At 41.6% G+C, this 67519-nt stretch overlaps 2 protein-coding genes and 2 pseudogenes across 4 annotated transcripts; 3 read left to right on the top strand and 1 right to left on the bottom strand.

The window, feature by feature from the left end:
- Window positions 1–1729: 1729 nt before the first annotated feature.
- LOC308252687 (large ribosomal subunit protein eL21-like) lies at window positions 1730–2332 on the bottom strand (annotated as a pseudogene). Its single transcript has one exon. The product of its transcript is annotated as a large ribosomal subunit protein eL21-like (transcript).
- A 13143-nt stretch (window positions 2333–15475) lies between these two features.
- Window positions 15476–28077, top strand: MEFV (MEFV innate immunity regulator, pyrin; the record flags this gene model as incomplete). Its single annotated transcript, XM_080681291.1, has 10 exons — window positions 15476–15752; window positions 18639–19457; window positions 20017–20396; window positions 21066–21161; window positions 23513–23743; window positions 24160–24182; window positions 26148–26263; window positions 26441–26473; window positions 26823–26855; window positions 26982–28077. The coding sequence occupies 10 exons, from the start codon at window positions 15476–15478 to the stop codon at window positions 27533–27535; spliced, it is 2562 nt and encodes an 853-aa protein (XP_080537417.1). The 3' UTR covers window positions 27536–28077.
- A 13655-nt stretch (window positions 28078–41732) lies between these two features.
- On the top strand, window positions 41733–58588 carry ZNF200 (zinc finger protein 200). Its single transcript, XM_080681310.1, has 5 exons — window positions 41733–41886; window positions 42706–43022; window positions 43910–44001; window positions 44540–44663; window positions 56286–58588. Exons 2-5 carry the CDS (start codon window positions 42776–42778, stop codon window positions 57008–57010), a joined length of 1188 nt encoding a protein of 395 aa, XP_080537436.1. The 5' UTR covers window positions 41733–41886; window positions 42706–42775; the 3' UTR covers window positions 57011–58588.
- On the top strand, window positions 51459–52086 carry LOC308254464 (ras-related protein Rab-11B-like; annotated as a pseudogene). Its single transcript has one exon. The product of its transcript is annotated as a ras-related protein Rab-11B-like (transcript).
- Window positions 58589–67519: the final 8931 nt, after the last annotated feature.

Here is a 67519-nt window from a genome sequence, read left to right as displayed (position 1 = left end):
GTCTGTTGTTGGGTCTCTGTATAATATTTTTTATTTCAGTCAGTGTATGTTTAATTTCTAGTTGGTCCTTTTTCATATCTTCAAGGGTCTCGTTATATTTATCGGCCTTTTCTAGGATATTCTTGAAAAGCCTTATAACCATGGTTTTGAATTCTATATCCAGTCATTTGTTTTCCTCCATTTCTTTTGTTTGTGATCTGTTTCTTTGTTGCCGCATTTTCACTGCTTCCCTGAGTTGGTAGGGTAGGTTTGTGTGCTAGGTTTCCTATATGGCCCAGTGGGTCGGCCTCCCCAGTTAACCTGAGGTGGATACTCTTGGTGCACCCCTTTGTGGACTGTGTGTACAGCCTGGTTGTAGTTAAGTCTTGATTGTTGTTGGTATCACTGGGAGGAATTGACCTCCAGGCCAGTTGGCTGTGAGACTCAGCTGTGTCTACGCTGGGAGAAGTTCGGTGCTGGAGACAACCTTATAGGATTAGACTTGCCAAATTGCAAAAGCCTCTGTGCTCAGCTTGGATGGGGTGGAGTCTCAGGGTGGAGCAGACAGTCTTGGCTTCCCGTCAGCCTTGCCCTTGCGTGCGCGCGCCTCTAGACCTCTGCCTTCCCTGGCTCCCGAGCCTCTGCCCGAGAGTCCAGATTCCCCCCTGTAAGAGCGTGGGTCCCCAGGGGCTCGCCTGGAACTGGGGTTCAGTGCAGTCAGAACTGGGGCTCAGTGCAGTCAGGACCTTCCGACTCCCTTCTGCTAGGGAAAGCCTGTGGCAACCTCCGCAGCCTTTGTGCACACTGGCGCGCGCCTCCAGACCCCTGTCCGCCGGGGCTCCCCCGGGTCTCCGAGTCTCTGGGTGCCTTTCTCTCTAGCTGACAGTCCAGACTCCCCCTGTATGAGCCTGGGTCCACGGGGTTTCGCCCGCAACTGGGGTTCAGTACAGTTGGAACTGGGGTTCAGTGCCGTCGGGGGCTTCCTTCCCCCTCCCGCCAGAGAAAATCAGCCAGGCTCTCAGCGCCCTTCCTCTCTGCACGCACAAAGACCCTTTGCCGTACCTCCAATTCTCTGTGAGCCTTTCTCTTTCCTTCTAGTTGTAGAATTTCCACTCAGCCAGCTTTCCTGTGGTTCTGTCTTTTAGTTGTAGTTTTGAAATTGTTGTGCGAGGCAGCAGTTTAGGTGCTTACCTATGCCGCCATCTTGGTTTCTCCCCCCTTGTCAGTTTTGAGTGGATAATTCTATACCCATTTTATAACATTGGATGAGGATTAAATAAGCTAACATATAGGATGCTCAGAGTGGTACCTAGCACTTAGTGTGAACTCAATAAATATTGTTATTTTAAAAAATTAGCTGTGCCCTAGCCCGTTTGGTTCAGTGGCTAGAGCGTCTGCCTGCAGACTGAAGGGTACCGGGTTTGATTCTGGTCAAGGGCACATGCCTGGGTTGCGGGCTTGATGGGCAGGAGACAGCCGATCAATGATTCTCATCATTGATGTTTCTATCTATCTCTCCCTCTCCCTTTCTCTCTGAAATCAGTAAAGGCATATATATATAGAAAGCCACTTGGCTGATTATTGTAGAATGTGTATGGGAATGTTTGCAAAACTACACATAGCTTGGGATGAAAGATGAATCATTTGCTATGTAAGTTCCTTTTGATTTCAGGTTATTAATGGGTACTTAAAGCTAGATGGGCTTTCAGAGTTACTCAGAATTACTTTTATTTTTTTATTTTTTTTTTAGGGTGACACAAAGTTTTATTTAATTATTCTTTGGGGGGAAGGGACGCCACACTTCCACTCAATTAAAAGAAACATTATCATCAGCACATAAGTCTTTTTTTATTTTTTCCCACTTATCATGCCATGAATTCATAGGGAATGGGTTCCAGCAGCTCAGGCTCCTTTCCATTGGTTCTCACAAAGTGTGCTTCTCTGGGTGGAGCAGGCTGATGCTTCAATTGAACCCAGGTACCTTTCTGGCTTCTTTCTTTTTCTGATCATTTTCCTTCACATGTTTCAGGAAGCTATCTCGGCTCTTAGAGTGCTTAATATGCTCAATACGTACATTAATTCTCTTGGCAAGAATCTTGCCCTTAACTTGCTTGTTCACAATAATGCCCACTGCATGCTGGGTGACACTGTAGACTCTTCCAGTTTTGCCATGGTAACATTTGTGGGGCATTCCTTTTTGAACAGTGCCCATTCCCTTGATGTCCACAATATCACCTTTCTTGTAGATTCGCATGTATGTGGCCAAAGGAACAACTCCATGTTTTCTAAAAGGCCTAGAGAACATATAGCGGGTGCCTCTCCTCTTTCCCTTTGTGTTAGTTATTTTGGCGAATTAGTCTGTGGAACCACGGTCGCCGGGAGCCACGCGCAGGGCCGACCTGGAAGATGGCGGTTCCGGCCGAAAAGACTCAGAATTACTTTTAATATTCATCGGCCATCTCTTTGAGGCCCATCTGTATTCAGATAGAAAATAGCTGGTATTTGGGAGTGGGATTATAGGCCAGTATATCTATAGGGGTTCATTTAGGACAGAAGTTCTTAACCTAGAGTCCATGAAATTCTAGAGCAGCACTGTCCAATAGAACTTAATGAGATATTATCTTTTGATACTTAAAATGCAGCTAGTGTTGCTAAGTGCTACCTTGTGGCTACCATATTAGTCAATGAAGTTCTAGAAGGTAGAGTGGATAGATTCAGAAATTCTGTAAACCTTTTTGTATTGTATACAAAATTGCATGTGTATGTGTATTTTCTAGGATGTGTATCTATGACATTAAGTTCTCAAAACCACCAAAAAGATTACAAGCCACTCCTTTAGGGCTTTGGTGAAAAGTTAAGGGAGGTAAGTATGCCTCCCTTACTACTCTGTATTGATTCTACTTTCTTGTCCTCAGCTATAGGTGGCTCCTTGACTATTACAAATAAAAACAAATTTGAATCTCAGATAAAGAACCTCTACCAATCATGGTCTTAGTTCTCATAAGTGCTAGATTCTGTCTCTAGAGCTGCTTTTAGTCTACCCAGGTCTTATATATTCCCTTGCACTCAGGTGGGCAGTTGTCTGTGCCTGGTTTTCAAATTGACGTTTGATGAAACCTAGCATTAAGACTTTCAAGTCTGTTCTCTTTGGCATGGGAACAGACAGATGAGCAGTTCCTATCTTTCTGAAATGCTGCTCACCTTAGGATAGTCTGACCTCCAGGCTTCTGCTACCCTAAGCCTTAGCTATTTGCTTTACCCCCCAATTTTGGTTTCTTCCCAGTTTACTTGACTACAACTTTCCTGTGATCTACGGCTTAGCATTTATTTTTAAGTGCACCATATTACTGTTTGATTCAACTCTTAGCTTTGAAATCCAATCATAAACAAAATAGTGACTATAAATGGCATTTCATTTGAAATGCATTTTATTTTTATTAATCTGAAATTATTGCCTTTTCTTCATGAAAATATCAAATAAGGCATTTTGCATCACTTCCTATATTTTAATAAAATGTTTTGGAATTTAAGTTTGTCTTCACATTAACATCAACCAAACTAACTTGCATTAATATTGTTGGTTAATGTTGATATTTAAACATTTTTCTCTATTTGAATCTTTTTTTTTTCAGTCATTATTTACCAACCCACATGTTATTGCAGTCCACTAAACTTTGTTTGAGGAGAGGAGGGAGAAGAAAGGGACACATGAAAAGGGTGTAAACCATAACTGGTCTCAGTGAGGGAAGGAATGGTAGGACATGGAGCAAAATTGAGCTGGAGAAAATTTTACTAATTGTTTTTAGATTGCTAGAAACACTGTTAGGTAGTTGTTTTCATTGATTCCAAGATAATCCACTTCTAGACTTTGGCTAAAAGAAACATATAACCCAGTTCAGATATCAATTTTTAAAATTTTTTTAAAATTAATTTTATTTTTTAAAATTTTATTGATTTCAGAGAGGAAGGGAGAAGGTGAGAGAGATAGAAACATCAGTGAGAGAGAAGCATTGATTGGCTGCCTCCTACATGACCTCAACTTGGGATTGAACCCACAATTCAGGCATGTGCTCTTCACCAAAATCAAAACCGGGGCCCTTCAGTCTGCAGGCTGACGCTCTATCTACTGGGCCAAACCAACTAGGGCCAGATATCAATTTTTATTTGAAAATCTCTTAACTGAAATGATCCAGAACATAATTCCAAAACTCTCACTTTTACCTTTATCTTCCCTTGGAACTCTGTAACCTAACTTAGATAATTCTATTGTCAAAATATTAAAAACATTGTCCCGCCAGCGTGGCTCAGTGGTTGAGCATCGACCTATGAACCAGGAGGTCACGTTTTGATTCCTGGTCAGGGCACATGTCTGGGTTGCAGGCTCAATCCCTGGTGTGGGGCGTGCAGGAGGCAGCTGGTCAATGATTCTCTCTCATCATTGATGTTTCTCTCTCTCCCTCTCCCTTCCTCTCTGAAATCAATTAAAAAAATTAAAAAACTTGAAAAAAAAACCATAATGTAAGACTAATTTAGTGCATTACTTTAACAGAATTAATTCATTCCTCTTCTATGGAAGCACAATAGCCTTGAATTAAGCACAAAAGGAGTTTCCCCCTCATTTTGGTTTTGTTTTAATATTGAAAAACTACCTGGCAGAGGTTCCAGGTAAAATAATCCTGAAAAGGAGATAGATATAAAGACTGTCTGCCCCAGAGATCAGCTTGAGTTCAGGCAAAACTGATGGTGATACAAATATTACCCTTTCAGTCTATCTTATGACCATGATTTCCAGTACCACATCTTGGCCTGAGCTTCCCAGGGAAGCATAGAGATATCACATGGGTGAAGGGATTGCAGGATTCCGAGTAAATGAAACAATTATTTGACTTTGAAATAAGTGAGTGTTCATTGGATATGAGGGAAGAAAGAAAAGAAAAAATCAGCCTTAATTGGAGTAAAAGCTTTGGGATCTACCTAAGTTTCTATCATCCCATTATTGGTTTAATACAACTCTTTCCCCTTGGAACAGAGTAACATGTTCAATTTCTATTTCTTTTCTCAAGTCCCAGCCGAAAAAACTGGAAACTCTGCATCCATTCATTGTTCATTTAGAGGAGGATGCTGTCTATGGTTTGTTTTACTAAAAATGTTTATAAGCCCTAGCAAGTTTGGCTCAGTGGACAGAGTATAGGCCCTCGGACTGAAAGGCCCTGGTTCGATTCTGGTCAAGGGCACATACCTCGGTTGCAGGCTTGATCCCTGGCCCTGGTCAGGGTGCATGCGGGAAGCAACCAATTGATGTGTCTCTCTCACACCAATGTTTCTCTCTCTCTGTCTCTCCCCCTCCCTTCTACTCTCTCTCAGAATCAATGGAAAAATATCCTCAGCCCTGACCAGTTTGGCTCAGTGGATAGAGAGTTGGCCTGCGGACTCAAGGGCCCCAGGTTCGATTCTGGTCAAGGGCATGTACCTTGGTTGCAGGCACATCCCCAGTAGGGAGGGGGTGTGCAGGAGGCAGCTGATCAATGTTTCTCTCTCATCGATGTTTCTAATTCTCTATCCCTTTCCCTTCCTCTTTGTAAAAAATCAATAAAATATATTAAAAAAAAAGAAAAATATCCTCAGGTGAGGATTAACAACAACAACAACAAAAAATGTTTACAAAATCAATGTGGAAATCCCCAGATTTAGCAAAGCTTATAGATCATCATAACCACTCTATAGGAAGAGAGCCTGGAGAACTTCAACCTAGAAGAGCCTGTCAATGTTAAACTTATTGAGCACCAGAGGATTAATTTATTTTTTTTATTTTTATTTTTTTTCAGAGGATTAATTTAGAAGAGGAAACTTATAAGTGCCCTGACTGTGGGAAAAGCTTCCTTCTCAGACCTTTATAGACACCAATGCCTCCACACAGGGGAGAGATCCTAGGAATTCACTACATTTTATGGAAATCAATTTGACAGTGTGTTTGAAGAATCTTAAAATGTTACTCCTCTTTGGTCAAGCAGTTCCATCTCTGAGAAACTATGCTGACAGGAGAAACCAAAGCAAAACAAAATAGCAACAAAAAATCTTCATGATGCAGGCCCTGGACGTGGCAATAAGAACTGCATGTGATTCCTTCCCCACCCCAAGTCAGAATAACTTTCTTCTGGGTCCCCAGTGCTTTGTTTAGGTCTCATTTTCAGCACTTAACACAGTTCACCTTAGCTAGGCAGGTCAGTTGCAATCATACTATGACCTGTGTCTTCCTCTGCCCTTATGCTACATCAACATCACACACAACTGGAGTTTTACAGGGAAGAGAACATCTATTATATCTTCATCCCATAAAGTGCTCTGTACATATTAAACATTAATAAGTGCTCATAGCATTGAGTCAAGAAATATAAAATAGCTGGCAACTAGGAACATAGAACATTGCAATGGATATGGCTAGTTATACTGAGTATTTTGAAAGGGGCAAAAAACAGTGCTGCCCTTATAAGTATTATAAAGATTAAGTGAAATATATTTAAATGCAGCTCTTTACAAAATAAACTTTCAATAGATATAATTGTATTTTATTTATAGTCTTTGTTGTTTAATGATAAAAATATTTATGAGTTTTCCTCTAAGTACAGCTTTGGTTACTTCCCATAATTTTTATATAGAATACTATCCTTATTGATGATTTCAATATAGTTTGTCATTGCTGTTTTTAACTTATTTCATCTTTGAGCCAAGAGTTGATCAACTGGTTAATCTGGTCAAGAAAATTTATTACACTTTTTAACTGCATTGATTAGAAAATGAAATTCATTCTATTTCTGCTCTGAAAGTCTATTTAGATTTTTTCTGGTAGACTTATATTTGATAAAACTTGTTTAAGTATTCTAAAAGCTCTAAGAAACAAGGGCTCTATTTATAAAACAACAAATCTAAAATAGCCTTGGCCTCTCAAGTATTTTAATAGGTTTGGAAACATCCTTCATGCTTATGTGAAGGGGAAGTGAACAAAGTTTGAGTTGCTTCCCATTTTTGTTTCCTGGGTTTTTGTTTTGTTTTGACTTCCTCTTATCTGTTAAAAGTTTTTAAAAACAACAACTATTCTATGTGTTTTATAAAGCAGTTGTTAATAGCTGCATAGCTACTTAATGAAGTAAAAATAGGAGGCTAAAGGACCTAGGAGAGAACTCATCCTTTTCTCTAGCTAAGATAGTCCTCCTAAGATGCCATAGTTGTTTGTCTTCTTGAAAGCAAAGAGAACCTGCAGGGGTCATATTACAATTTTTGCAGTTGTGACCTTCCAGAATCTCCATGAATTCTTTCACAGTGTGATGAGGATGTTGTGTAGACTGAAATCGAAGAAATCAGGGAATAGACTGAATAAGCTCCCAAGGAGCTCACAATACGGTGGGGGTTGAGAGAATATGCTTTCCCTCCTGCACTTGCAGTCACCTTCACATTCCTGAAAAACCATCCTAAAGATCAAGATAATTATTGATCTTTATTTCTAGCCTAGTGATCTGGGCTGAATAATCTCAGAATCAACTAACGCTTAATCTTCAGCCTCCTGGCCTGACTCTGCTTTCTCTCTCTTCAAGTCCCCCCTATAAAGATGTGCAATGGGGCGGGGATGTGGGGGAGGGGGGACATGGGAAGGAGAGTGCACCTATTGGCCTCTCCTTAACACTTATGGTCAGTTTAACCAGCCCCCAAATCTGAGCGTTTTAACCAACTGAGATGGAGATTTTTCTCCCTAAAATGAGAACTGGTGCTAGAACAGTTTACTCACAATCTCCAGGGCCAGGGAAATGTTTTCTGCCAAAGGCCATTTATATATTTATAACACCATTCAAGGAGCATAAAAAATTATCAACTTAAAAAGTAGCCTGCTATATTTGGTCAAACATTAATTGGCAGGGCCAGACCAAATGATTTTGAGGACCTTATATAGCCCAAGAGCCAGATTATTCCCCACCCCTGAACCATTGATTCTCAGCTTTGTGCATATTGGAATCACCTTTGGAGCTTTAAAAAGTTTTGATGCTTAGCCCTGGCTGATGTTGCTCAGTGGTCAGAGCATCAGCCCACGCATCAAAGCGTTGGAAGTTCAATTCCTGGCCCAATAGGGGCACATTCAGGAGGCAACCAATGGTGTCTCTCTTTCACATCAATATTTCTCTCTCTTTCTCTCTCTCCCTTACTCCCTCCCTCCCTCTCTTTCCCTCCTTCCCAAGTCAATGGAAAAAATATTCTCAGGTGAGGATTAACAAAAAAACAAACAGTTCTGATGACTAATGAGTTTGCTGACCACTGTCTTAGTCTATTAGGGCTGCTATAACAACATATCACAGCCTGGGTACCTTATAAACAGCAGATATTTGTTTTTCACAGTATTGGTTATTGGAATTCCAAGATCAGAGTGCCAGTATGGTTAGGTGAGTGCCCTCTTACAGAATGCAGACTGCCAGTCTCTATGTTCTCCCTCACATAGTGGAAGGGGCTAGGGAGCTCTATGGGGTCTCTTATAAGGGGATTAATACCATTCATGAGGGCTCTACCTTAATGACAAACCTATTCCCAAAGACTCCACCTCCTAATACCATCACATGAGGCATTAGTATTTCAACATATGAATTTTGAGAGGACACAAAATAGCATGTAGGTTACACCCCCTAGAGATTCTTTTTTTAAAATATATTTTTAAAAATTGATTTCAGAGAGGAAGGGAAAGGGATAGATAGAAACATCAATGATGAGAGAGAATTATTGATCAGCTGCCTCCCTCAAGCCTCCTACTGGGGATGGAGCCCACAACCTGGGCATGTACACTGACCTGGAATTGAACCCTGACCTCTTGGTTCATAGGTCAACGCTCAACCACTGAGCCATGCAGGCTGGGCTAGAGATTCTGATATATTTGGTCTTGGCATTGGGATTTTCCAAAGATCCTCAGATATTTCTAATGTGCAACCAAAGTTGAGAACCACTGATCTAGACACTAATTTGTAGCATAAGAGCCCACAACCTGGAGAAAAACCAAGATGGTGGCATAGGTAAACACCTATACTGCTGCCTCGCACAACAATTTCAAAACTACAACTATAAGACAAAATGGACATCATCCAGAACCACTGGAAAGCTGGCTGAGTGAAAATTCTACAACTAGAAGGAAAGAGGAAAGGACACTGAGACTCAGAGGAGCTGCAGAGGGCACAGGTGCGGAGACGTGCGCACAGAAAGGGCGGGTGGCTGAATACGCGGCTGGCTTTCTCGAACAGAAGGAAGACAAAGGCTCCCCACTGCTCTGAACTCCAGTTCCAGGCAAGACTCGGGGAACCCAGAATCATACGGGGTGAAACTGGACTGTCAGGAGGAAGCACACTGAGACTCAGGGGAGCTGCGGAAGGCAGAGGTGTGGAGGCACGCACAAGGAGAGGGCGGGCAGCTGAGCGCATGGCTGGCTTTCTCGTTTAGGAGGGAAACAAAACCTCCCGACTGCACTGTACTCCAGTTCCGGGTGAGACTTTGGGTACCCAGACTAATTTGGGGAGAAACTGGACTGTGGCAGCAGGCAAAACTTGAGGGCAGCTTTCTCTCAGAGGTGCGTGCAGCCATTGCTGCGGGACACTGAGACCCAGGGGCCTCTTAGGGTGGGGCTGACGGGAAACCAAGGCTGTCTGCTTCACCTTGAGACTCCGCCCCATCCAAGCTGAGCACAGAGGCTCTCCCAGCGTAGACACAGCTGATCCTCATAGCCAATTGGCCTGGAGGTCAACTCCTCCCAGTGATACCAACAACAATCTAGGTTTAACTACAACAAGACTGTGCACACAGCCCACAAAGGGGTGCACCAAGAGTGTCCACCTCAGCCGAAGCCGGTTTGGCTCAGTGGATGGAGCGTCGGCCTGCGGACTGAAGGGTCCCAGGTTCGATTCCGGTCAGGGGCACGTACCTTGGTTGCGGGCACATCCCCAGTGGGAGGTGTGCAGGAGGCAGCTGATCGATGTTTCTCTCTCATCGATGTTTCTGGCTCTCTGTCCCTCTCCCTTCCTCTCTGTAAAATATCAATAAAATATATTTAAAAAAAAAAAAAAAAGAGTGTCCACCTCAGGTAACTGGGGAGGCTGAGCCACTGGGCCCTATAGGACACCTTGCACACAAAGCCACTCTATCAACTCAGGGAAGCAGCCAAAATGCGGAGACAAAGAGGCAGGTCACAAATGAAAGAAATGGAGGAAAGCAAACGACTGGATATAGAGTTCAAAACCACAGTTATAAGGTTTTTCAAGAATTTTCTAGAAAGGGCAGATAAATTTAGCAAGACCTCGAGGATATGAAAAGGGATCAACTAGAAATTAAGCATACACTGACGGAAATAAAAAATATTATACAGAGACCTAAAAGCAGACTAGAGGATCACAAGAATCAAGTCAAAGATTTGAAATACAAAGAAGCAAAAAAATACTCAATCGGAAAAGCAAAAAGAAAAAAGAATCCAAAAATATGAAGATAGTGTAAGGAGCCTCTGGGACAACTTCAAGTGTACCAACATCAGAATTATGGGGGTGCCAGAAGAAGAGAGAGTGCAAGATACTGAAAACCTATTTGAAGAGATAATAACTGAAAACTTCCCCCACCTGGTGAAAGAAATAGACATACAAGTCCAGGAAGCGCACAGAACCCCAAACAAAAGGAATCCAAAGAGGACCACACCAAGACACATCATAATTAAAATGCCAAGAGCAAAAGACAAAGAGAGAATATTAAAAGCAGCAAGAGAAAAACAGTTAATTACCTACAAGGGAGCACCCATACGACTGTCAGCTGATTTCTCAACAGAAACTATGCAGGCCAGATGGGAGTGGCAAGAAATTTTCAAAGTGATGAACAGCAAGAACCTACAACCAAGATTACTCTACCCAACAAAGTATCATTCAGAATTGAAGGGCAGATAAAGAGCTTCACAGATAAGAAAAAGCTAAAGGAGTTCATCACCACCAAACCAGTATTATATGAAATGCTGAAAGGTATTCTTTAAGAAGAGGAAGAAGAAGAAACAGATAAAGATAAAAATTATGAACAACAGATACATACCTATCAACAAGTGAATCTAAAAACCAAGTGAATAAAAAAAATCTGATGAACAGAATAAACTGGTGAATATAATAGAATCAGGGGCATAGAAAGGGAGTGGACTGACAATTCTCGGGGGGGAAGGGGAGTGGGGGGTGCGGGAAGAGACTGGATGAAAATCGTACACCTATGGATGAGGACAGTGCGGGGGGGGTGGTAAGGGCAGAGGGTGAGGTGGGAACTGGGTGGAGGAGCGCTAAGGGGGGAAAAAAGAGGAACAATTGTAATAATCTGAACAATAAAGATTCATTTTAAAAAATTAAAAAAAAAAAAGAGCCCACAACCCAAGCATGTTCCCTGATGGGGAATCAAACCCTGACCTCCTGGTTCATAGGTTGATGCTCAACCACTAAGCAACACTGGCCAGGCAATTAGGTTTTATTTAAGTTTTTGTTATAATAATAGTGAGCAAAACATGAAAGTCTTACTACTACTCTAACATTCTTGCTGTATTTTCTCTTTTGCCTTATTATTTTACACTGAAAATGTATTCACAGATTATGTTTCATGTGCCATAAAATGTTTAAATACTAATTGAAAAACACAAAAATATATAGAGGACATAAGAAGGAAAAGCACAACCCCTACCCCCAATTCTACTCTCTAGAGGTTGCCATGTTATTTCTTGAGTTTTCCTTGAGATATTTACATTTTTAGAATATTTTTCTATTATTTATATACATGGGATTATACTGTCACATTGTACTGTAAACATGCTCTTTTAATATATATTGCCCATCTTTGCACACTAGCACATGGAAAACCACTGCACTGTTTTCAATGGATGCTGTGCAATTCATGGAATAGATTCACCACAATTTACTAAGCCGGTACATGGTGATAGTCATTTAAGTTGTTATAGTTGCTAACTGGCAAGTGTGGCAGGCAGGCGAATGCTCCAGATGGATGACAAGGATTTAAGTAAAAAGGTGGCCCTCAGACTATCATGCAGGTGAATACAGTCTAGTTATGTTTACCTGATATTAGAAAGTAGTCTTGCCCGGCCACGTTGGCTCAGTGGTTGAACGTCGACCTATAAACCAGGAGGTCATGTTTGATTTCCCATCAGAGCACATGCCCGGGTTATGGGCTTGATCTTGTGTGGGGCATGCATGAGGCGGCTGGTCAATGATTCTCATCATTGATGTTTCTATCTCTCTCTCCCTCTCCCTTCTTCTCTGAAATCAATAAAAATATTTTTTTTTTTTAAAAAAAGAAAGTAGTCTTGGTGGTGAGACCCGTTGGCACACAGGAAGGCCAAAGGAGGCCTCAACCCAAACCAGATTCTTGTCCCAGAACAAGAAAGGATTCAAGAGCATGACAGAAAGATTTGGCAAAGCACAGTAAATTTATCAGAGATAGTATGTACTCAAGGAAAAGGTTTAAAATGCATCCCAAGAGCTGTAATCCTATTTTCACATTTCTTCATTTTAAAAACTAACTGGAACCTGAAATAAATGGAAGCTTTGTGGGCCTCTCAGTGGCGTCAAAACATCACTTTTCAAGAAGTCCTTTCCTCAGAATTGCCCATTGCAGAAGGTGTCACTGCAATTGCAGAAGAGCCTGCTGCTGACTGGAAAGCCCCGTTTCCTAGCCAGCTCTGTCCTAGGTGCTTTAGTCTCCGCTTAGAGGAGTTTCCTGGCCAGTCAGGACAGGGTCAGAGACCCAAGGGCACTGCAGTCATTGCACAATTTCATCAGTTTTGCGTTGGCTGTGGGAGGCAGCTGCATTTCTTGTACTGGTCCTAGAAACACTCCAGTCAACACCCTTCTGGCCCAACCTGAGAATTTCACACTCTGACATTTATACTGGAAATGTGCATTTGGGTTCATCCATTTTTTAGGAAAAACGCTGGGTTGGGGGTTATTTTCTCAGCAGGATCCAGAGAATGTAATCAGCTGTTAAACCAAAAGCACCGAATGCTCTGTAAAATACAAAGCACATGAGCCAATTGGACAGTAAGATAAATGCAATCAACCAGAACTCATTGAAGCCTTGGTCTCAGGCTGGTCACACACACAGCTGTTTGTTCAGCCAGGCACCAGAATGTTGTCACTGACAGGTGAAGTGGCCAGCAAGGCCATTTTGAGCATCATTGGTCAGCTGAAAAGGTGATATCCATAAAGTGATGCATAGTAAAATAATAAATTATTATCATACAGAGAGACAATATTGCAAAGTGGCTAATAGGCTGGGTTTGAATCCTGGCTCTAGGCAAGTGACCAAGCCACTAATCCTGTCTGTAAATGGGGTGATGAATCCTGCCCTGAAGGAGAGCTGCAGAAATTCTGGAGATAATGGATATAAAGCAAGCAGTGCTTGGCACAGAGTCTGCACTGTTGGAGGGTAACTGCGTTACTAACAAAACATCGGTAAAAAAATGTCATGAGAAAGACAAAGTTTTAACCAGGATATGGATTACAAGTGACAATCTACATGATAGAAATATCACCATTTTGCAACCACCAATGTAGGAATTGATTTAGGAAAGGATCATCAGTGAATGCTAAAACCACGGATGAAAGATTGTGGGAGGACCAGACACTTCTGCACAATCAGGTTACTTATTAATTATAATGAAAAATGTCCCCTTACAATGGAGGGGTCTCGAGGATACCTGAATACCCCCAATCAAATAATGGGGAAACAATCACACAAATCTAAATTGAGGAACATTCTGCTTGGAATAGACTTTCAAGAACATTAATGTCTCGCCCTGGCTGGTTTGGCTCAGTGGATAGAGCGTCAGCTTGCAGACTGAAGGGTCTCGGGTTCAATTCTGGTCAAGGGCATTACCTTGGTTGCGGGCACATCCCCAGTGGGAGGTGTTCAGGGGGCAGCTGATCGATGTTTCTCTCTCACTGATGTTTCTAACTCTCTATCCCTCTCCCTTCCTCTCTGTAAAAAATCAATAAAATATATTTTTTAAAAAAGAACATTAATGTCTTGAAAGAATTAAAGAAAGAAAAAAGAGCATGGAAGTGTCTAAGTGGTCTAGCTGGAAGGAGACTATAGAGACATAACAACTAAAAGCAACACATGATCTCTGATTGGTCCTGGATTGAAAAAAACAAAGCTGTCCAGGACATTATCAGGACAACTGAGGAAATTTGATTTGACAATGTTAAATTTCCTGAGTGTAATGACTATTCTGATTATTTGAAATAATATACTTGTATCTTTGTTCTTAGTATTTAGGGCATCTAGAGTATTTGGAGTGATATCTGATAATGTTTTAAATTCATTACCAAATGGTTAAAAAAAAGTGGTGCATGAATATGAGAGAGAGAGAGGAGATCACCATATTCTATGAAATACAAACAGTTTGTGAATCCAATAATGTTGTATATATATAATGGGTATATATATGTTTATTGTACTATGCTTTCAACTTTTCTGTAGGTTTGAAATTTTTTAAAACAAAATGTTGGGGATAAAGATCAGGGTATGCAGAAAGACAGAAGCAGTTAACTGAAGAACAAGTCAGTTCACCCCAAGTACAACATCCATGAGCCCCCTTGGGAACCCCACAATGGGATACCTATGTCTTATTCACCTTGTTTCTCTAGCATCCTCCCATGGTGTTCAGAGTATGTGTTTCGCAAATGAGCATGGATGAGTGCCCTCTCTCTTGGGTATGCTCCCAGGAAGCCAGACAGAGTCAGCCCTGGGAACAAACAAATCAGGATGGTGCTGGTGAGCATGGCACTCTGAGGCTCTCATGTTGCTGGTGATACCAGACAACTGGAACTGAATCAACAGGTGGCACCAGGGCTTGTCTCCTGACAGTGCCCTTCTGGCCTTGTCTGCCTTCTTAGGCAGGGAACCACAAACCTTGCAGGGCTGTATTTGCTGCTCCCTATTCTCACCATTGGCTTTGGAGGGTCAATAAAATCCCAAGAGTCTGGAGAACAGTGGCCAGAGGGGTTGACCCTCATCATGGTCCTCTCCAGCATGGGACCAGGGACTTGGTTCCCACATCCCAGCCCTGAATCTTGGAAGTAGGAGAGAGGAAAGCATCTGAGTGCCTGCTGAAGGATCAAGAGGCTGGAATCCAATCCCAGACCCTCTCTCACAGACTTACTCACCTCTCTACAACGCAACCTTGGAGGTGAGAGCTGGGGCACTGGAGGACGACATGTGTGGCAAGGCATTGAGCCCTCCCAGCTGGAAAAGCCTCTGAATCTGGAACAAAGGGAACACAAAGCCAGCAATGACTCTCATAGCCTCAGTTCCCACCACAAAGCATTTCCTGTGCCTTTTCCGTTATTTCACAAGCTGCCTCTTCTCACTTACCCCCTGGTAAATGACAGAGGGCCTTTTCTCCTCCCAAAAGCCAGACAGCTGGCTCTGGCCTCTCCTGGTCAACACCATGGCCAAGACCCCTAGTGACTATCTATTGCACTCCCTTGAGGAACTGGTGCCCTACGACTTTGAGAAATTCAAGTTCAAGCTGCAAAACACCAGCCTGGAGAAGGAGCAACAACGGATACCCCGAGGCCTGCTCCCGACAGCCAGGCCGGTGAAGCTGGCCACTCTTCTGCTCAGCCACTATGGGGAGAAGTGTGCTGTGCAGCTGACCCTGCAGGTCCTGAGGGCCATGAACCAGCACCTCCTGGCAGAGGAGCTCCACAGGGCTGTTGACCCAGGTAAGCAGACCCCCATGTCCCCTCCTCTGCTGGCTGTTCATGAGGTGGGGTGGAAGGTGCAAGAATGAGCATGTGTTTGGACCAGTGCACTCTGACTTGGGGACTAGGAGTCCCAGTCTATCAAGATGTTAGTGACTTTGGCCAAGCAAGTCTTTCTCCCTGCTCTGGTCTTTGTAGCTGAATTAATAATTAAGCTAAGGTTCCCAGTGGCTTTAAAAGGGTGGTGGCGGGAGTAGGCAGCTGAGATTCCGACTCAGGGAAGGATCAGGAGAGGCAGGAGCTAGATGACTGTTCCCAGAGAATTCCTCATGTTATTTGTAATTAACACGTAGGCACAGACAAGTCTTTGGGTGAGCAAAAGTGGCTTGCTAACCAATCATATTAACAGGGTTGATAGGTAATCTTTTTATTGTTACCCACATAATTTCAGTTTTGATTTTTTAATAATTTCGTATTGATTGGTTTGAGAGAGAGAGAAAAATATAGATTTGTTGTCTTACTTATTTATGCATTCATTGGTTGTTTCTTGCATGTGCCCTGAATGGGGATTGAGCCCACAACCTTGGCATATGGGGATGACACTCTAACCAACTGAGCTACCTGGCCAAGGCTTGAGTTTTTCTTTTTTTAGACAAACAAACAAACAAATTCCATCACCAATTATCCCCACTATATCTTCTTTCACCTCCACCCACACTTTTCCCCCTGCAATTGAGTTCTTCGTCAATATGTTTTACAAAAGCATTTAAAAATTGTTCAAGAGGACTTTTTCTTTTCTTTTCCTTCCTCTCTTTCTTCCCTACCTTCCTTCCTCCCTTTCTTTTTCTTCCTCTTCCTCTCCTCTCTCCTCTTGCTTTCATCTTTTCTTTCCTCTTTTCCTTCTTTCTCCTTCTGCTGCTTCTGTCTTTTGCTGTACTTTCCAATTTTGTTATATTGTGATCAGCTAATGTGGCCTATTTGATTTCTGCTATTAAAGACTTTTTAAAGATTTTGGAGGGTGGCTAACACATGATCATTAAAAAAAAATATTCTTTGGTGTTAGAATTTTTTTTTCTATTTCTACACTTTAAGAATACATTAGAAATTATTTTCATGTGTTTCTATGTGGTATAACAGTTTAAATAACAAAAATTATCTGCTCTTTGAAAGAGTGACAGAACTAAACCAACTGTAATCTGAATCCAGAATAATTTGATGAATGGAAAATTTAAATTACTTTTTCATGTTCTAAAATCTGGTTATCAGCATCTTCAGGATTTCTCACCAGTTCTTAAGTCAGTTTTGATAACTTATGTTTTCCTACAAAGCCAACAGCAAAGTGTCTTAAACAACTTGGAAGTAATTTCAATAAGAGCTTCCTCAAACCAAATATTAAGGTGCTAATTACAGGGTATCTTCATTTCGTTATTAGAGTAATGGTTTTCAAATTATAACCGAGGGTGAGATTTCAGGGATTATTTAGGATATTAGCAAATACTTGATTCAAATTTTATTAAATTTGTAACTAAAAAGACTAACAAATTCATATTAAAATGTATCAGTAACCAAATTTTAAAATACTGAAGGCCACCAGTGTGATAGTTCATGCTGTACTTGAACTCCTTTTTATGTAAATCTTGGAATTAAGCCTTTCCTGTCATTTGTTTTATTAAACAGTATCCTGAAATTTCCAGGCAAGCTGTGTGGTTTGTTTGTTTGTTTTAAATTACCATTTACACTTACTTATCTGTGTGAGTTGTGATTTTTTTTCACCTCATGAAACCGAAGGAAAAACAGAAATAAATTACTTCCTAAAGTTTTAACTGTCCTTCATAACCTGATTTCAAAATTTTGTGCCAAACACCTTAATGATTGTTTTCTGGTTCTGTTGAGAAATAATCAACATATATTACATATAAGTTTAAGGCATACAGCATAATGTTTCATTTACATATATTGTGAAATGATTACCACATACGTTCAGTTAACACCCATCTTCTCATATGGTAAAATGGGAACTTAGGATTTATTCTCTTAACAACTTTCCAATACATCATGTAGCAATGTGGAAATTCTTCTCACCCTGTCTGGGGGCAATGCCACCTAGGATCCTCTTCAAATGAAATTACTCTCTTGAGGTTTTTCGGGCATGAATAATGTGAATTCAGGCTGAAGCATAAAAGTGAGTAGTGTTTACAAATCTTCAGGAGAGATTTTCTTTTTCTGCTCTATTTGATGTCAACATCTACAGGTACACATCCTGGTGTTCCCTTCTGTATGGCAGTTTTTCTTTAAAACCTTTAAATATGGATTTTCAAACTCTCAGGAGTAGAGGATACTAAGATGAAGTCTCTCTGTACCCATCACCTTCAATGATTACCACTATTTTGCCATCCTGAATACTTCTATTCTTTCCCTTGCTTACTGTTATAATTGAGTTTTGTTTTCCTGGTGAATTTTGTTTGTTTGTTTTTTATTAAAGAACCTTGGTTGATAATATAAATTTCTGGTATACATTATAATTTGATCACTGTATACACTATATAGAGCGTGCTCATCCTCAAAAGTCTAATTTCCACCTGTTAATTCTTTATTGATTGATCTTATAAGGGAATTCTTTACTGATTGATTTTATAATCACACACAAATTTATACCAATAAACTAGGATTTTATTTATGTATGAAGAGTTCTGTTTTTGGAATTCTTATATTGGAAACAAATTCTCCTGCCTAAAAACTTTGAAAGCACTATTTGAAAAACATATAGCAAATAGTATGTTCTTATTTCATGGTAATTTACTGCTATTGTCTAGAATGTTCTGAACTTCTCTAATTTCTTCTTTCCCCCCAGCCCTGGGCCCTAAGCACCTGACATTTTCATGCCTTTGCATCTCCTTGTCTTTTCAGAATATCTGAGACTAGAAAGTGGCACTGACTGTCCAACAATGTCTTGTTCCTCTGGGGAGAATAAGCCCAAGAGCCTGAAGATACCAGATGGCCTGGAAGGTGACAGACAGCAGCAAAGTGGTGATGGAGCAGCCAGCCAGCCCGAGGCTGGGAAGGGGCCCCAGAAGAAGCCTCAGGGCAAACGGAGAGATCAAAAGGGCTCAGAGGGCCTGGATGTGCAGGGCAAGCCAGGGGCCAGGGGTGTGACTTTGTTTTCCAGGAGAAGTCCATTCCCCGGCAAGCTGCAAGGAGAGAAGGGCAGTGATTCCAGTGTCAGGCTACGCAGGAATGCAAGCTCTGCAGGGAGGCTCCAGGGACTCTCCAGTGGGTCCTATGCTGGGTCCCTGGGAAGGAAAGAATGCAAGGCATCTGAAGCATGTGCACCTTCAAAAAAGAATCGGCCCAGAAGTCTTGAATTTACCATTTCTTCCAGAGAGAGAGCTCTTTCCAATCTAGAAACTCTTCTGCCTCAAGAGAAAGTGAGAAGTGAGAATCTGAACTCAGCAGCTACCCCCAGCAAAGTGGCCACCCTGGATGTAGGGGCTACTGTGGCTCTGGAGAAAGGCTCCAGAAATCCAGAACATTCTGTGATCATGGGTAGGGGAACATTGAGGAATACACTTTCCAATGTAATGTTGGATGGAAAGGAGATGACCCAGGAGCATCCAGAATACACAGCACTTTTGGAGAAAAATAGAATTGAGGGTCCAGAGACCCCTAAGACCTTGGGGGAGGCAGTAGGCAGTGAGCTTTCAAATCCAGAAGTCCCTCTGTCTTCAGGTAAGAAAGGACCCCAGATTCCAGAAGGCCTGGGATCCTTAGGAATGGTGACCTCCACAGAACTCCTTTTATCCCCCACTGTAGTAACTGGACCCCTGGTTGCCCCCTAAGGTCCCCAACCCTTTGAGAATCTTTTGGAGGCTGTAAATCCTGAAAAAAATCTATATATGCACATCTTCACAAATTGTATCAAATTTGTTAGTTTTTACACACTCTGAAGTGCTTTAGAATTCCAAGGGCTTTATGGACCCCAGGTTGATCAGTGTATGTGTGGGAGGAAGGCATAGGATTTACAGCAAAAGGCCTTTCTTTAGGATAAGTCCCCAAGAATTCCAGGTCTCAGGACTGTCATGAGATCTAGCCCTTAACTCTCAGTCCCAGGGACTTGTCTGCTGCCTTGTGGAGAGGAATCGGAGGGGGACAAGCTAGGAAGTGGCCACAGTTCAATGGAGAACTCATGAGTCCCAGGTGTGGGCACTTTCTCTGCTGTGCTTTTGCATCACCCCTTCGTAACATCTTGGGGTTGCCACTCAGGGGATTTTTCCACTGCTGTTCCCAGGGAGGCTGCAGGATGAAGCTGTGTGTCCCCTCTGCCAGGCCCAGGAAGGAGATCTGGTTGGTAGCACTTGTGTGCATGATTCCTACAGCTGCTCCGTTGCTTCTAAGGATCCCAAGGCCTCAGATGGTTGCTTGCCCAACTGCCTCAGGTGTCAGGTCTCGCTCCCAGAGAAGAACTCTGGAGGCATCGAGCAGCAAGAGGGCCCCCCGACGGCCAGCCTGAGCCCCACGCCCCTGCCGCAATGTACGCGTCACAGGAAGCAGGTCCAGCTGCTCTTCTGCGAGGACCACAGGGAGCCTATTTGCCTCATCTGCAGCCTGAGTCAGGAGCACCGAGGCCACCAGGTGCGCCCCATCGAGGAAGCTGCCCTAGAATACAAGGTAGGGCTTCCTGCCTGGGGCCCTTCTCTGCTGAGCACTTGGTCATGTGGGGGCTTGCTTCCTTTTCCCAATGACACTAGGAGGTTGGTGCATTAGCTGCACCAACTCTTTTTTTTTTTTAAATATATTTTATTGATTTTTTTACAGAGAGGAAGGGAAAGGGATAGAGTTAGAAACATCGATGAGAGAGAAACATCGATCAGCTGCCTCCTGCACACTCCCCACTGGGGATGTGCCCGCAACCAAGGTACATGCCCTTGACCGGAATCGAACCTGGGACCCTTCAGTCTGCAGGCCGACGCTCTATCCACTGAGCCAAACCAGCTAGGGCTGCACCAACTCTTGAGCTGTGAATGGCAAAAACACAATATAAACCAGGACAGCAAAGAAAAAATTTACCAGTGTATGCAGCTGAGAGGTCCAAGGGCCTCGCTTCAGGTATGGCTAAATGCAGGTGCTCACAGGAGGTCGTTAGAATTTCTCTTCCTCTTGGCTCTCTTCCCTTAGTGTGATGGATTCATTCTTTCTCTTTCCTGGGCATCGCTCCCTTTGCTTTAGGCTGCAGCACCCTCAGCTTTATTCCCTAAAGCAGATTTTCCCCTCTAGAGTTGGCACCAACTAAACATAGCTGGAGCCAAGTTTAAGCTTCAACAAATGCTCTTTGTCCAGGAGCAAATTCAGAAGCAGCTGGAGCATCTGAAGGCATTGAGAAGATCTGGAGAAGAGCAGAGATCTGAAGGGGATAAGAACACTGCAAACTACCTGGTAAGGCCAACGGTGTTCTGTGGCCAGTCCTTACTCAGGTTCACCCCTGCAGGAGGGAGGGACAGAGAGTAAACAGGGGTCCGCAAGGTTCTATTCTGGTTCACAGGGAAGCAGAGCTGATCATATATTTAGAATTATCTGCTCTTGGCTGCGGGGGGGGGGGGGGGTGGGGGGGAGAGATAAGTTCCGGGTGTCCAAGGATGAACTTGTCCCTACAGAGCTCGGAGGGAGAGGCATCTCTGAGGACCCTGTCACACTTGCTCATACTCACCACAAAATGGTTTAGATAAATTAATGCCAGTGACTGTGGCTGAGGGATGGGACTGAGGAAAAGGGAGGAGAAACTTTTCAATTTTGAATACTTCTATTGCTTTTAGCATTGTTGTCCATTTTATTTTTTTACAAAAACCATATTGATTTTTAAAATTCAAGTGCTTAAAGTACACATTTTCTTTAAAACCGTGGTTTTGAAATGCCACAAATTATTGGCCTTCCTCTGTGGAGCTGGTGTCCAGCCTCTTGGATGTGTAAATTTGCTTCCATTTTACCTGCAAGTGAAGGCACCTACCCCAAGGAGCTTCGATTTATCTCATGCATTCTTGTTGGTTGGATCCTATCTCCCTCTCTGGGTTCCAAATTTCTTTTGGGACCCATCACATTGCAATGGGAAACAGGCAAAGATAAAAAAGAATAGGAGGAAGGTGACATTGGCCCAGGTGCCTGACTTTTGGGAAACTCCTAAATTGTAGTAAAATAAAAATCCTTTCCTATAACCCCAGGAGGCTTAGAACTTGTGGATGGAACAGAGGTCAGGGATGTCCCCTGAGAAGGATGAGTCAGGAACCTGAGCTGCTCGGGGGAACCAGGGAGACAAGAGGGTCTAGCATTCACTTAAGAAATTCACAGTGGCCCTGGCCAGTGCTGCCAAGTGGTTAGAGCGTTGGCCCACACACTGAAGGATCAAGGGCATGTACCTTGTTTGCAGGCTCAATCCCAGGCCCCAGTTGGGGCACGTGCAGGAGGTGACTGATCGATGTTTCTCTCTCTGTCTCCTCCCCTGCCTTCCTCCTTCCCCCCCTCCACTCTCAATGGAAAAAATATCCTTGGGTGAGGAAATTTAGTCCTGTCCTTTGAGCCCAAAATGATGAGACTTCTTAAGACCAGTCTTAGTGGATCCAAAAGGCCCTCACCCTCTTGGGAGGAAGGAAAAAGTGCTCTAGCCACTGCACCTCTCCACAGAAGCTTCCTAGTGATGATGAGAAACAGGGTGAGAGAACTAATGGTTGACCAGTGTGCAATGGTAGTGAAAGTCAAATTCACTTACATTCAAATAAATGGACTAACTACCCCATTCAGAGCCATATTGAGAACCTTCTGCATGCCAGCACTTGGGGCAGGGGAGCAGGGATTGGAGAGGTTTCCCTTCTGGAGAGCTTGGAGGTCATAATCTTTTTTTTTTTTTTTTTAATATATTTTATTGATTTTTTACAGAGAGGAAGGGAGAGGGATAGAGAGCTAGAAACATCAATCAGCTGCCTCCTGCACACACCCCACCGGGAATGTGCCCGCAACTGAGGCACATGCCCTTGACCGGAATCGAACCCGGGACCCTTTACTCCGCAGGCCGACGCTCTATCCACTGAGCCAAACCAGTCAGGGCATTGGAGGTCATAATCTTATCCATTTATGACTCCAGGTATATGCCATCCTCACACTAGCTTTCAAGGGAGAAGGTGACATCAGATATCTGTGTCCTGTGGCTGCTGTAATAAAATACCACCAACTGGGTGGCTTAAACCACAGAAACTTATTATCTTGCAGTTCTGGAAGCTAGAAGTCAGAAATCAAGGTCTTGGCAGGGTTGGTTCCTTCTGAGGGCCATGAGGGAAGGGCATGTTCCAGGCCTCTCTCCTCAAGTTGTAGATGTCTTTTCCCTGTCTCTTCACATGGTGTTTTCCTTATGTTCATGTCTATGTCCAAATTTCCGCACTCCAGTGGCCTATCCCACTCCAGTATTACCTCATCTTAACTAATTGCATCTGCAAAAACCCTATTTCCAAATAAGATCATATTCTCAGATACTGGGGGTTAAAAATTTAACATGAATTTTAGAGGGAACACAATTTAACCCAAAACAACAGGTTTTAGGGCATTTTCCAAGAGCCAGTCCCTTCCTCCCTCAGTCTGTTGTGGAAAGGTTCTGGTCCATTTTGCCTCCTTCTCTGGAATGCAGGCCTCTAAGAAAGCCTGCCTCGAGTCCACCTCTAAGAGGTGGACTTCTGGGGATTCCCTGGGCACACACATCCACCTTGTTGCACAGACCCCTTTACCTCCCTGTCCCCTGTTCCCAGAAACAAACTGAAATCCAGAAGCAGAGAGTCAGGTCCCAGATGGAGCAGTTGTGCCGGTTTCTGGAGCAGCAAGAGCGGCTCTTTGTGGCCTGGCTGGAGAAGCTGGCACAGACCATTGTCCAGGTCAGGGAGACATATGACACCCAAGTGTCCAGGGACATTGCCCTTCTCAACGAGCTGATTGAGGAGCTGGAGACCAAGCAGTGCCAGCCGGAATGGGAGCTTATGCAGGTGAGTATGGCTGGACCTGGCCTTGCCCTGCCCATTGTGCCCAGTAGGATGACATGGGCTCCTAACACAGACATCAGCTCTGCCCCAGCCAGGGGGTGAGGTCCTTGGGCCCAAGGGTGGGATTTGGTCTTGGTGACCCACAATGCCTCTTGTGCCCAGATCCCTTTTGTGAGCTCTTAGGAGTCCAGAGTGGCCCAGAATGAGGGGATCTCCTGGCATCTCCCAGAAGAGATCAGCAGGACTTGGGTACAGTTCTGTTGCAGGCCACAGCTGGGCTGCCACCTTGGGGAATTAGAATTAAAATTGGGAGAGGTGCCCCAGGTTTGCTGATGTACTAGGACTCAGGAAGAGAGGCCAGTAGTTAGTGCAGCCCCTAGGAGATTGGTAATGGAGAGCTTCCCTCTTTTGTCTCCTAGGACATTGGAGTAACCCTGCACAGGTACCGAGAGCTCCCCTGGTGATCCCTTGGGTGTCCTGCAGGAAGCATTTGGGAAGGCAGTCCTAGAAGGGAGATGTTCCCAGCCCTGGGTCTGGGACTCCTTCCTGGGCTCCTCCCATTTCCTGCTGCTACCTAAGGCCTTTCTGGATTTGTGTAGCGAAAACAGGAGTGTGATCAAGAGGAAGAAAATGGGGTTGATGACTGGAAAGAATGAATACAGCCTGCCGTGCTGTTGGTGGCATCCTAAGAAACCTCTCTAATAGATTGTGTCCTATGCAATACACTCAAGAAAACTGTTCCTGCAGAGTGCTTGTAGCCTCAGGGAGGGAAGCACTTTCCTGGAGTGGAGCTGCTAAGCCCTGCAGGCAGGGGATGGAATGGAAGGGAGGAGGCTGGAAGTTACAATCACCCCGAGCTTTACAAAATCCTGACATCCAGGCTATGGCTGGTGAATTAAAGCTGAATCTTCAGGAGTGTAACCCAGGAATCAATGTTTTAAGTCTTTTTTTTTTTTTTTTTTTTGGGTGGTAAAATATACATAACATGAAATTTACCATTTTAATCATTTTTAAATGTATGTTCAGTGGCATTAAGTACATTCACATTATTATGTAGCCATTACCACCATCCATCTCTAGAACTTTTTCATCTTCCCAAATGGAAATTCCATATCATTAAACAACTCATTCCCCCCAACCCCAGCCCCTGGCACTCAACGCTCTACTTTCTATGTGTGAATTTGACTACTCTAACTTCATATAAGTGGAATCAAAAAATATTTGTACTTTTGTGTTTGGCTTATTTCCTTTAGCATAATGTCTTCATGCTAGAGCAGGCATCAGAATTTCATTCCTTTTTTAAAGCTGAATAATATTCCATTGTATGTATATAATGTATTTTGTTTATCCAATCTTCCATCAATGGACACATAGATTGCTTCCACCTTTTGGTTGTGTGTAATGCTGCTATGAATATTGATATAGATCTATCTGTTTGAGTGTCTGCTTTCAATTCTTTTGGGTATATCCCAGATATGGAATTTCTCTATCATGTAGTAATTCTATGTTTAGTTTTTTGAGGAACCACCATAATATTTCCCACAGTCTCTGCACAATTTTACATTCCCACCAGCAATGTACAAGGGTTCAACTTTCTCTACATCCTTACTAAGGCTTGTTCTTTTTTTAAAAAAATTTTTTTATTGATTGATTTTAGAGAGGCACAATGATTTGTTGTTCCACTTATTTATGTATACCTTGGTTGATTTTTGTACATGCTCTGACCAAGGATCAAACCCACAACCTTAGTATATTGAGATGACACTTTAACCAACTGAGCTACCTGGCCAGGGCTATTTTTTCTTAACAACAGCCATACTAATGGGTGTGAAGTAGTATCACATTGTGTTTTTTTCTCATCTATTATCATTTTATTTCAATAGAAAGAAAAGTACTGAGGAAGTATAATTAATTTGATATAGATAATTCTGGGCTGAGCATTTCAATATCAGAAGATTTTAAGGCCATTATTAAAACTTACTGTGGTTTTAACATCAGTGCTTTTAAAAACTCCCCAGGTGAGCCCAGCTGGCTTTGCTCAGTGGTTGAGTGCCAACTTATGAACCAGGAGGTCATGGTTCGATTCCTGGTCAGGGCATATGCCCAGGTTGTGGGCAGCTGATCAATGATTCTCTCTCATCATTGATGTTTCTATCTCTCTCTCTCTCTCCCTTTCTCTCTGAAATACATAAAAATAGGTTTTAAAAAATAAAAACTCCCCAGGTGATGCAAATTCATGGTCAAAGTTGAGGACCAATGTTTAGAACTTGAAGTCCAGGGAGGACTTTTTTGCAAAGCCTAGGCTGGGCTGGGGGTGCCCTGTGGTGGCTGCACCTTCCTCCATTTTATGGGAGCTTGGGCCATGCCATGCTCCAGCCCTCTCTGGACAATAGTCTTTTATCTCTAGAGCCAAGACAGTGACTGTCCCTGAGCCATGGGCCACCCCTCTAGAGGTGAAAGAGAAGATCCACCTGCTCCACCAGAAATCAGAGTTTGTGGAGAAGAGCATGAAGCATTTCTCAGGTAGGTGGGCTTGGGGGAAGATAGAAGGTGCCCGCTCACTTCCTCCCAGAGATCCATGTAGCCCAGAGCCCCTGGGCATCCCTTCTCCATCTCTCATAGTCTTCTGACTCTGCCTTCAGCCTCCTTCTGATCTGTCCCTAGCTGGGGAAATTAACTCTAGTTCTCTTTCTCCTTTAGGAACTCTGCGTTCAGAAATGGAAACCTTCAGTGGTAAGTACTGTGGTGGTGGTATGTGCTGAGCAGGAGTTATTGTGATATTCCCTTGTACTGTTGATTTCTGGGCATTATTAGAAGAGAGTGAGAAAAATACCTGTAACAAAGGCAAGAGAAAGGTCATGACAGGCCCTCACAGGTTCTGTGTGAAACTTCTTTATCTGGGTCAACGCATCAGACCAGAGGGGCCCTGGTGCCTGGGAGGAATGGGGTTATATCCAAGCAGAAGAATCAGGTCCTGAGCATATGGGTTCTTGTCTTTCCTTGTTGTGGGGATCCAGGTAGATTTAGCCCTCTGAATGGGAATGCTCAGAATTTTCCCCCCTCATCTCTTTTTTCTCTGTAGTTCCAGAACTGATTGATGCTCAGGCACATGCTGGTAAGTGCCAGATCAAGGCGAGTGGCCTTGCCTGATGGATCCCTGTCCATGTTTCCTGGAGGTGGGGTGAACCTGAGGGGATGTTGCCCATTGACTCCCAGCTAGGTATTCTAATTCTCTCTGCAGTTAATGTGATTCTGGATGCAGAGACTGCCCACCCCAACCTCATCATCTCTGATGACCTGAAGAGTGCTAGACTTGGGAACAAGTGGATCCGTATGCCTGACAGTCCAGAAAGATTTGATAGCTGCATTTTTGCCCTGGGCTCTCCCAGCTTCTTCACTGGCCGTCATTACTGGGAAGTGGAGGTGGGAGACAAGACAGGGTGGGTCCTGGGCATCTGCAAGGCATCCACAAGCAGAAAGGGGAACATGACTCTGTCGCCAGAGAATGGCTACTGGGTGGTGATGATGATGAAGCGAAATGAGTACCAGGCATCCACCTTTCCCCCGACCCGCCTGCGGATGAGGGAGCCCCCCAGGCGTGTGGGCATCTTCCTGGACTACAAGGCTGGAGACATTACCTTTTACAATGTGACAGCCAAGTCGCACATCTACACATTCACCAGCTTCTCTTCCACTGGGCCCCTTCAAGCTATCTTCAGCCCTGGGACACATGATGGAGGGAAGAACATGGATCCTCTCACCATCTGTCCAGTCGGTGACCAGGGGCCTCACTGAAAACCCTACACTTTGCATCTCTCTTCCAACTCCCAGCCCATACCTTGAATTTATACTCTCGCCAGTTATTATTGAACATATATTGGGTTCTGGGTGCTTTGGGAAATATAATAAATCAGAGAATAGTCCTTGTGCCCTAGGAGCTTATGGTTCTCAAATAATGGTAAACCAAGGGTGAAGAGAACACATATGCTGATGACATGCCATGTTTTTTTCAGAGTAGAAAGTGCATGGCTTAATAAACCCTTGTATGGATTAATACCCTAAGACAGTGGTTGGCAAACTGCGGCTCGCAAGCCGCAGTTTGCTGACCACTGCCCTAAGATGTTCCTGAGACAGAGATTCCACCATCATATTCCCTCAGTACCCATGGCAAGGATATGTCCCCTCATTTTATTCTCCCCTGTCTTGAGGATTTGGGAATTCTAGGGGCGGGGGGGAAATAAGCAAAATGCCTTGCTATAAATTTTTTTGTGCCTGGATTCATGAACTATAGTTCTTAAGAGTATTGGCTGTGCTTGATAAATAAATTGATTAGAAAATCTGATAATTCCATTTGCTGTCACTTGATTGATTGCTATGAGATACCATTTCCCCACTAAACACCATGAAAGAGATGGAGCTACTGTGGTGGAAAAACATTTGACATATATTCTAAGTGTTAAATTTTCTGTCCTAATCTCTGTCTGAAAATCTGTGGGAATATTAGGTGCTTTAGTTCACAGATGTCCCTTTATCATCCCCCATTTAAAGACATGTAAAGAGAAGGGATATAAGGCGGGGGGGGGGGGGAGGGTCAAATCAAGATTAACCTTCAAATTCTTCCTACCGCACCTCCTCTTTCCACATCTTCACACTAGAGCCTAGATTGGTCTTCAGTTCTCCATGGTTATGAGCAGACCACAAAACACATGCTTTGCTTCTTTAAGGAGCTTTGTTCTATGCCAATAATCTATATGCTGACACAGTTCACGTGCCCTACTTGGTTAGCTGTTCCCTATGGTTGGTCATTTGTTACTCCAAATTATCCCTTAGTAATAACCTTTTCACAACCAGCTTTGTATATATTTCCCCCCACCTCCCCATACACTTAATTTTTTCTCCTGTTATTCCTAAAATGGTTCTAAAATATAAACTATTTGATAACACTTGCTATAGTGGCCAATCCTTCAGAAAGATTAAAAAATGTTTCTGCCCAAAGCAATATTTGATTTTTTTTTTTTTTTTTTTTGCTGATTTAACAGAGATGTAATGGGGTTTTACCTGTGTTTTATTTCATTAATATTTATTGAGGCACTGAATTTTTCCAAGTGAATTTCTACTTTTTGTTTCCTACTTTTTGAGTCTAGATACTTAACTTTTTAAATTTGTAGTATTTCTTTATAAATATTTTAGATACTAAACATTTGTATCTGTAAGATGAAATTTTCCCTGTGTCTGGTCGTTTTTTATTGTTATATAATTCACAAACCATACAATTCACCCTTTTAAAGTATACAGGACTTCCTATTCCTACATGCTTGCCTTCTCCCACAACCACATCAAATTACAACTAAATTATACAACCACGCTTGAGAACCATCTGAAGACTAGCTGAACAAAACTCGTACAACTGAGGATATAAAATAAGAAGCCTCACCAAGACTGGTAGAAGAGGCGAAGACATGAAAAAGGCTGGTCCCACACCCATGTGTGGTGATTAAGAATTGGGAGGGATATCTCAGCTGTGGAGGTCCTCCCTGAGGAGCCAGGGGTCCCAGCCCTACACTGGGCACAGACCATAGCACCAGTGCCAGGAAAAGGATTCTCTAAAACATCTGGCTGTGAAAATCAGTGGAGATTCTGTCTGGGTGACATGGAGGGCTTCTGTTGTCCCGGGTATTCCTCTTCGAGGGCCTGTGTACACACTTACTTGCTGACATACTCACTCTGACTCCAGTTCAGGGACAGCACTCAAAAAACTGCAGGGAGAGAATGGATGAAACTGACTTGTCTGGCTTTAGGACGGCTGGAGGAGCAGCTCTCTCTGGGACTAAACTGCTGCAAGTACCATTCTTCCTTTGGTGAGCCCTCCCTGCACACAGCCAGCAGATACAGGCTGATACCAAATCTGAGTTGCCATCAAACTCACCCCACACTGTTGATTCCCTGAAACTCACCCTATTTAACTCACATGCCAACCCAAACCTCTTTCAGTGGCTGTTCCTCACAAGCTGCCAGTCTCGGCCCATGCTGTGGACTTCCATCAAATCTCTAAAAGGTCCACAAACTCCAAACAAGCAGCAATTGGCCTGGGCATGACCTCTAACCCTGGCTAAATGGCCCCAGGACTAGTGGCAGTAGTCTTTGGTCTGCACCAGAGCCTCTCCCAAGCATTTCCAAGTCCAGCACAGGCACTACCAAACATAGATCACTTTGTAGATCACATCACTTGTCCCCAGACCAGGCACAGGTAATAGCTGATCTGGGCCTGCACTGGAGCCCCTCCCGAAAGGCCCCAGAACCAACACACCTGGTGGCTGGCTTCAGACCATATCAGAGCATCACCAAATTAGCTCCATAAATGACACACACAACCTGTAGACTCGACAGGCACCAGAGCTCCAGTACAGTAACACTCCACGGAGTCAACCCCCGCACTCTAGCTCATCCACTATAGTCACAGCCAGTCCACTTAGGGTCAGTCCCACCACTGACATGTCAATGGCAGCCAAAGCTCAACTACAACAGGAGAGCACACAAAACTGATACCAGGAACACCATTGAAGCACACAGCTCAGGTGAGCAGGGAGTCTTCACCACTGGGCCCCACAGGACACCTACTAGATAAGGTCACCTTGCCAACACTGGGAAACATAGATATACCTAATACATAGAAATAAATATAGGGAGGCAGCCAAAATGAGAAGACAAAGAAATATGTCCTAAATTAAAGAACAGGACAAAACTCCAGAAAAAGAACTAAACATAATGGAGGCAAGGAATCTACCAAATACAGAGTTCCAAACACTGTTTATAATGATGCTCAATGAACTTACACAAGAAGGAGAAACCATTAAAAAGAACCAGTCAGAAATGAGTACTAAAATAAATGAAATGAAGACTACATTTGATGATATCAATAGATTAGATGAAGAAGAGAATCAAATCAGCAATTCGGAAGGCAAGCTAATGAAAAACATCCAATCAGCCCTGGCTGGGTGGCTCAGTTGGTTGGAACATTATCCCCTGCACACAAAATTTGTGGGTTCAATTCTTGGTCAGGACACATATCTAGGTTGTGGGTTCAATCCCCAGTTGGGGCACGTATGGGAGGCAATCGATCAATGTTTCTCTCACACATCGATGTTTCTCTCTCTCTCTCTCTCTCTCTCTCTCTCTAAAATCAATAAAACATATAGTCAGGTGAGGATTAAAAAAAACACACCACCCAATCAGAACAGCAAAAAGAAAAAAAGAATTTTTAAAAATGAGCATAGTTTAAGGGACTTATGGGATAACTTCGGGCACAACAATATTTGCATTATAGGGGTACCACATGGAAAAGAGAGAGAGAGCAAGGGATTTGACATAGGCATAGAAGTCCAGGAAGCACCGAGAGTCCCAAACAAGATGAACCCCAAAGAGGCCTGCATCAAGACACTTCATAATTAAAATGCCAAAGGTTAAAGACAGAAAATTAAAAGCAGCAAAAGAAAAGCAATTAGTTACCTATAAGAGAGCTCCCATAAAATTGTCAGCTGACTTCTCAATGGAAACTTTGCAGGCCAAAAGGGACTGCCACGAAATATTCAAGTGATGAAAAACTGGACCTATAACCAAGATTACTCTACCCAGCAGGGCTATCATGTAGAATCAAAGGAGAATAAACAGCTTCCCAGACAAGAAGAACCTAAAGGGATTCATCACCAACAAACCAGCATTAAAGAACTGTTAAAGGCCCTTCTTCTTCTTTTTTTAAAACATATTTTATTGATTCAGAGAGTAAGGGAGAGGGAGAGAAACATCAATGATGAGAGAATCATTGATTGGCTGCCTCCTGTATGCCCACTACTGGAGATCAAGCCCACAACCGGGAATGTGCCCTTGACCAGAATCAGACCCAGGACCCTTCAGTCCTCAGTCTGATGCTCTGTCCACTGAACCAAATCAGCTAGGGCAGCCCTTCTCTAAGAAGAATCGAAAACAATAAAAAATATATGAATAATAAAATGTCAGTAACTATGTATCTATCAACAATTACTTTAAATGTAAATGAATTAAATGCATCAATCAAAAAACATGGGGTGGCTGAATGGAGAGGGAAACAAGATACGTACATACATATATATATATACTGCCTACAAGAGTCCCACTTCCAATCAAAAGACTGAAACTAAAGGGATATAAAAAGAAATTTCATGCAAATATAAGTTAAAAAATCTGGAATAGCAATAATTATCAGACAAAATAGACCTTAAAACAAAGGCTATAAAAGAGACAATGGTGGACATTTCATATACAATAGTCAATATATATAAGCAGCCTAAGTATCCATTGATAGACAACTGGATTAAGAAGATATGAGAGACTGCTTAGAGAGGCAAAAACCAGCAAGACCCCAACTGCCTGTAGCTGACACCTGCCGGACAGCTCCATGGGGGAAGGAAGTATAGCCCAGAACAGGGTCAATCAAGGTGTGAGACCCAAGGCACACCCAGCCTGTGGGCTAAGGAGTTCCTGACCACTGAACAGCTGGCAAAAAGATATTAGGGTTGAACCTCACTGGCAGCAAGTCAGAGGGGAGACCCGTTCCATAAATGGGACATCAACAATCAAGTCCCAATTACAACATGAAAGCCAAAACAATGTACACAAGGGGCATTTAGAGCATCCAGCTCAGGTGAACAAAGAGATTACACCACTGGACCCCTCAACACACTTTCTACATAAGGCCATCCTACAAAGACTGGGCATAGCAGTTCTAACACATAGAAGCAAATATAAAGAGACAGCTAAAATGGGGAGACAATGAAAAAGCCCCACATGAGAGAAAAGAAGGGATCTCCAGAAAAAGAACAAAATGAGATGGAGGCAAGCCACCTATCAGAAATAGAGTTCAAAGCAACGGTTATAAAGATGGTTAAGGAACTTCGTGCAAATTACAACAGCATGAGAAATAAAATAAAGGCCATTCACAGGAACCAGACAGAAATGAAGAATGATATATCTGACATGAAGAACATACTGGAAGGGATTAAAAGTAGACTGGATGAGGCAGAGGATTTGGAAGACATTAATTTAGAAATTAATACCCAATTAGAGCAGCAAATAGAAAAAAAAAAGAATTAAAAAGCAGGAAAATAGCTTAAGGAAGTTCTGGGACAATATGAAATGTAACAACATCTGCATTACAGGAATATCAGAAGGGGCAGGGGATGAACAAGGAACAGAGAACCTGTTTAAAGAAATAATGACAGAAAACTTTCCCAACGTGGTGAAGGAAAATGCCACACAAGTTCAGGAGGCACAGAGAGTCCCAATCAAGATGAACCCAAAGAGGCCACATGTAGACACCTCAAAATTAAAATGGCAAATGTTAAAGACAAAGAAAGAATCTTAAAGTCAGCAAGAGAGAAAGAAAATTACATACAAAGGAGTTCCCATTAGAATGTCAACTGACTTCTCAAGAGAAACACTTCAGGCCAGAAGGAAGTGGCATGAAGTACTTGAAGTAATGAAAAGCAAGGGCCTAAATCCAAGACTACTGTATCCAACGAGGCTATCATTTAAAATTGAAGGTGAAATAAAAAGCTTTCCAGACAAAAAGAGGTTAGAGAAGTACATTACCACCAAACCAGCAATGTAAGAAATGTTAAATGCTTTATGAAGAAGAAAAGGAGAGAGAGGATCATAGGCATAAAGAAAATAAAAATGGCAATAAATAAATACCTATCAATAACAACCTTAAAGGTAAATTGACTAAATGCTCCAGTCAAAAGACATAGGGTGACTGAATGGATAAGAAAACAATACCCATATATATGCTGTCTACAAGAGACCCACCTCAAAACAAAAGATAAACACAGACTAAGAGTGAAGGGTTAGAAAAATATATTCCATGCAAGCAAATGGAAAGGGGGAAAAAAGCTGGAGTAGCAATATTCATCAGACAAAATAGACTTCAAAACAAAGGTCATAACAAGAGACAAAGAAGGCCACTTCGTAATACTAAAGGAATGATTCAACAAGAAAATATAACACTTGTAAACACATATGCACCCAATGTAGGAGCACCTCAGTACATTAAAAAACACTTGATGGACCTTAACGGAGAGATTGACAGCAAAACATTCATAGTGGGGGACTTTAATACCCCACCATCATAATTGGATAGATCTTCCAGACAAAAAATTAACAAGGAAACAGAGGCCTTAAATGACACACTAGATCAGATGGATCTAACCAATATTTACAGAACATTTCACCCCAAAGCAACAGAATATACATTCTTCTCAAGTGTACATGGAACATTCTCAAAGATAAATCACATGTTAGGGCACAAAACAAGTCTACAAATTCAAGAAGATTGATATAATACCAAACATCTTCTCAAATCACAATGGCATGAAGTTAGAAATCAACTACAATAATAATAATATAAAAAACCCTCAAAAATACTCAAATACATGGAGGCTAAATAGCATGTTATTAAACAATGAATGAGTTACCAATGAGATCAAGCAAGAAATTAAAAATTTCCTGGAAACAAATGAAAATGAACATACAACCACCAAAAACCTATGGAACTCGGCAAAAGCAGTCCTGAGAGGGAAGTTCATAGCACTACAGGCCTACCTCAAGAAACAAGAAAAAGGATAAAAAAAAAAAAAAGAAACAAGAAAAAGAACTAATAAACTATTTAACCCTAAAACTAAATAAATTAGAAAGAGAACAGCAAGAAAAGCCCAGAGGAAGTAGAAGTAGAAGGAAGGAAATAATAAAGATCAGAGTGGAAATAAATGACACAGAGACTAAAAATAAGTACAAAAGATCAATAAATCCAAGAGCTGATTCTTTGAAAAGATAAATGAAGATTGATGAACTCCTAGCCAGACTCACCAAGAAACAAAGAGAAAGGACCCAAATAAATAAAATCAGAGATGAAAGAGGTAATATAACAATGCACACCACAGAAATACAAAGGACTGTAAGCAACTATATGCCAACAAACTGGACAACCTGGGTGAAATGGACAAATTCCTAGAAACATAGAATCTTCCAAAACTCAAACAGGAAGAATCGGAAAACCTGAAGAGATCAATAACAACTGATGAAATTGAAGCAGTGATTTAAAAACTCCTAGCAAACAAAAGCCCTGGATCAGATGGATTTATAGGTGAATTTTACCAAACATTCAAAGAAGAACTAACACCTATCCTCCTCAATCTCTTACAAAAAGATGAAAGAGGAAGGAACACTTCCAAGCTCTTTTTACAAAGCCAGCATTATCCTAATTCCAAAACTAGATAAATACACTACAAAGAAAAGAGTATTATAGGCCAATATCCCTGATTAACATAAATGCTAAAACCCTCAACACAATATTAGCAAACTGGATCCAGCAATATATTAAAAAGATCATACACCATGATCAAGTAGGATTTATTCCAGGGATATAGGCTGGTACAATGTTCACAAATCAATAAATGTGATTCATCACATAAACAAAATGAAAGATAAAAATCACATGATCATATCAATAGATGCAGAAAAAGCATTCGACAAACTCCAGCACCCTTTTTTTTTTTTTAATATATTTTATTGATATTTCACAGAGAGGAAGGGAGAGGGATAGAGAGCTAGAAACATCGATGAGAGAGAAACATCTATCAGCTGCCTCCTGCACACCTTCCACAGAGGATGTGCCTGCAACCAAGGTACATGCCCTTGACCAGAATCGAACCCGGGACCCCTCAGTCCGCAGGCTGACGCTCTATCCACTGAGCCAAACCGGTTTCGGCTCCAGCACCCTTTTTTGATAAAAGCTCTCAGTAAAGCAGGAATAGAGGGATCATACCTCAACATAATAAAGGCCATATATTGGAAATTTAGAGCCAACATAATACTCAATGGGCAAAAACTAAAAGCGTTTCCCTTAAGAGCAGGAACAAGACAAAGATGCCCGCTTTCACCACTGTTATTCAACATAGTACCAGAAGTCCTAGCCACAGCAATCAGATAAGAGATAAAAGGCATCCAAATTGGAAAGGAGGAAGTAAAACTGTCATTATTTGCAGATGACATGATATTGTACATAGAAAACCCAAAAGACTCCACCAGGAAACTACTAGACTTAATAAATGAATTTGGCAAGGTAGCAAGATACAAAATAAACATCCACAAATCTATGGCATATTTATGTTTTTTTCCTGTTTTTGTTATGGCATTTTTATACACCAATAATGAACTCTCAAAAAGAGAAATGAAAAATAGCAGTCCCATATGCCACTGCAACAACAACAACAAAATAAGATACCTAGTGATAAACTTAAATAAGGAAGTAAAACAAAAACAAAAATAACTATAGGACATTGAAAAAGAAATAGAGGAAGATACAAAGAAATAGAAGCATATACCATGTTCATGGATTGGAAGACTTAACATCATTAAAATGTCTGTACCATCCAAAGCAATCTACAGATTCAACGCAATCCCTATTAAAATACCAATGGCATACTTCACAGTTAGAATAAATACTCCAAAAATTTATATGGAATCATAAAAGACCCTGAATAGCTGCAGCAATCTTGAGAAAGAAGAACCAAGTAGAAGGGATCACAATACCGGATATCAAACTATACTATAAAGCCATTATAATTTTTTAAAAAGCCATGGTACTGGCACAAGAACAGGCATATAAACCAATGGATCAGAACAGAGACCCCAGAAATTAACTCACACCATTATGGTCAATTAATATTTGACAAAGGAGGCAAGAACATACAGCAGAGTAAAGACAATCTCTTCAACAAATGGTACTGGGAAAACTGGACAGACACATGCAAAACAATGAAACTAGACCACCAGCTTACACCATACACAGGAATAAACTCAAGGTGGATAAAAGACTGAAAAGTAAGGCATGAACCATAAAAACCTTAGAAAATATATGCAGTAAAATCTCAGACATCTTATGCAGCAAAATGTTTACAGATACATCTCCTGGGGCAAAGGAAACTAAGGAGAAAATAAACAAATAGGACTACCTCAAGAAAAAAAGCTTCTGCACAGCAAAAGAAACCACCATCAAATTGAAAAGGAAACCCACTGAATGGTAGAACACATTTGCAAATAATACATCTGATAAGGGATTAATATCCAAAATATATAGAATATTCATACAACTCAACAACAACAACAACAACAAAAAAAACACAATCCAATTAAAAAATGGGCAGAAGACATTTTGGAGAAATAGACATTTCTCCAAAGAGGACATACAAATGGCCAAAAGACTCATGAAAAACTGCTCAAAGTCACTAGTTATCAGAGAAATGAAAATTAAAACCACAATGAGATACCACCTCACACCTGTCAATAGCTATCATAAAAAAAAATCAACAAACAACAAGTGCTGGCAAGGATGTGGAGAAAAGGGAACACTAGTTCACCGCTGGTAGGAATGCAGATTAGTGCAACCACTACAGAAAACAGTATAGAGTTTCCTCAAAAAATTAAAAATGGAACTTCCTTTTGACACAGCGATCCCACTTCCGGGAATATATCCTAAAACCCCCAAAACACCAATTGGAAAGAATATATGTACCCCTATGTTCATAGCAGTGTTACTTACAATAGCTAAGATTTGGAAACAGCCCAAGTGCCCATCAGTAGATGAATGGGTAAAAAAGCTGGGGACATTTACACTATGGAATACTATGCAGCTGTCAAAAAGAGGGATCTCTTACCCTTTGGGACAGCAATGATGGACCTGGAAAATATTATGCTAAGTGAAATAAGCCAAACTGAGAAAGACAAATATCACATGATCTCACATATTTATGGAATCTAATGAACAAAATGAATTGACCAACAAAATAAGACCCGAAACAGGGAGGTATGGAACAGACTGACATCCTCAATGTGGGGTTGTGGGGATGAGAAGAGATAAACTAAAGTACTATATACTTATAAATAGCCCATGGGCATGGGTAACAGGATGTTGAAGACCTGGGTGGTAGGTAGGTGGGTGGGGAAGAGGGTAGAAAATGGGAGATATCTGTAATACCATCAACAATAAAAAATACATTAAAAAAGATATAGTACATAAGTACAATGGAATATTACTCAGCCATAAAAGAGAATGACATCTTACCATTTGCAAGAATACAGATGGACCTAGAGGATATTATGCTAAGTGTAATAGTCAGTCATAGGAAGACAAACACCATATAATTTCACTTATATGTGGAATCTAAAGAACAAAATAGAAACAAGACTCATAGATACAGAGACCAAACTCATGGCTGCCAGATGGAAGAGAGGTTTGGGGGCTGGACAAAAAAGATGAAAGGATTAAGAAGTACAAACTGGCCGAAACCGGTTTGGCTCAGTGGATAGAGCGTCGGCCTGCGGACTGAAGTGTCCCAGGTTCGATTCCGGTCAAGGGCATGTACCTTGGTTGCAGGCACATCCCCAGTGGGAGGTGTGCAGGAGGCAGCTGATCGATGTCTCTCTCTCATCGATGTTTCTAGCTCTCTATCCCTCTCCCTTCCTCTCTGTAAAATATCAATAAAATATATTTTTTTTAAAAAAGAAGTATAAACTGGCCCTGGCCGGTGTTTCTCAGTGGTTAGAGCATCAGCCCACAGGATGAAGGGTCGTGGGTTCGATTCTTGGTCAAGTATGTCCCTGGGTTTGGGTTTGCTCCCCACCCCTGTTCAGGGCGCGTGTATGAGGCAACCAGTTGATTGTCTCTCTCATACCGATGTTTTTCTCTTTCTCGCCTTCTTCCCTCCCTTCCACTCTCTGAAAAGCAATGGAAAAAATATCCTCTGGTGAGAATTAACAACAACAACAAAAGAAGTATAAACTGGCAGTTACAAAATAGTCACCAGGATGCAAAGTACAGTACAGCATAGGGAATATAGTTAATAATATTGTAATAAATATGTATGCTGCTAGATAGGTACTAGACTTATTAGAAGGATCACTTTGCAAACTATATAAATGTCTAACCATTAAACTGTACACTTGAAACTAATAAGATTGAATGTCAACTGTAATTGAAAATTTTAAATTAAAAAATAAAGTGTACAATTAAGTAGTTTTGGGTACAATTCACAATGTGTACAAAAAATTATCACTAATTCCAGCACATTTTCATCACCCCCAAAACAAATCCATTATCAGTAACTGGGTCAATCCATGTTGCAGCATGTGTCAGTACTTTATTCCTTTTTTATTGCTGAATAATTATAGGGATACTAGAGGCCTGATGCACGAAATTCATGCAAGAGTAGGCCTTCCTTCCCCTGGCTGTTGGCACCAGCTTTCCTCTGGCACCCAGGACCCGAGCTTCCCTTGCAGTCCCGGCTTCGTCCAGAAGACATCCAGTCTAATTAGCATATTACAATTTTATTATTATAGATACTACATCTTGTTTATCCACTCATCAGTCATTAGTTGATACACATCTGGGTTGTTTCTACTTTTCAGCCATTATAAAATAATGCTGCTAGCCCTGCCAGCATGGCTCAGTGGTTGAGCGTCGACCTATGAACCAGGAGGTCATGGTTCAATTCCAGTCAAGGCACATGCCCAGGTTGTGGGCTTGATCCTAGAGTGGGGCATGCAGGAGGCAGCTGAACAATGATTCTCTTTCATCATCAATGTTTCTATTTCTCCCTCCCCCTTCCCCTCTGAAATCAATAAAAATATATTTTAAAAAATAATTCTGCTATTCATGTACAGCTTTTATGTGGACATATGTTTTCACTTCTCTTAGGTTTATCCTAGGAACGGAATTGCTGGATCATATGGCAAGTCTATGTTAAAACTTCAGTGATTGCCAAACTGTTTCCAAAGTGACTAACCAGCTTTTCTTTTTTAAAATATATTTTTATTGATTTCAGAGAGGGAGAGAGATAGAAACACCAATGATGAGAGAGAATCATTGACCAGCTGCTTCCTAGAGTCCCCCTTCCTCACTGGGGATTGAGCCCGAGACCCAGACATGTGCTCTTGACTAGAATCGAACTCAGGACCTTTCAGTCCACAGGCAGATGCTCTACCCACTAAGCCAAACCAGGTAGAGCACTAACAAGCTTTTCAATAGTTAATGACCAGTTAGTTTTCCTGCTCTGTGGAATGACTTCATAACCTTTGCCTTCATCTTTTGTCAGTTGGTAGGTATTCTTTGTATGTTGGGAATGTCTAATTCTTTATCTGCCTTTTTACAATTATTTTCCAGTCTATTTCTTGTTTGACTTAATTAATATTGGGGGTTTTTCTGTTTTATCATAAAACTTTGTTGATTCTAAACTTGTCTCCATATGTTTACCACAAAATATATCATTTTATCTTGTGTTGAACTTCCAAATTTTACAATAGGATTCACACTGTCAGCTGATTTACTTTTGCAAAATGAACTAAACACTTCTCTTTGATTTCAACAATTGAATGAAAAATTTTGAACGATTAGTAATAGTTTTAAAAAACTATGTCATCACAATGGTTTATATTTTATTTTAAGGCATTTCAGTTTCCTATTTTGCTTCATCATTAAATTTAATGTTCTCTTATGTGTTCTTTTATTGATTAAATTCCATTTTTTGTATGTAGTATAAGGACAGGAGTCTTACTCTGTTTCAGAACAGTTTTTGCTAGCACCATCTATTTTACACTAAGTTGAAATGCTGCCCTTTCATATAGGTTCCCATATATTCTGATCAATTTTGGCACTTACCAGTCTTTTCTACTGTTCTATTTATGTACTCTTAGTTAAAACCATAGTGCTTTGATTAAAGGAGGGTTTTTTAGTAAAAAAAAAACCTGCAAAGGCAGGTAATCTTTATTTTTAAAAAAGTTTGGTGCTACAGTTTTGACACTAGTCTCTCTATAACATATTTTAAACCATGGCTAAGTGAGTCTCCTATAGTTAGGGTTAAGAAAAGACATTCAGCCCTAGCCCTGGCTGGTGTGATTCAGTTGGTTGAGCATTGACCTGTGAGCCAGGAGGTCGGGGTTTGATTTCAGGTCAGGGTTTGATTCCGGGTCAGGGCACATGCCTGGGTTGTGAGCTCCATCCCCAGCGTGGGGCGGGCAGGAAGTAGTCCATGGATGATTCGCATCACCGATGTTTCTATCGCTCACTCTCCCTTCCTCTCTCTGAAGCAAATAAATAAATAATAAAGGCATTCATTTACATTCCTACTTTCGTCATCCTTCTGGTGGCCGGTGTTACACAGAGGAATAAGATAATCCCTAGGGTTATTCCAACCCTGATCAGTGTTTGAGAACAATGCAAAGAGAAAAGACGCTGTTAGGCGTCAGTGAGAAACAAATTGAGAGCATAAATGGCGTGGTCCGAGAACGACTAGGATTCCTTATGAAGTAAGATGTGTTGAAGTTGGCAAGCAGAGGAGAGAAGGGTCGCCAGGCTCTGACCTACTGGTCGGCCCTGACAGAAGGGACCCAGGATCTGGCAGAAGCCCTGAACCACTACTCACTTCCCACCCCCGTAATCCTTTGGCTCACCCCGGATGCAGCAACGGGAACTGAGGCGGCCGGAAACAAACCTTCCGGTCCCAAAGACAACTCGCTTCCGGTCTAGCCATGGCTCTGCCCCACCCCAACCGCTGCGCTTGGAGACCTCCCATTGGCTGATTAGAGTTGAACTGCATTTCCCAGCAGCTCCTAGAGTTAGCCCGTACCTGGAGTGGTGCTAGCGGGTCATGGAGGACTGGGGCTAGCCTTCTGCTTTCCGTCTACCAGGTAGAGACACAGAGAAAGCGCTGTCTCCAGTCTGGCCTCACTCCAGCCCTGTGAGCTCCGCTGGTCTGCCTCGAGCTTCGCCTCAACTGCAGACTGCTCGCTCCGAATAGGGAGACCAGGTTATCGCACCGGAAACGAGGCACCGGGCGTGACATCACAGATGCTGAGTTGCCCGGACTCCCAGAAGGCACCGCGTCCTGCCGTCTTTCCTAACTGACGTATCGGCGCACCAATAGTCTCTGGCAGATTGTGAGGACACTCCCAAGGGCGAGGGGAGGTCTCGGCTTCCCGCGCCTAGTTTCCCGGTCTCTCCTCGAGCCTGGGTCTCCGGGCTGCCCTCAGCGAGCGCCCAGGGGTGGTAGAGCCTCCGAAAGGTGAGGTGCTCCGTGAGGGCGGGAACCAGGCTTGAGGCAACCTCTGGGGAGCGGATCGTGGTCCGTTGTTGGAGGAGCTTGGCTGGATAGGGAGCCTGGAGCTGGCCCCAGGCAACGCCCAGGCCGGGCTTTGCGCTAAAGGTAGCCCTTGACCAATGGGAGAGGTTCTAGTGTGGGCTAGGACTGGCGGTCCTCCTGGGATATATCACTTGGCGCTTTCAATAGAGCTCTCTCAGCATAAAGGAGGCACCTTATGCGGCCTTGCGTTTTCTTTTCGAGCCATCAGCTGTCCCTCGAAAGGTATCCGCGGGATCTTCGGTCAGATTCAGTCCAAAGCTGACTGACTTCTATACAAATACGCTTGTTATTGGCTTCCAGATTTCCTGTCTTCTAGCCCAGCGGTCGCCAGCCTTTCGGACCTCACGGACCACCGGTTGGTGACCGCTGCTCCAAAGGTTTCCTTAGGTTGGCGACTGCTGTTCTAGCCCATTGCTCTACCAGCATGAGTTAAACAACTCTTCCCAGTGGAATTTGCACTTTGTATTTCTTAGGATAATAGCCCTTGGTCTTCTGTCGGCTGCCTTTGCTCCCTTCCATTTGGTCCTTGCGGTTTGGCCATCCTCTAGCTTTCATTCTCAGGGTCTTCCTTTCAGGCCTTGCTAAGAGTATCCATTTCATCTATGAACTCCCTACCCCAGCTTATCTTTCTTCTCTGACTTAGATCTCATGTGGTCTCACTACCCAAGCCACACGTGTAGACATTCTCTGCCTGATTCTGTGGGTAATCGATGATATCTCTTGTCTGCAACTTTCTGGCAGATTTTCTTCAGTAAGAGGTGGCTTCTTGAAGCTCTACACAAAGGAGTGTGGTGTGTGATTTCAAGGCACGATGGCTGCAAAAGTGTTTCCTATGCCTCCGAAGCCAAAGCAGTCCTTTATACTGAGAGTTCCTCCAAACTCCAAGCTAGGCCAAGACCTACTTCAAGATGCTACTAATAGGCCCAAGACCATCCACCAGCTGGTTCTGGAGCACTTCCTCACCTTCTTGCCCAAGCCAGGACTAGCCCAGCCCAATCAGAATGCCAAAGAGACCTTGGTTATCATGAAAGATGTGAGCTCAAACTTTCAGAACAGAGGTAAGAACACTTGTTTCACTGGAAGAGAAGGGGATGGTGCTCAGGAGCTGAGATAGTCTTTCCTGCTAGTAAGAAATCCCAGTTAGGATGATGGATATTGAAAAAAGTAGTTGATTTTAATAAGGCAACATGTTGGGGAGAGGGAGTCTTTTTCTCAAGCTGGAGCTTGAGTGGTTTGCTGGGTGTGGGTAAGGCCATAGAATAAGCAGTGTGCCTCTTTTCTGTAGTGTCAGTTTTTCATTGGGAGAGGGGAGTAGACAATATCTTTTTTTTTTTTTTAATCCTCACCCAAGGATATTTTTCCATTGATTTTTAGAGAGAGGGGAAAAGGGAAGACAGAGAGAAACATTGATGTGAGAGAAACACATCAATTGGTTGCCTCCTGCATGTGCCCTGACCAGGGCCTGTGACAAGAAGGAGCCTACAACCGAGATAAGAGTCCTTGACCGGAATCAAACCTGGGACCCTTTGGTCCGCAGGCTGATGCCACTGAGCCAAACCAGCTAGGCCTAGGGCGACAATATCTTTTTAAGATAAATGAATGTGAATGAATGATAGAATTGATTTTAGTTTATGTGGTGTTTTGAAAATTTTGTGCTTGCTCTGGGGTTCTTCAGACTTTACCTTCTCCCAACCCCCTCTTTAGTAGTTGTGGGAATTTTAAAAGGTACTTAGGGGAAATCATTCTTTTCATAATGAGGAGACCCTGTATAATAGGTTCAAGACGTTGTCATTTATGGCTTGATCTCTGACTGGGCTCACAGGACCAGAAAAGACCATGAGGTGCCTGCCAAAGGAGAGAAGACAACCTGACCTTAGGGTGTGGGTAGAGTCTCCGTATTAGACTCACTGACTTTTCCAGTAACTGCATTTTCCTCTTTTCCCAGTGCAACCTGGTCCCCAGGTGAAGCTTCTGACCAGAGAAGGAATCCAGCAGGAACAGGAGACAGTATCTCTGTGCTTGAAAGCTGATTCTGAGGTGGGTATGGTTTTCCCATTCATTGTTTGAGTGTATCACCTTCTCTGCTCTTTATTTTAAATATGTTTTTTATTGATTTTAGAGAGAGAGGAAGGGAGAGGGATAGAGAGGTAGAAACATTGATTGGCTTCCTCCTGCACTCCGCCTTCTGGGTGGGGATTGAGCCCACAACCTAGGCATGTACCTGATCAGGAATCTAACCGGTGACTTCCTGGTTCATGGGTCGAGGCTCAATGACTGGGCCCCACTAGCCAGGCCCTTCTCTGCTCTTGCTATCCCTCCCAGCTCAGCCAATCTTTATATAAAAACATACTCTCAGAAGTCAGCAGGGAGAATGGGGTTTGTTCTTCATTTTCTCCTTAGATCTTTTTCTTCTGCTTGTCTTCTGGCTCCTTTCCTGACTGGCTGCATCTCTGTGGGACTTATAAATCTCTTTCACCATTCCTTCCCTCATCATTGGGTCTCAGTATTTCTTATCAACAGGGCTGTTAAGGAACCTCTGTTACTAAGAGGAAGTGGGGGCCTGTTGCTCTTTCAGGATCTGGTGGTTTTTGAGGATTTGAATGTATTTCACTCCCAAGAAGAATGTGTGAGCCTGGATCCTATGCAGGAGCCCACCTCAGAGAAGGAAGAAGACAGTATTGGGGAGATGATGTTAATGGGTAAGAAATCAAGTCCCTTGTGTATTCAGATTGAATTCAGATTGAATGCTATGGGAAAATCATGTTCTTCTACTTCATCTCAGACTTTTTTGAGACACCATTCATACCAGCTAAGCACATGCTCACACATGCATTTAATTTTTGTCTTGTCCCATGAGCCAGAGCCTGCTTCAACTGTGAGTGGCCATTTTCCCTATATCTTGGGGGCAGCAAAAGCAGAAGGTCCTTCTCTTGGTAAGCAAGTACTACAGCTGATGTATTAATATCAAGCATTCAAACAGATAGAAAATGTGGGCAGACTTTCTGAATCTATTTGGATCCAGTGCTATTTCCCAACAGGTATATTATATATTATATTATATTATATTATATTATATTATATTATATTATATTATATTATATTATATTTATTTTTGTTAATCCTCACCTGAGGATATTTTTCTATTGGTTTTTAGAGAGAGTGGAATGGAGGGGGAGCGATAGAGAAACATTGGTGTGAAAAGAGACACATCAATTGGTTGCCTCCTGCATGGCCCCAACCAGGGCTGGGGATCAAAGCCCGCAACTATATGCCCTTGACCAGAATCTAACCCAGGACCCTATAGTCCCAGGCTGATACTCTATCCCCTGAGCTAAACCGGCTAGGCCCAACAGGTATATTTTAAATCTGTGTTTTCATTGGACACATGACACATTGAAGGTCAATAGCTGTGAAACCTAGGGTAAAAGAAAAGATATCCAACTATTGGTGGAAATAATATCTGCTTATTAAGCACTTGTGTTCTTATGTGCTAGGCACTAGTCTAAGTACTTTGCATGCATTTATTATCTCTTGTAATTCTCACAACTGTACTGTGGGGTATAGGAGTTATTACCATTTTACAGATGATGAAACGAGCAGAGAAAAGATACTTGTTAGAGGTCACACAGCAGTAGGTAGTGGAGCAGAGATTTGGACTCTGGGAATCTAACTCTGGGATCTTACAGTCTTGACCCAGAGCTATACTGTCTCCTTGCTGAATTTCTCATAATTTTGTCAGTGTATTTTCTATATAGTTGGTGAAGGGCCCTTCTTCATTTGTACTCAGTAATGGTTAGCAGGTATCCTCAGTGATACATATTAACTCATCTGGCAGCAGCTTAACCTTAGAGATGCTGCAGCTTTTCTCTAGAAGTACACTGTTACTGGAGAGCAAGGGTGAGTCCCGAGAGCTGTATAAGGCCTGAGAAATCATTTGGTTTGGCCCTGCCAAGGCAACCACAGGCAGGACTTGAAATTCAATAAATCTAGGAGCTTTTTTTCATAGCAACATAAATTTATATTAAGTGAATTATATTAAGCAAATGATGTTGTAAATATCCGAATGGCCCTTGTCAGATAAAAGGTTCCCCACCTCTGTCATAGAGTCAGGGGCCTTCAAAAATAATTTAGCTGAGTGCCTAATACTTTTACTTGATTTCCCGGCTGTTTGTTCTGAGGCTGAAGTTGAGCAGAGAGTAGGTGTTGTGAGTTGCCTAGGGTGACAAAAATCCATGACTATTAAACTCCGTAGTTTTCTTACACATATGGTCAGGGTAGTGGGCCAGGTTAATTTCCCACAGATGGTTCTGTTTTCTTTATTTTAGGAAGAAGTATAGACAGATAAGATTTATTATATGAGTTTTTCCTGACTCTTGGGCAAAGCTAGCATTTATTTTGGGTGATAGGTTGGTGGTTATGTTGCCAACACCAGGAATACTTTGGCCATGCACCTTGAGGCCTAGAGACCCAATGCTCACTCTCCCATCCCTTGCCCATACCCTAAAATTGATTATTTAAGCTTAGAGTCAACAATAAATAGCAAAGATATACATATGATTTTTTAAAACACTTAAGTCACCCTGGCCCATGTTGTTCAGTGGTTAGAGCATCAGCCACGCTCTGAAGTCCCGTTCAAGGGCACAGACCTGAGTTACAGGTTCAGTTCCAGACCCTGTCAGGGCACATGTGGGAGGGAGCCAATCGATGTCTCTCTCTCACATCAATGTTTCTCTCCTCTCTCTCTGTCCGCCTCCCTTCAACTGTCTTCAAAAAAAAAAAATTCTTAAGCTGTTCACCAATATTTAGTAAATGCCCCTTGTTTTTTTCCTCAGGCAGGGTTGGGTTCTGGAGTTGATTAAAAATATACATATTACTCCAGTCCTGCCTTCCAGGACTTTCCAATTTGTTTTGTAAGGTAAATCATTCACATAAAAAGATAAGCAGTGTGAAACCATTATAACTATAAAGAGATATGACAAGGTTGAGACAGGATTTGGACCCAAGAGCAGAGTTTGAAAGAAGATGGATTTTATTTCCATAGAGGAAATAAAATGAGGTTATCCTCTGGGCACTTGGACATTGGGGGTTGGGAGTCAGATGTAGACGTGGGGATTTTGGGAGTTATCAGCATACAGCTGGAAATAGTAACATTTGGTCAATTTGCAAAGGGAGAAGTGCAAGGGAATGAACCTGGGTCGGGGGGAGGGGGCAGGAATCAAAGAAGAGTTGTCTATAGAGGAGAACAGAATGTGTGTGTCTATCCAAGTGAACATGAAAACAGTTAGAAATGTAGAAACTTAAATTCTCAGTGAGATAGTTCTTATAGTTATATCTACTTCTACTGTTAAGAGAACATATCTACAAGATTGATACACACTGACTCTCTTCCCTGCAACAAAGAAAACCTCAGTGGATTCCAGAGTAGAAATAACACAAGGATCTACCCAGTACAACTAGAAATTAATAATGAAATGGGGAAAAAGTTCCACTTTTAAAATTTTAAAAACTATTAAATTACCTGAGTCAAAGGGAAAATACAAGTTAAAGTTACATAATTTTTCTAGAAAACTGTGTGTCACAATCTATGGTATAGCCTAAAGTGGTACTCAAAAGAAAGATTATGGCTGTAAAAACATGTAGAAAAATAAAGTAATTAAGCCTATGACTCAGAGTTAGGAAAACAACAACATAAAGGGAAACAAAGTATTAATAAATACTAAATTAGAAATCAGTAAGTTAAAAAACAGAAGAATAAGAAAGATTTTTTAAAAAATATATTTTATTGATTTTTTACAGAGAGGGAAAGAGAGGGACAGAGAGCTAGAAACATCGATGAGAGAGAAACATCGATTCAGCTGCCTCCTGCACACTCTCTACTGGGGATGTGCCCGCAACCAAGGTACATGCCCTTGACAGGAATCGAATCTGGCACCCTTCGGTCCGCAGGCCGAAGCTCTATCCACTGAGCCTCATTGGTCAGAGCAAGAAAGATTTTTAAAAAATATATAAACTAATTTATCTGAGCAAATTGAAAATTTCAAAAACTGGCCCCCCATCAAAGAAAAAGGACCAGCTTTAGTTTCACAGAAAATTCTTGTGAATTCTTAAAAACTAGATAATTCAAATGCTATGAAAAATTCTAGAGTACAGAAAAAAAATGTTCAAATTATTTTTATGAAATTAGTGTAACAAAGATACCACAACCTGATAAAAACTGCTGTGACCAGCCCTAGCCAGTTGCTCAGTGGTTAGAGCATCAGCCCACGGACTGAAGGGCCACGTGTTTGATTCCTGGTCAAGGGCAGGTACCTTGGTTGCAGGTTCCATCCCTGGTCTGGGCGTGTGTGGGAGGCAACCAATCGATGTGTGTGTCTCTCTCTCTCCCTCTCTCCTCCCTTCCACTGTGTCTGAAAAATCAGTGTAAAAAATATCCTCAGGTGAGGATTTTAAAAAATAATAATAAATTTTTAAAAAACTGCTGTGACCAAATAAGATTTATTCCAAGAATGTAAAACTGATTTAATACTAGAAAGTCTGTTAATATATTCCATCTTATAATGAAGAAAAAATTCCAAGATCATTTTCATAGTTACTGAAAAGGTATTTGACTAAATACAAACCCCTGCTTCATAAGAATACTTAACAAAATAGTACTTAGTGAATACATCCTTAATAAGGTACTTACCTTTTCAGCCAGCATCACCTTTAACAGGAAATACTGGGAGGCATTCCCACTAAAATTAAGAATACAACAATGAAGCCCACTATCACTACTTCTGTATTTAATATTATATTTTGGGTATTTGGCCAGTGCAGTTAAATGAGAAAGAAGTTAGGTACATAACAATTTTAAGAGAAAGATAAAAGTACATCTGTTTACATATGTTATAATTGTGTAACTGGAAAACTCTAGAGAATGTCTGAAAACTTACTATACATAAGAGCATTCAGTATCGCATTGGAATGTAAAATATTACAGTATATGCAAATCATTAGCTTTCATATGCAAACATAATCATATAGAAGATATAGGAACAAAAAAGATTAAACACCTAGAAATAAGCTTAAGAAATGTGCAAAAATTATTAGGAAAACCTTAAAACACTTCCAAAGGACACAGAAGCAGATTTGAATGAATGAAAAGAAACACCGTGTTCTTGGGTAGGAAGATTTAATGTATAAAGGTCAGTTCACCCCAAGTTGATTTATGAATTCAATGTAATCTCATTAACAATACCAATAGGATCTCTCCCACCTCACCCCCACCTCCTGCAATTAGACAATCTGATACCAAATTCAAATGGATTTAAAAGTCTTAAAAGATCAATAAATTAAATACATAAAAGTGAAAAAATATATATGTAAGTTTTAAAAGGCAACAAATTGGAAATATTTATAACTCAGACAAAAGCTTAATCTTCCTAGTTTATAAACAGTTTCTAGAAGTAGGGAAGAGAAAATCCAACAGATTCACATAGAAATACAAATTACCTTTAAATACATAAAAATATGTCCAGTCCTACTCATAATTAGAAATACAAATTAAACCTCTATTGAGTTACCATTTTTTAAATATATATTTATTGATTTCAGAGAGGAAGGGAGAGGGAGAGAGAGATAGAAACATCAATGATGAGAGAGAATCATTGATTGCCTGCCTCCTGCGCGCCCCCTACTTGGGATCAAGCCTGCAAGCCAGACATGTGCCCCTGATTGGAATCAAACCCGGGATCCTTTAGTTTGCAGGCCGACACTCTGTCCACTGAGCCAAATCAGCTAGGGGCTGAGTTACCATTTCTTAAAATCAGATTTACTTAAATCAATATTGTAGCAACACTTTGGTAGTGAGGTGGTTGGGAGACAGCTATATTGCTGGTAGGTATACGGAATAGTACAGTCCTTATGTGTGGGAATCTGTAATTACCCATGTTACAGATGCATTAACTCTTTGATCCAGCAGTCCCACTTCTGGGAATCTGACCTATGGGTCACAGCAACAGTACATATTCAAAATTATGTAGTTATTCATTGTGGTGTTGTTTCTAAAAACACATGGTTGAAAACAATCCAGGTGTGTCTGCAGGATTGATTATGATATGTCCACACATATTGTGATAATCCCTATATACTGGAATATAGTGATTGAAATAAAACAAGCCAAAATATATAGTATACTACCTTTTATATAAGAAAGGGGGAGAAAAAGAAAATGTATTGCCTAAAGAAACAATGGAAGACTAAAAAGAAACTAATAAAAACTGGTACCACTCTGAGAGATGAATAGAATGGATGGGGATAGGAATTGGATTAAGACTTCTCATTGCATACCTTTTCGTAGTTTTGATTTTTGAGCAATATAAATATATTAGCTACTAAAATTTTTTTAATTTAAAAAATTAGTACATTAAAGGAAAATCATGAATGTCTATAAATTGTCCTCAAAACAGTCCTTTAATATAACCAAACATTTATAATCATTCATAAAACACTGATGGTAATTCCTTAAAACAGAACAAAATAAAGAAACCTGCTTTCACAATATCATTAAGTTTTCTAAAACAAGAAAAGAAAAAGGGTTTAAAAAGAATAAATATTGCCCAGCTGTGGTGACTCAGTGGATTGAGCGTTGTCCCATGGACCAAGAGGTCCTGGGTTTGATTCCTAGTCAGGGTACATGCCCGGGTTGTGGGCTCGATCCCCAATAGGGGGCATGCAAGAGGCAGCCAATCAGTGAGTCTTTTTCATCATTGATGTTTCTATTTCTCTGTCTCCCTTCCTCTCTAAAATCAATAAAAATGTAAAAAATAAGGAGAAATATTGGAAAGGGAGGGAACTCTTTTTGAACTTAGTACAAACCCTGGTTTGTACTTACAAAATCTTAAAGGATTGACTAAAATTTACATTAAATAGTTTTAAAGTAGGTAGATAGAAAATAAATATATAACTATCAGTAGTATTCTTAAAACAATGAAAGCTCTCATTCAGAGTGACTATAAAATAGAAGTAAACTAGAAACGCTTTGTTGGTAAACATAAAAAAAGATTGTTGAACATTGGAGAGACACAGGTATAAATAGGAAAATTAAAATGTAAAGATAACTGCCCTCCAAATTTATTTATTTTTAATATTTTTATTGATTTCAGAGAGGAAGGGAGAGAGAGAGAAAGACACAGAGAGAGAGAGAGAGAAACATCAATGATGAGAGAGAATCATGGATCGGCTGCCTCCTGCATGCCCCCTACTGGGGACCAAGCCCGCAACCCGGGCATGTGCCCTTGACCGGAATCGAACCTGGGACCCTTTGGTTCAAAGGTCAACACTCTATCCACTGAGCCAAACCGGCTAGGGCCCTCCAAATTTATACTGTATTTAGATTCATGTTCTGGCTGCTTTTACCAATTTCAGACATGTTATAAACAAAAGTGTGATATTAAACTCCAAATGGGGGGGCTTGTGGTGGGGCTGCAGAGGATCCTGCAGGAAGCAGCAGGACAATGGGGTCTGGGGAGGACAAGTACAACTACCTATTCAGAGTGGTGCTCATCCAGGACTCCAATGTGGAGAAGAGCTACCTGCTATCTGTCCTGCTTCACCTACAAGTTCAACCTGGAGAGCAGGAGCACCATTGGCGTGGAGTTTGCCACCCACAGCATCCAGGTGGACAGCAAGACTATAGGTGCAGATCTGTGACACCACGGCCAGAGCACTACCTCACCATCACCTCCATCTACTACTGGTGCAGTGGGCACACTGCTATGACATTTCCAAGCCCCTGATGTAGAGAACGTGGAGCACTGGCTGAAGTAGCTATGGGACCATATCAACAGCAACTTCATTATATTGCTGGTGGGCAACAATAGCAACCTATGCCACCTAGGGCTGTGCCCACTGATGAGGCCTGTGCCTTTGCAGAGAACAACTTGTCCTTCATTAAGCTCAGCCTTGGACTTCACCAGTGTAGAGGAAGCTTTCAAGAACATCATCACAAAGATCTCCCACAGTATATCACAGAAGCAGATTGGAAACCGTGCAGCCCACCAGTCCCTAGGCAATAATAAGGTGGACATCAGTGTGCTGCCTGCTACCAACAGACAGAAACTGAACAGTCTGCAGTGCCTGTAACCACGCACACCTCGTCCATGTGTGCATGCATATCCTTGTCCTCTGCTCACCCCTCACCATGATGTTCTACATGATCCCATTCTCCCATGGAGCTGGGTTTAAGAAGAATAGGAGTCAAGCAGCACCTCCTGTCTCCCCTCCCCTCACCCCCAGAAAGCTCAAAGCCCTGGCTGCTTCACCTGCTCTTCTTGGGTCCCAGTGGGCCTCTGGATGGGGCAGGGAGGGTGGCAGGATGGGCAAGGCCAGCCAGAGGCAAGAGGATGGGCACACTGACCAGGCTTCTTCAGTTTTCCACAGCAGACTCTAGGGAACAATTACTTCCCTCCCTCTCTCACCTGTTGTCCCAGCTGGCCCTGGTCCCCACCCAGAATTCCCATCTGGGCTAAAGCCTGAAGAGCAACTAAGGTGGGGTGGGACAGACACAGGCTCCTGGCACTCTACTCCCCACGTACATCCAGCACTGGCACATTCCTTTTGACCTTGGCCTCTCCCAAGCCTGTGTGAATCCAGCCCCTGCCTGTAGATTTGTGCTGGGAGAAGGACCCCCTCCCCTTCTCTATGCCCTTTTTTCTTGTTTCCTTGTCTGGTCAGGACCCTGTTTGCAGGCGAAGCAATATCTGTATTTTCTATATACAACCACTCTTGTAGCCCTTGTTTTTTTGTTATTGCAGAGAAACACAAATCTTTATACACTTTGTAAAATCAATGCCAAAAAACAACAACAAAACTCCAAATATATGAGTTAACTGTAAAAAGAAGTAATTTAAAAATGGCCAGAAAACACAATAGAAATTGATCAGATTTTGAAAACTGATTTTCCCTCCTCATTTTAAGTTGAGTTATTCTAGAGGAAGACTTCAATTTAAAAACCTTTCATCACCTTTAAAAAAACATGGAAGCTGCAGATTTAACTCTATTGAAAGCATGTTAACAATCCTATATAATAAAAGCCTAGGTGGTGTCACAAGATTTGGGGGCAATCAGGCTGGCAGGGGAGCAGTTAGGCACCAATCAGGCTGGCAGGGGAGTGGTTAGGGGGCGATCAGGCAGGCAGGCAGGCGAGCAGTTAGGAGCCAGCAGTCCCGGATTGTGAGAGGGATGTCCAATTGCTGGTTTAGTAAAAATTTTAACTGAAAGGATGAAATTGTATCAGTAAAAGATTTTCAAATATAAAAATAGTTTACATGAAAATATTCTGTGATAAAGGTGGAATGGAAATACAAGTTTAAGGAGAAAGAACGCTATAACATTTCTGAGTATTGACAATCAGCTTGATGATGGATGATATTGGGTATCAGTAGCTTTGTTATTTTCTTTAGATACATTATTACATTAAACCAGCAGTCGGACATCCCCCAAGGGGTCCCAGATCGGAGCGGGTGCAGGCCGGGCTGAGGGGACCCCCCCCCCCATGCATGAATTTCATGCATCGGGCCTCTAGTATTGAATATAATTAACAATGTCTTAGTTTTCCCAACCTATTGTGAGTATATTCAGCTAAAGAAGATGCATGTAAATGTCAGAGTAAGAGGTATAATTAATAGTTACTTGATTAGTGTTAGAAAAGTCTTTTATATATTTCCCCCAAAATTGAAAAATTGATGTCTCTAGTGATGGGTAAACAAATCTCTTCATAATTGAGGATGCTTTTCACTTCTGTGCTTTCAACAAAATTGAGGAGGATCCAATTGAGTTGAGAGCTGATTGATCACAAAAATAATACTTGAAATGTGGCACTGTGGGTTTGGCATGTAAAGTGGAAATAGTTCAAAGACTTGAATGACATCGTTTCATAGCAAAATTAGCATCAATTTCATCTATTTATATATGAACAAAGATTCTCAGAGCTCACTAAAAAAACAGATTAGAATTGATCCTGAACCCAATCTCAGCAATAAATATTATTCACCCACAAAAACATGAAATAACATTTTTAAATCCTCCATTCATTAACAAAATTTCCAATTTTTTTATGTTTAAAATTTAGAATGTATGTCTTACTTTTGATAAGCTATATAGTATTAATAATAATAGTAATAATTCAATCCAAAAGGAAAAATTTTAACTCGAAGGATGAAATTATATCAGTAAAAGATTTTCAAATATAAAATTGTTCACATGAAAATATTCTTTGACAAAGGTGGAATGGAAATACAAGTTTAAGGAGAAAGAACACTATAACATTTCTGAGTGTTGAAGATCAGCTTGATGATGGATGATATTGGGTATCAGTAGCTTTGTTATTTTCTTTAGATACATTATTCCATTATTTTAAACTGTCAGTATTTATAATACACCAGAAATAAACTGATTGCAACTATTTATTTTATTATTTTTTAAATATATTTTTATTGATTTGAGATAGGAAGGGAGAGGGAGAAAAAGAAACATCAATGATGAGAGAAAATCATTGATCGGCTGTCTCTTGCACGCCCCCTACTGGGGATTGAGCCCTCAACCCAGGCATGTTCCCTGACCAGGAATCCAACCTTGACCTCCTGGTTCATAGGTCAACGCTCAACCACTGAGCCACACTGGCCAGCTGGTTGCAACTATTTAAATTTAAAAGAACTTAGATGTGAATTTAAATATATATATGGATATATATATATATATATGTATATATATATATATATACACCCACACACACACACACAAACAGTATATACACCCATATATACATACATATATCACTAGTCATTGACAAAGATTTAAAATTTATAATATATAAAATTTCTTTGAATTTATAAAAGTTTCAGCCCAATAATTTGTAATAAAGTACAAAACAAAGCTACAATGAGAAACCATTATACTTAGTAAATATTTTACATGGTATTTAATGTTGGCAAGATTAGTTTAAGTTGTTAACACAGGATTGGTATTGTTGTATTGAAATTGCTGTAGCTTCTTTGGAAAGTGTTTTGGCAGTTCATATCAAGACCTGTGATGAAAATTGGCATATGCTTTACCCAGCATTTTCACTATCCTAAGGAAATAAATAAAAGGAATAATTAAATAGAATAAATCCATTAGTGTGTGAAACTACTAAATCCAGTAGAGATTCACATTCCAGCTTTTGGGTCAGCCACATATCTTAAGTAGTTGATTTTTTTAAAAATTTATTTCAAAGAGGGAGAATGAGCTAGAAACATCGATAAGAGAATAATTGATCAGCTGACTCCTGCATGCCCCACACTGGGGATTGAGCCCGAAACCCAGGCATGTGCCCTGACAGGGAATCGAACCTTGATCTCCAGGTTCATAGGTCGATGCTCAACCGCTGAGGCCTAAGCAGTTAATGTAACCTTTTTACTTTATTCTCAGTAAGTTGGCCAGAGTTTAGGGTTCCCTTGTCACCCAATCTGTTTACAGCATACTGTTATTCACTTTGCTACCTAGTCATTATAATCTTATTTTACAGGTATTTTTTTTGAACTATAATAAAAATACAGAAAAGTTTGCAAATAAGTGTATAACTCAAATTTTCACAAAATATACACATTTGTCTAGCTACCACCCAAAATTGACTTCCTAGCACCGCAGAAATTCCTGTTGTGCCCCACCCAGTTACTACTACTACTCCCTTCCTCCCCGCAAAAGGCCACTGTTGGCTTCTACCATAGTTTTATAAGTTGTAGTAATCAATTTGATTCCCAAGTAATAATCTATTGTGTCAATGTATTACATCTTCTCTATTTTGGGGTATTTTAATTGTTTGTGGTTTTTTACTATATAGGACATTATAGTATTATCTAATACTATAATATTGTAATAGTTAATGTAGAGAGAACCTAGAAGTAAGTCATCTTACCATTCACTTACTAGCCTAAAGATTACGAGTGGTACCCTTTAGTATTTATGTCCTTCATCCCCTGGTACTTAGCTCAATGCTTTACACATATAAGCTCAATATGAACTCATTGAGTAAAATAAAGTCTTTTAGTATAGTCTCACTCATTTCATTTTTTCTTTCACGTAAAAAGAGTACTGTGTGCTTATATTGTGGGGTATGGAAAGATTTATTTGTCATGTATCCCACCCTTAATAAGAGTATAAAAGGAATGTTGGTGGCAATTATCTGCCAGTCCTCAGATTTGTGATTTTTAAGGTTATTTCATGAGAAATCAAACTTGTTTTTTTTCCCCTCCTGGTATCATATCCCTCAAAAGTTATTAAATTCTCTTTTTTTGTTTCAACAGTCAATGACAGTAATCCTGAGGGTGAAGATCATAGAGAAGATTCTTCAGATTGTGATGAAATGGATTGTTTTGTGGTTTCTGAGCAACCTCCAGATTGTCATAAAGAAAAAACACTAAATACATCCATTCAAAATGAAAGGAAAATGAGAAATCTTTTAATTACCATTGAAAATGATACTCCACTAGAGGAACTCTCAAAATTTGTGGATATCAATATTATTGCACTTAACCGAAATCGGAGATCAAGAAGATGGTACACTTGTCCACTGTGTGGGAGACAGTTTAATGAAAGTTCTTACCTTATTTCCCACCAGAGGACTCATACTGGAGAAAAACCCTATGACTGTAGTCACTGTGGGAAAAGCTTCAATCATAAAACAAACCTTAATAAACATGAGCGAATCCATACAGGAGAGAAACCTTACTCATGTTCAAAATGTGGAAAAAATTTTCGTCAAAATTCTCATCGTAGTCGCCACGAAGGAATCCATATAAGGAAGAAGGTATTTAAATGTCCAGAATGTGGGAAAACCTTCCCAGAGAACAAAGAATTTGTGCTTCATCTGCAGAGTCATGTGGCTGAGAGGCCATATGGTTGCAAAAAATGTGGGAGAAGATTTGGTCGGCTATCAAACTGTACCCGGCATGAAAAAACCCATTCAGCATGTAAGACCCGAAAGCAGAAGTGTGATCGGGAAAGGTCTGATGGTCCTGCCTCAACCTGAAATGTTTCATAAGGAATTCTGAATTCCCACACTGTCTGGAAAGATACAGATATATGAGACCCTCATAATAGCCCAAATTGAATAAATACCTATCTTGGTTAAACCTCAAATTTTTAGAAAATTCACAGGGAAGAAAATGTCCCTATACCTCAGCAGCCAGGCTTTTGAGACTAAGGAGCTTTCCTTTGTGAGCTTATACAACAATGTACAGGTCAAAGATCTCTTTCCCACGAAAAGCTCCAAATATGAGTGTGGAGGTTGTTTACCTGCAAAGTGAACAGAGTAAATCTTGTGTACTGAAAGTATATCTACTTTTACACACAGGAGAAAAGAGAAATAATGCAAAGATCCTTTTCTGGACTGGTATTCTGAAAGACCCAAACTACTGATTGTTATGCCAACAGCTTATATTCGTGTAACCCTCTAAGAACACCCTCTCAAAGCTTGAGTGTTGAAAGGGATTGTTAGCTTTAGAATATAGGAAAATATAGCAATTGAATATCAAAGCCTTATTATTTGTGATCTGTCAGTTGTTTGCAATTTATGGGGAAAAGTGACTTTTATAAAAATCCTTTTCACAATGTAATTTTAAAATGTCTACTCCTCTTACTGTTCTTATTCAGCTAGCAATTGCTCAAACAACACTTTGATGCCTTTCCCTTGCCACAAAAGAAGTTCGGATCGCTTAGATCCAGCCACCCAACCCCACTACTGGAAAACCTCTTCAGAATCTTGTTCCTCTGCCAAGCCAAGAAGTCTTACTAGGACGGAAACCCCAAGAGCCTGAAAAGGAGGAGGAACACATTGGCTTGGGTCCATGGTTACTCAGTAACCTTACCATATGCTTAGTTCCCCTCTAAGCAGTTATCAGGACTTTGGCAATGAGTGGTCACTACCTCACAAGCAAAGTGTTTTATTTGTAGAAATTATGTCACATTTGTTAGGTCACATTGTCCCTCAAGAGACAGGATTCCTGTGTCTTCACTGTCATATGTATTTGTTCTCTTTGGCCTCCTGATATCAAACTTTCCTGACTTGCCTTCCCAAAGCAAGGCCAGCGGTACCTTTATGGGACTGATCCTATGGTGTGTGAGTTTAAGGATTCTTGTTCAGTTTTGCTCCTTTTGGTTTTCCTAAATTTTTACATTGGTATTTTGATTGGAATAAGTTAATCCTCTAAACTATTTAGGAAAATTTGTTTACAAATTTTGTTTCCCAACCAGAAACATGCGTTTTCACTTATTAGAGTATTCCTGAGTACATTTTTCTCATTTTATATTATAAATAGTTTTTTATTATATTTTTCTAGTTATTGCTCTTATATAGGAAAGTTATTTTTAATTATATATTTTTGAAACTAGCCACTTCACTGAATGTTCTTAATTTTCAGTAATTTCTCAGTTCTATTTTGTGGTTAAAAATTATACCATCTACAAGTAATAGTTTTGTTTCATCCTTTCTGCCTATTGCTCCTTTTTTGTTATTTTGTTAAACACGTAGCTCTAAGCTTTGTTTTGGTACAAAACATTTTATGATACAGTGCAATCCTGAGTCCTAATTAAAAGACAATAACAGCCCAGCTGGTGTGGCTCAGTGATTGAGCATTGACACATGAACTGGGAGGTCATGGTTCTATTCCCCTGGTCAGGCTCATGCCCGGATTTCAGGTTTAATCCCCAGTAGGGGGCATGTAGGAGGCAGCCAATCAGTGATTCTTATCATTGATGTTTCTATGATAAGAATTCCCTCTCTGAATTCAATAAAAACATCCTATATAATAAAAGGGTAATATGCAAAGCGACCGAACGGCTGAACAACCAGTCGCTATGACACACTGACCACCAGGGGCAGACAACACAGGAGCTGCAGGCCAACCTTTTGTTCCCTTCCCCCAGTGGGCAGGTTCTGATTGCCTGATGGTGAACGTGGAACTGCGGGGTGGGTGGCGGCGAGGGGTGGGGCTGGCTGCCGGCAACCGGGGAAGATGGCCTGATCACAGGCCAGGCCTAGGGACTGTACCCATGCACGAATTTCATGTGCCAGGCCTCTAGTTAAAAATAACAAAAACCAACACAAAGGACCACAGCACAGTTATCCTTCATCAATTTGTATTTCAAGCCTACAGTACCCATTAACACCAGTGACAAAACTGTCTGCCAATGTTATTCTCCTATTCCTCCAGAATTATTGACTGTGTCCACCAGTTATTGGCACCAGAGGACTGGCTCGCACACCTAGAGTACTTAAAGACTGCTGTGCAGGGCAGTGATGAGAAGAGTCAGGCCTTCTGGTCCTCAAGGCCTGTGGATGGGTGATGCTCTCACGATCTAAACAACCTCCCATACCTGGGAGGTTCCCTCTGTCTCCTGAGCCTCAAAGTGTGTGAGGGCCAGCCAGTGCCTACTGTTCCCAGAGGGCGGTGCCTGGACCAGCCCGACTTCCCATACCTTCACCCTTGCCCAGGAGCACAGGCCCAGAATGCCCCCAAATGCAGAGAGCACCAGAAAGTTCTTAGATGAGTAAGTGCTCAATAAGGAGCCCAACTACCAGCTAATGGAAAAAAGTAAACACATCACTCAGCCAGTGTGGCTCAGTGGTTGAGTGTCAACTTATGAACCAGAAGGTCATGGTTTGATTCCCAGTCAGAGCATATGCCTGGGTTGCAGGCTCAATCCCCAGTGTGGGTATGCAGGAGGCAGCTGATCAATTATTCTCATCATTGATATTTCTATCTCTCCCTCTGCCTTCCTCTCTAAAATCAATAAAAATATATTTTTTAAAGTAAATACATCAATGAATGGTGTTTTTAGTAGAGCATCAAGGGCCAGTTAGAAAATATGAAGGACCAAAAATCTGATTCCAGTAGCAATTACAAAGCATGCACCTCCTAAAGACGCAGCCCCACATCCCGGGTTTTAAAGGGAAGCAACACCTGTGTTTTCCTAGGGTGGGGATGGAGCAGAAATTACATAAATCTGAAATGTGTATGCAGTTACACAGTGTAACAAGTACTTGGAAGGAAATGGATTCTAGGAATGTTAGAAGTGAGTTTTCCAGAGAGGACGCTAGGGAAGTGGCATTTAAACTGAGACCCAGAAGATGGTGGTGTAGGTAAATGCCTGTACTTGCTGCCTCCCACAACCACATCAAAATTACAAAATACATCATGGTAGGAGGGGTGGAGGCTCAGAACTGGCTGGTCCAACACTCACATGTGCTGTTTTTTTAATCGGGAGAGAGATCTCTGTGCGGAGCGAGGGGTCCCAGCCCCCCTGCCCAGGGTTCCAGAGCTCGGAGAGAAGTCCCCATAACTTTGAGTTGTAAAAGCCAGAGGGGCCCTAACCGGTTTGCCTCCGTGGATAGAGCATCGGCCTGTGGACTGAGGGGGTCTGGGTTCAATTCCTGTCAAGGGCATGTACCTTGATTGCCAGCATATCCTCAGTGCGGGGTATGCAGGAGGCAACTGATCGATCTCTCACCGATGTTTCTAACTATCTCTCTCTCTTCCTCTCTGTAAAAAATCAATAAATTAAATAAAAAAAAATAAAGCCGGGGGATTGTGGCTGAGTGACATGGGCTACTGGAGACCCAGGTGTTCCATTTAAAGGGCTGGAACATAAACTTAGACTCCCACCACTGGGAGCTTTGGGGGACCCAGATACATTCGGGGAGGAACTAGATCAAGCATGTCAAAATTGCGGCCCACAACAAATATTTTTGCAGCCTAGCCAATATAATGGTATGTAAGAAACATTTTAATAAAAGTTTTGTAACTTAACTTTTACAATATCCTGTTATACATACAGTAATTATTAATAACGAACTACCATGTTCACTAATGACTGATTACTATAATCATGTTGCATTCATTTCCCTAACGCAGATGCACCATTCCCACTAATACTAGCAGCGAATATTTCAGCAGCCGATTGCCACGTCATTAGTCTTATACTGACTTGTTTGGTGTGAGCAACAGGAAATATTTCGCTTTTGGAAAACAAGAAAAATAGGTTTATTTGCGTTACGCTTATTAACTTGTGCAGTTGTTCAGTGTCTGGTAAGTTAATGTTCAAGAAAAAAATATTAATTTTTATTAACATGTTCTATTATTTTATGTTAATGATTACTCATTTATTTCAGCCCTTTGTATTCATGTCTCTATAGAAATAAACCTATGTTTCTATGAAAATTGAAGCTTTTTTTTTTTTTTTTTGAGGCCCACATAAACTTAAACCTTATTTATTTGGCCCATGTTAGCCTTTGAGTTTGACATCCTTGAACTAGATTGTCTGGCATCAAGGCAGGAACTTGGGGGTGGCTTTCTCCCAGGTGTGGGTGCTTGAAGGGGTCATTGTTCCTGTTCTGGGACCTTCCCTGTAGCAGGGCTGACTGGCAGATATATCTGAGTCTCCATTAGCCTGGAGCACACTGTTTGCTTCACCCTGGGAATTCCCCGAGATCTCACCCCATTCAATTTGCAGCTCCACCCAAGCTGTTTGCAGCAGCTTTTTCAAATGAATGGCCTGTTCTGGCTCAGGCTTCAGATTTTGCTAACATCAAACAAGCTGCAGCTAGTGACAGCATGCCCCAAACCTATCAATAAAAGACCCAGTACTAGCACCAGCCTGCCTTGCTTCACAGCTGGGCCTGGCCTGGGCACCTCCAAGCCCAATACAAATAACAAATAGCAGTCATCTGCAGATCCCTATGTAGCTCCTGCCAGGTGACCCCAGGCAGTGGCTGACTTTGCACCTCCCTGGAGGCCCTAGAGCCAGTGCACTCAGTGGACAGTTTCAGACCAGAGCAGATTACAACTCTACACATTCACAAGCAACACAATCAAGAGGCAGACTCAGTGAGCACCAAAGCCCCACTGAAGCAAGTCCTGCTCCAGAGGGGTGTTTCCTGCATAGCAGCTCCCCTACTGTAGTCACTGGTCCTCACAGCCAATTGGCCTGGAGGTCAATTCCTCCCAGTGATGCCAATAACAATCAAGGCTCAACTACAAGACTGTGCACACAGCCCACACAGGGGTGCACCTAGAGTGCCCAGTTTAGGGGAGGCTGAGCCATTGGGCCCAATAGGACACCTACTATACAAGGCCACTCTTCCAATCCCAGGAGACATAACAGCTCTACCTAATACATAGAAACAAACACAGGGAAGCAACCAAAATGCAGAGACAAAGAAACATGTCATAAATGAAAGAAATGGAAGCAAGCAAACTACTGGATACAGAATTCAAAACCATGGTTATAAGGTTACTCAAGGATCTTCATGAGACTTTCAAGGATCTTAGTGAGAATGTCAAAGACATGAAAAAGAACCAGTCCAAAATTAAGCATACACTAACTGAAATAAAGAACAGTTTTCAGGGATTCAACAGTAGAGTAGAGGATTCCAAGAATCAAATCAGTGATTTTGAATATGAAGGAGCAGAAAGCACCCAATCAGAAGAGCAAAAAAGAAGAAAGAATCCAAAAATATGAAAATAGTGTAAGGAGCCTCTGGGACAACCTCAAGTGTATCAACACTAGCATTATGGGGGTGCCAGAAGGAAAAGAGAGAGTACAAGATATTGAAAACCTATTTGAAGAAATAATGACAGAAAACTTCCCCTACCTGGTGAAAGAAATAGACTTACAAGTCTAGGAAGCACAGAGAGTCCCAAACAAGTGGAACCCAAAGAGGCCCACACCAAGACACAACATAATTAAAATGCCTAGGGCAAAAGACAAAGAGAGAATCCTAAAAGCAGCAAGACAAAAGCAGTTAATTTCCTACAATTGAGTGCCCATACAACTATCACTGATGTCTCAACAGAAACTTTGCAGGCCAAAAGAGAGTGGCAAGAAATATTCAAAGTGACGAATAGTAAGGAACTACAACCAGATTACTCTACCCAGCAAAGCTCTCATTTAGAATTGAGGGTCAGATAAAGAGCTTCACAGACAAGAAGAAGCTAAAGGGGTTCATCACCACCAAACCAGTATTACATGAAATATTAAAGGGTATTCTTTTAAAAAAAGGAAGAGGAAGAAGAGGAAGAGGAGGAAGAAGAGGAGGAGGAGGAGGAGGAGGAGGGAAGGAGAAGAGAGAAAAAAATGTGAACAATAAAATGGCAACAAATACATATCAGTCAACAACTGAATCTAAAAATCAAAATAAATGAATAAGAAATCTAAAGAACAAAATAAACTGGTGAATAAAATAGAACCAAAGGCATGGAAGCATGGAACAGACTGATGAATTTCAGAGGGAAGGGGGAGGAGGAGCAGGAAGAGGTTAACTAAAGATCTTACCTATGGATACAGACAGTAGGGTGGTGAAGGCTTGAGACTGGTGGGAAATGGGTAGAGGAGAAAAATGGGGTGGGGGGAAGACATCTGTAATAGTCTCAATAACAAAGATTTTTTTTAAGTAAATAAATAAATAAACTGAGACCAGAAGAATGAGATGGGGAAAGAAGAAAGGTGGTGAGGGGATTGTTCCAATAACAAGACATGAACAGAGAATTTTTATTTTTATTTATTTATTTATTTTTGACCGCAAAGAGAAAATCACTTTATTTTTTTATTTTTTTTAAAATCTTTATTGTTCAGATTATTACAGGTGTTCCTCTTTTTTTCCCCCTAGCTCCCCTCCACCTGATTCCCCACCCCACCCCATGCCCTTACCCCCCGCCACTGTCTTCATCCATAGGTGTAAGCTTTTTGTCCAGTCTCTTCCCGCACCCCTCACACACCCTTCCCCCTGAGAATTATCAGTTCACTCCCTTTCTATGTCCCTGATTCCATTATATTCACCAGTCCATTCTGCTCTTCAGATTTTTTATTCACTTGATTTTTAGATTCACTTGTTGGTAGGTATGTATTTGATGTCATTTTGTTGTTCATAATTTTTATCTTTACCTTTTTCTTCTTCTTCCTCTTCTTAAAGAATACCCTTCAGCATTTCATGTAATCCTGGTTTGGTGGTGATGAACTCCTTTAGCTTTTTCTTGTCTGTGAAGCTCTTTATCTGACCTTCAACTCTGAATGATAGCTTTGCTGGGTAGAGTAATCTTGGTTGTAGGTTCTTGCTGTTCATCACTTTGAATATTTCTTGCCACTCCCTTCTGGCCTGCATAGTTTCTGCCGAGAAATCAGCTGACAGTCGTATGGGTGCTCCCTTGTAGGTAACTAACCGTTTTTCTCTTGCTGCTTTCAAGATTCTCTCTTTGTCTTTTGCCCTTGGCATTTTAATTATGATGTGTCTTGGTGTGGTCCTCTTTGGATTCCTCTTGTATGGGGTTCTGTGTGCTTCCTGAACTTGTAAGTCTATTTCTTTCACCAGGTAGGGAAAGTTTTCTGTCATTATTTCTTCTAATAGGTTTTCAATATTTTGCTCTTTCTCTTCTTCTGGCACCCCAAAAATTCGGATGTTGGTACGCTTAAAGTTGTCCCAGAGGCTCCTTACACCATCTTCATATTTTTGGATTTTTTCTTTTTGTTTTTCTGGTTGGGTGTTTTTTGTTTCCTCATATTTCAGATCTTTGGTTTGATTCTTGGGGTACGTTGATCTACAGTTGAGTTTCTGTATATTCTTTATTTCAGACAGTGTATGCTTAATTTCTGACTGGTCCTTTTCCATTTTTCTGGCATTCTCATTAAGGTCCTTGAAGGTCTCACTAAGCTCCTCGGAGGTCTCATCAAGTTTCTCGGCGGTTTTTAGAAGATTCTTGAGTAACCTTATAAATGTGGTTCTGAACTCTATGTTGTCCATTAGTTTGCTTTCCTCCATTTCTCTCATTCGTGACTTGTTTCTTTGTCTCCGCATTTTGCTGCTTCCTTGTGTTGATGGAATGGCTTTGTGTGGTAGGTGACCTATAGGGGCCAGTAGCTCAGCCTCCCCAATCACCTGAGGTGGATGCCTTTGGTACACCCCTTTGTGGGCTGAGTGCAAAGTCTTGGTGTAGTTAAGCCTTGATTGCTGTTGGTACACTGGGAGGAATTGACCTCCAGGCCAATTGGCTGTGAGGACCCGCTGTGTCTATAATGGAAGAACTGCTGCGCTGGAGACACGCTTATGGTGTAGGACTTGTTTCAGTGGGGCTTTGGTGCTCACTGAGTCTGCCTCTTGAATGTATCACTTACGGATGTGAGGAGTTGAAATCTGGTGTCTCACACTGACCACTAGGTACACTGGCTTCTGGATCTCCAATGGGGTGCAGGTCAGCTACTGTCTGAGGCCACCCAGCAGGAGCTACAGCAAGAACTACAGTTTTCTCCTCTTTGCTTGGGGTTTGGAGGTTTTGGAGCTGTCTGACCCGAGCTGCAAGTTTGCTAGGTTAAGCTGCGATAGGGCAGGCCATTCATATGCTAAAGCCGCTGCTTGGAGCTTGGGTAGGTTCGTAGATTGTGCAGGGCAGGGTCTCAGGGCATGACTAGGCTAGGGCGTGGCAAACAGCGATGGCTGCCAGTAACCTGGCTCTGCGGCTCCGACCGTGTCCCCGCGTCCCGTGCCCCAGCACAATAAACAATTGTTCCTGCGCGCAGCCCTGCAAGCAAGCCTCCCTCACTTTCAGACCCCACAGCAGACAGTCCAGCTTCTCCCCGTAGGAGTTTGGGTCCCCGCGTCTCCCCAGAAACAAGTTTGGAGTAATCGGGAGCTTATCTCCCTTCGGGTTGAAAACAGCAGCGCTCCCAGTCACCCGTTGCCAGCCGATTCGCGCGTCTCTGTACCTCAGCTTTTCAGCACTTGTGCACCCCTCAATGCTGTTTGCTCTTTCCTTCTAGTTGTAGAACTTCCACTCAGCCAGCTTTCCTGTGGTTCTGGGTGATAGACGTTTTGTCTTTTAGTTGTAGTTTTGAAATTGTTGTGCAAGGCAGCAGTTTAGGTGTTTACCTACGCCGCCATCTTGGATCTCTCGAACAGAGAATTTTTAGATAAACATGAATTGCTAAAAGATATATGAAATAATGTTCAGCCCTACTAGTAATCTAAGTGTTATAAATTGAAAGAATAAGATGTCATCGTTTTAAGTATATTAAATAAGCAGGGTTTGTGTGTGTGTGTGTGTGTGTGTGTGTGTGTGTGTGTAAATGTTTGGCTTGGCAAAAGAGGAATGATAGTGGCACCCATCCACTGTAACAAGAATGTTTTAAAAAATTACTCCTTGGCTCAGCCAGCATGGCTCAGTGGTTGAGCGTCAACCTATGAACCAGGAGGTCACGTTTCAATTCCCAGTCAGGGCACATGCCCGGGTTGTGGGCTCGATCCTCAGTGTGGGGTGTTCAGGAAGCAGCTGATCCATGATTCTCTCTCATCATTGATGTTTCTATCTCTCTCTCCATCTCCCTACTTCTCTGAAATCAATACAAATTACTCCTTGACCCAACAATTTATCTACTAGCTGCAAGGGGAAATATCATATTATAATAGTAAAAAATTAGAAATAACTGAAATGGTTAAACAAATACAGCTGAATATTATAAAGCTAATAAAAACAATGCTTTTCATTGCGTCTTTTTCTCTCCATTCTCATTGAGCCCACTCCAGTTTCACATTCAACTCCAACACCACTGAACACTTATAGGACATTTCACCCAGCAACAGAGGAATACCCATTCTTCTCAAATTCACATGAAGCATCACCAAGACAGACTACATCTGTACATGAAACACCTTAGCAAATATGAAAGAAGAGAAGTCATACAAAGGATGCTCTCATCACAAAGAAATGAAAAATAAGAGTGATGGCCAAAAATCTAAAAATATTTGGTGATTTAACAACACACTTCTAAATAACAAATGGGTCAAATAATTCAAGAGAAATTTTAAAAAAATGCAAATTGTCAAAATTTGGGATGCAGTGAAAGCAATGCTTAGAGGGAAATGCAGCATTTAGATGCATTTATTAGAAAAGAAGATCTAAAATCAATAATCTAAGTTTCTACTTTAAGATCTACAAAACAAGAGGAAATTAAATCCAAAGTAAACAGAAGAAAAGACATAATAAAAATTAGAGTAGACAGAGAACCAAGATGGCGGCATAGGTATTCACCTATACTTGCTGCCTCTCACAACCACATCAAAACCACAACTAAATGGGAGAACAACTACCACCCAGAACCGTCGGGGCACTTCCAAACCCCAAACAAAGAGGAGGAATCTGCAGATGTCTCTGTAGCTCCTGCTGGGCGGCCCCAGACAGTGGCTGACCTTGCACCTCCTTGGAGATCCAAGAGCCAGTGTACCCAGTGGTCAGAGTGAGACCATACTGGATTACAACCCTTCAGATCCATAAGAGACACACTCAGGGGGCAGACTCAGTGAGCACCAAAGCCCCACTGAAGCAAGTCCTTCCCCAAAAGGGTGTCTCCTGCACTGCAGATCTTCCAGTGTAGACACAGCTGGTCATCACAGCCAATTGGCCTGGAGGTCAATTCCTCCCAGTGATACCAACAGCAATCAAGGATTAACTACAACAAGATTGTGCAAACAGCCCACAAAGGGGTGCACCAAGAG

The sequence above is a fragment of the Plecotus auritus genome (assembly GCF_963455305.1).
Source record: "Plecotus auritus genome assembly, chromosome: 7".
Lineage (NCBI taxonomy): Eukaryota > Metazoa > Chordata > Mammalia > Chiroptera > Vespertilionidae > Plecotus > Plecotus auritus.
Note: the sequence above shows the minus strand (reverse complement) of the source record. Positions and strands in the feature narration are given on the sequence as shown.

Excerpts from the sequence above, each read along its gene's own strand:
- ZNF200 (XM_080681310.1), top strand. The coding sequence starts at position 42,776 with ATGGCTGCAAAAGTGTTTCCTATGCCTCCGAAGCCAAAGCAGTCCTTT. Across the intron at positions 43,023-43,909 it reads CTCAAACTTTCAGAACAGAG|TGCAACCTGGTCCCCAGGTG; the intron begins GTAAGAACACTT and ends CTCTTTTCCCAG. Across the intron at positions 44,664-56,285 it reads TGGGGAGATGATGTTAATGG|TCAATGACAGTAATCCTGAG; the intron begins GTAAGAAATCAA and ends TTGTTTCAACAG.